Genomic DNA, 69,801 nt, shown 5'->3' with positions numbered 1-69,801 from the left:
GATATCGGAATTTGAAAAACTCTACCCCTCTCAAAACCTAAGGGGTTTGCTAAATAAGTCGCGATTCATTTCTGCTAAAAGTTGACTTATTTTAACAACCTCTAAAATGGACAATTCCGTCAATATCGCATGGGGATAAAACCACATTAATTTGCATTTGAAAATTGTTCATTTCCCTATCAAATTTAGTGTAGTTGTTGTGATTTGTTAATCTTGTTTCTCGGTAAAAAATATGTAACACCAAATCATAGACTAAACTGAGGGGCTAACCACTGTCAGATGGCCTGTACTCAACACTGATAAAGGCACAGACTCTAAAGATTAAGCGTAATCTCATTAGTACACCGATTACTAACCACTCGACTAAAACTTGACGGATATCGAAAGACTTTTGTACGTTAAAACAGAAAATTCGATGAAGTACGTTTGTGTAACGTTTCTTGGGAAACTTCGCGAGGCGTCACTTTCTCGATTTTTCTTTTCGCGCCATTTCGTAGAGATCGATTTTGGCGGGAACAGCGGATGGTTTACACCAACTGCATAATGGCTAAAGTAAAATAGCAAACTATTTTGTGGGCTAGAGTTCGTGTTGTTTGTTTCTCATCTGACTCGCTAAAGCGGCCCTTCATAGGTCAGAGTGTGCAATAACTGTTGGCTTTACGGGGGGTTCGGGGTCCGGCTCTTGTAACCCATGTGGGCGGTGGCGCACTGGGAGATGTTAGCTCTGATCAAATGGTCCTATCTCCACCTCCGACTTCGGTCAGGTTTGGGCTGGAAACTGAGTTTCGGCACAAGCTAACGGAGACGATCCTGCTGTGGTGAGCTCCGTATGAGGCTCAGTGGTTCTGTTTCCCGGCCTTTTGGGGCAACACCGGGTGTCCGGTGCCGGGTTCCTTGGGCCCCTGTGTGCCCGTCGTTCCCCTTTAGAGCTCTTTCCGAAGGGTTTGGCTCTCTACCTACGTAGGTAAGGTGTCGGCTGGAGTTGCTACAGCATCCGCTCTTATTCCCACTGCTGTGTGCGAAGTGAGGGGTTGGTCGTCCCATTGTTGTACCTTCTGCTGGGTTGAGCGGCTTGCGTCGAAGGTAAGACCGTCAGAAGTAGGGTTCTCTTGCTGCCCTGGCTGTTCTGTCACCTGTCCGGGCTGTGGACGCTGACGTAGGGCATTATGATGATAAACCTCCGGTGGTGTGGTTTTAATCTTACCGGTACATCGGGCTATAAATTCTGACACGTGCCTCTCTAAGGCTTACGGATTGGTTTAATTGTGAGTATTGTTAACAATGTTAGCTTTAGAAATTTAATAATATGTATTCAAAATTTAGATGTAAACATGAAGTTTCACCCGAGTCTAACTAGGTTGTTTTTGAATATACATCTGGCTGCGCAAAGCTTTCGTTAGTGCCGTTTGATTTTTGTAATGCCTAAATGAATCCAATATTTTTCATAGTTGAGTATTCGAAGATATTTTAATCACCAGTCTTGTTAGCTGTTTTGTCATCAGTACATGTACACTCAGTTTAAAAAGTCTTCGACAGGTGAAATTTTTGCCCTCTTTTTAATTCTGCTAGAAAACTATAATAGATAGATCGATGAAACCAATTGCAACTATTATTTATTTTCCAATATCTTTCGTTATTTATCGGTTTCGTATGCCAAAAATTAATAGTTTGGCGGGAACCGTCAAAACTAATTTTTTACAACTTTTTAAATAATGGGTCGGTTCATATTTAGTAAGTGGAAAAAGTATCCCTCTACAACCAACGGTTGAGAAGTTATCGCGTTTACAAACATTCGTCGAAACTTAGGAAACACCTAAAATTCATCAAGCGATTATTAATAACGCAACTTCGACAGCGATCCAACAACATTTTTAATTAAAGGCTGGTTTAAAATTGTGGTAACCATTATTATAAACATTTTATAACGCAAATAGCTTTTTAAATGCTTTAGCGTATAAAAAAGGATATTCTTAAAATCACTTGCCAAGTTGTTCTAGGAATTTATTTATTTTTTAAACCGGCCTTTAATTAAATATATTTTTAATGTTGTTGGATCGCTGTCGAAGTTGCGTTATTAATATTCGCTTGATGCATTTTAGGTGTTTCCTAGTTTCAACGAATGTTTGTAAACGCGATAACTTCTCAACCGTTGGTTGTAGAGGGATAATTTTTAAACTTTCTAAATATGAATCGACCATTGTGAATTCAAAAACGCGTGAGTCAGTGCCGTAGAACCAATATTTTAAAAGGTGTCAAAAATGCGTTTTGACGGTTTCCGCCAAACTATTAAATTTTGGCGGACGAAACCGATAAATAACGAAAGATATTGGAAAATAAATAATAGTTGCAATTGGTTTTATCGATCTATCTCTTATAGCTTTCTAGCAGAATTAAAAAGAGGACAAAAATTTCACCTGTCGAAGACTTCTTAAACAGAGTGTACTGGCGGCCGGGCTAGCAACGCCAAGGTTTAATTGTTCGCCAGTGTTTGTCAAAATTTTAACCTGACTACCTTTAAAACTGATTTGGCAAATATTGTCTCTTGTTACTCGACAAAAAAAAATAATTGAACACTCTTATTCATCCTTAATTAACTAAATTAAGTATCATAACAGTACACGAAACTATAAACTCGATCAGATGATCTGTCTCGACTCTCGAGTCTCTCGACGTATTTCGCCAAGTAAATAGTCACTAGTTCGTTTTATGACCATTAGGTGGCGCCACTACGGAAATTTCGAACGATTATTTACCTCTCCCTGATTGCCTAAATTTGAATTTCTTTGCATGGCCCAAAGCTACAGAAACGTACTTCCCCCTATTTTCTTCTGGTTAAAGCAAGTGGCGGCTCCAGTCTAGTTGCATTCTCTCGCACTAGATGTCGTTAGCATTTTAATCAAAAGAAGTTGAATAAGCATCAAAATCTAGCCTAAAAGGTGCGGCAAATTGAGAGCTTCACGCGTTGATTGGCTTTTCGGTATCACGTGATTATTAACTTATTAAAACACGTGGTTTCGGGAAAACAATAGATCGCGGACAACTCGCCTAGCTTTAAGTCCCCGGAAGGTTCTGCCATGGGCCCATGTTTTGCTAGAGCCGCCATTCGTTTTAAAGACCACAACGGCGTGTTAAAAATATTAGGCAGATCCCTCCAATCATATTCTGGAATTTTTCACCTTCTTCCGGATATCGTGCGGGAAACTATTAAAATTTAAACGCTTGTGTGGTTTGTTAAATAATACGGTAAGTTTTGCTCACGATTTTCATGGAAAAATTGAAAATTTTTTATTAAACCAAAAGAAAACGGTTGGCCTATGACGCCAACAGCCGGAACTGGGTTTATGAGCGTGTACAACTTGACGTCCAACCCTAGATATATCTTTACTTGTAGTACCATATGTAACATAATAACTCATAATATTTCCTTAAAAAAAATTCAATGAGACATCGTTTCACCTAGGAGCAACAAACACAAAGAGAACGCAGCTAGCCTTTAAACACGCTAACGAAGGGTTGTGTACGAATTTCATTGGCCGAGCGTCACGAGCCTTACGCTGAACGTTTTACGAGTGGAGGGGAAGACAATTTCCGAATTTTCCCCTTCCGACGGCAGCAGGCTCTAAAGCGTCTAGCCAATGAAAAATGTACGCAAGAAAATGCACGACTTTTGACGGGTTGTGTTATCCTTGTGTGCGGTGCTGTGTTTGTTGCTCCGATGTTTCACAGGGAACATAAATAAAAAAATTATAATCCTTGCGCTATTGTAAAGGTTACCATGGAAACGAAATAAGTCACGTGATCGCGAGCAACGAGTTAAACTACAGATTGTTAAAGTTAGAAACGCGCGAAGAATTCTGTGCGTTTTCAAAATCTGATTAACTAACTTCAGTTACCCATTAGTAAAGCCGATGACGCGTGTTTCGTTTATTGGTGACGTAATTTACGTCTTATCCCGTGAACCAGGTTTCATTAAATCAAATGCTGTTATCGCATACCATAAGTAACATAATAACAATAAGTATGACGCTTCCTATTGCTTTAATGCTAATTTTCTAACCGAACCTTTTTTTGGCACTGATATTCTCTTCAAGCTGTGACTTCGACTCGCGACTTACCGTTTTGGATGACTACGTTTTGATAAAAATTTAAGCCTAATATCCGAGAGCACGTTCTGGAGTCGCGAGGGGCTTTGGCTCTGTTTTGAATCCCGCGTACGAATCATGCGTGATTAAAAAAAACATGAGCTCGTGGCGCCGAGAAAAACGTTTTTAATTTTTATCATTTTAGCCTAATATACCGCCTATCTATCGGAAACCAGATATTTCGGCTTAGCGGAAGTCTCGCATATTTTAGACACTAGAGGGCTCTGTGCTGAGAAAACATCTTGATTACGCAATAACTATGAAAATCAGTTTGGTTGTAAATCTCTTTGTCATACTTATTGTTATTATGTTACTTATGGGCATACTTATGTGTGATTATGTTACTTGTGGGCATACTTATGTGTGATTATGTTACATACGGTTATGCTAATAAACTCCAAGCTTCATTGTTTTTTTTCTGTCAATATCCTTCAAGAAATTTAACGACTTTTCCCCGTGTAGGTACATGAAAAGTTTTCTAGACTGTACCGAAGCCGCTGAGCATCAATGCCCCACGATGCCTCTCCTGCAGACCACTCTGATTCAGTTGAAAGACAATCTCCAAAAACTGAAATGCGGAAGCGTTTAATCCGCTCACGTCCTCGCCACCATTTTCCACTCAATCTAAAATTGTTCAATATTAAATAAAATTGTGATTTTAAAAGATTTGTTCCGAAAGTCACTGGATGAAAATTCTCCTTCCCTTATCTCGCGAAGATTTACTTCACCTACGACATCTTCCTTTAACTTTGGAAGAGTGGGAGGCTAGACTATACATGGTTTACACCTAAGGGAGGGGCCTGTGGTCTCCTTGGAAACCAGGAGGGGAGTGAAAATTTCAAACCATTTCGCGCATAGCTACCAAATAGGTAGCCATTTTGTTGGTAATCTCATCAAAGCGACAAAACGTACGTAAATTAGATTTATACTTTCAAATTTTTAAATTAATATCGTTAAGGGCCTAAACCCAGATAGGATTTTAAACCCGGGTTATTTAAATAAAGTAGCAAACAACGACAGGAATATCTAAGAAAAGAAGTTAGCAAAGTTTATCAAATTAGGCCTTTGTGGTGATCTCTTTTACAATTACCTTCGATAATGAATAAAATGACAATTTTCGGTCTCCCTTTCTAATGTAACTACTCGAACAATTTTAACTAGGCAGTTAACCATTTTTAACGTGAAACTTAATTCTTAATCATTTAAAAATAATTAAAATACACAAACAGGCAAACCTCTACAAGTTTTTAATATAGCTTCAGTCATGGCCGCCTAAATGCGCTCCCTCTCGCCAATTAATCAACAATAGACAAAATAATAAAATAATTGGTTTAGTATTAATGTTTTTCGAGTGATGAAACTGGGTACCCCTTTACACTAAGGCGCGGACAGTTAGCGATAACGGAGACAGGGGCGTAGGAACGTTCTAGAAGTTGGAGGGGGCAAAGATAAACGAAAAGGGGTCTGGAGAATGGTTTTTAATTTTTAATGGAGTGTAGCTTCTCCGAATGCATGTGTACTTGTTACTACTACGTAAATTGGCGGGAAAAGACTGAAATTTAAACACAGTTGAGGTTCTATAAACTGTATATGATTTTAAAATTAAAATTTGAGCCTTTTGAAGATTTAAACTGACCAAAGGTTGGAGGGGGCAATAACATTAGTTGCCCCTCACAGCAAAATTCTAGGGAGACGAACTCCTCAATGTAGAGAACACGAAGTTCTAGGTGATGCCAACGAATGGCCCAATGAAGCCGCTTGTAAGTTAGGTATCCCGGATCCCGGTATGAATTGTCCTTATCTACTTTGTTGGCTCATGAGAGCGCTGCTCCGTCGTCCTAGGACTGCAGGGTCGATCCCGTCAACCAAGCGCGGCTGGTGGTTGGACGGGACATTCCATCGGCGAGGTAGATTACATCGTCCGGTATTTAACTGCTTGCCGGCACTAATTTAAAACATTCGTGACTGCGAGGCGTAGACTTCCAGCTAGGAGCAACTTCCAGCTAGGAGCAACAAAGACAAGTAGAACGCAGCTAGCCTTTAAAAACGCTAACACAGTATTGTGTACCAATTTCATTGGACGAACCTTTAAAGCTGAACGTTTTACGCAAAGGGGGAAGACAATTTCCTAATTTTGCCCTTCCGACGGGCAAATGTTTCTGGACACTTTGTTTTTCAAATGTTTCAAAACCCGCTCACAGTAGAAAGTTGATTAATATCTTTTTGGAAAGTTTAAAAAACGGAGAAATTCTCTGCTATTTTAAATTTTTAAATATTGAATAAGTATTCGACCGAGGCCAAATAAACCGAAACATTGCCTTTTCAACCAATAGAAATTCGTGACACTCTTGCACGTGACAAACACCGATCGCCGCACGGAATTGGTTCCTTTCCAAAACTGGATCCGGTTTCAAAATCGGACAAGTGGTTCCGATAATATTGAGGAAAAACCAAAACCAAAAATCGAGCTTATTAAGCCTAATTGAAATTCTTTCAAATTTAAGTCAGTTTTAGTTGGCAGCGAGGAATTGGCCGGCGCCCCGGTTTACGACTATTTTGAGTTGTTGACGATGTTTTATGATATTTCTTGTCGATCGGTGTTTGTCACGTGCAAGAGTGTCACGAATTTCTATTGGTTGAAAATGCGATGTTTCGGTTTATTAGGCCTCGGTCGAATACTTATTCAATATTTAAAAATTTAAAATAGCAGAAAGTTTCTCCGTTTTTTAAACTTTCCAAAAAGGTATTAATCGACTTTCTACTGTGAACGGTTTTTGAAACATTTGAAAAACAAAGTGTCCAGAAACTTTTGTCCGGGACTGTACGGGAGTCAAACTGTAATATACTCTTTTGTTTATAATAATATATATATTTACCAAAGACTACAAGGCATGGCAAGCAACTAATAAATATCTCTAGAAGAGAGAATAGAAAAGATTTGACTGGTTAGGTCGGAGTCCGTAACCAAGAGAAGAGTCCATTGTCCGACGTCCCTTATATACCGGACCCCTCGGATGACGCTACCAGTCTCCAACCTAATTGGCTGGAGAAGAAAGCCCGACAAGAAATCTTTGGGGACTCACTGTGGTGCCGTCACCGGTAACTTTACCCTGCTGGAATATAACCTGCAAAGCAATCTTTATGGAAGACCCCTTTAATTTTTCCGTACAGTATCGCTAAACATTTTTAAAGCCAAAGGCAAGAGCGGCCAGATCTGCAAACGTTGGTGTTCCACACCAAATACCCGAGGTTATATTCCCTTTAACCCTTCGGGTCAGCGGTCGCCACTATCAGAGAATTCCGAAGGTGGACGACGCGAGCGAGGATAAGTCATCCCTACCTTCCCCAGCAGCATTGGCCCAACACAACGAGATAACTCTCTGAAGTAAAGGGAAAGACTGTTAGGGACAAAGCCTACATTTGCGGATGCAAATCGAGGGGCTGATCACTCCGCGTAATCGGTGTACAGAGCCGTAGCTTTGACTGTACTAATGGGATTACGCGTAATCTTTTAAGTCCCTGCCTTTGGCAGTGCTAATCTAAGCGTAATCCGGTGTACAGACTTTCTAAGAGTGGTTAGCCCTCGATGCAAATGCGGGCTTTACAAAACCTAGGTTTTCTTAATAATATCTTAGCGACTTTAGGTACTCAAAGGGAATCTTTAGAGCGTACACTTAAAGAGGCACACTTTAATTTGACAAAAGTACCCACCATTTAGTTTTAATTTCTTTGTGGCGATTATATCTGGTGTTTCGCTAGAGGTTAGGTAATAAGGGGCTTCCAAACTATAGTACATTGAATTAATCCGATAATGACCACAATACCAGATTATAATACAATATATACAATAAAATCAGGAAACTATATAGGTATACCATGGACAGTAAATTAAGAGGACAGGTTTTCGATACCCTTCCACGGTGCATTTTATTTCTCGCCGCGTATCAATCAGCTCAAGAGACTCCGAGGGAGTCTTGCAAGGTCGTTTGTACTACGTGATCTTAAAATTTCAAAATGCCAATCTTATGCGGTTGATATTGTTACGTAATTTTTTGCGCTTTATATTTTAGTAATTTTAAATTTTGTTTTTTTAATTCAATAAAAACTATCAACTGATATTTAGTATATCATATTTAATCTATAAAAACGTGAAAAAATACCATTTAGCGTAAAAATTTACTTTGTGTTTATATTTTTTCTTTTTTCGAACAGTATCGTCCACTCTTAGCGATACTTGTTTTTTTTAAATAACCTTGGCCAACTCCCTTAGTGTGATTGGTTTACGGGGGCTAAAAACCAGGCTTTTTACAGATCCTCTAAAATCTACTATCCATGGGTATACACTTGGAATGTCTAAGGAAGATTTTTACGGCCGTGATGAAGCTCGTAGAAACGGGCGTGTCTTAAAGCGGGAAAACTCACGAGAAAAACTCTCGCACCTCGCTACCCTAATTCGACGGAAACTCGTCATTAAACCTAGTCATGGTTATTATATTATTAGCTTACCTGATTATCTCTTTTATAACCATATAAATACCTGAAATTAGGTATCACTACACTTCTTTCGCGAAGAACATCAAAAGGGACGGTAGTCCCTATGCAAGGTCCGGGTATAGAGCACCTTCCCGGGCACTTGCTATATTATCTCGAGTCAGAATGAAGCCGATTTTACAGGCGCGCGACAAACATATACGAATTCCATCGAACAGGTTTAACGCGACGTTTCGTAGTAATGGGGCAAAGTTAGGCTTAATTTTTCTTCTTCTTCTTCCATCTTCTCCTCGCAGACCGCTCTAGAGCAAAGACTACTGAACCGATTGCAATGCAATTTGGTATACAGTTTCAAATAAGGCTCCCATTGTGTCCTTCCAAAGGAGAAGTTTCTATCTGGTATAGTTCTTGAGCTACGGCGACAAATATACAGTTCAGCGAGTCGGTAACGAAACCATGGAGTAATAAACACATAAGAAGTGCTAAACCGGAGCGACCAGCGATTTAAAAAAATTAATGCAAAAGGTTTGAGGGTTGATTCTAGGTGAAAACGAGGCGCTGTGTTCGAAAAAATAGTTTTGCAAGTCGCAGATTGGACAGTTAGCTGCCAGAGGGCGTTAAAGGTCAAAATGCCCGCTATGACGGATATACTTGGAAATCATGTATGCACCATATTTATTGGTGGATTGTAGGTAAAAATGGGCGCTGAGTTCGAAAACAATAGTCTTGCGATTGTCAGGGTGGGGGTTTTCCGCCATAGGGTGGTCAAGGTCAAAATGGCCGGGTTCGTGAACTTGAGGTTGAATTAAAATGGCAATCGTACGCAACAACAGTAACTTTTATTTTAAAATGGTTAAAAAGGATTATTTACATAATTAAAACGAATGACTGGAACACGTCGATTGAAGGAACTGAATGACTATATTTACGGGTTACGTTTACTATTTATATGATTTCATATGGTGCGTAAAAATATATAACGACAACTAACACGGGCTTATAAAATATGTTTTTTTGCAGAGATTGTTTTGGTTAATTTTGTCTCCAACAGGCCAATACTAGGGAAATAGATTAAAAATTCGAATGCTACTGATTTATAGGTTGTTTCTAAGTGAAACAGGTGCCATGAGTTCGAAGTGTCTCGCCAGTGTCAGGGTGGGCAGTGTGCTTTAAACAAAAAGGCGTAAAATCCACCCAAAAACCATTCGGTTAAAAATGGCAAGATCCTTTAAACAGAAACGTCACGTCCTATATTACTCTAGGCCATAAAAGTCGTGAAATCAAATAACGGGTAAGATCTGCAATTATATTCCCATAAACGTCATAAACTGGACTTATTTGTCGACAAGTTATGTGCTCTGAAGTAATATGCTAGACCTTGCGCGTCCTAAGTGTTTTACTGAGTTAAAATCCTTTGTACAACCATAAAACATTTCAAAGAGAATGGCTAATATTAGAATCGAATTGTATCAAATACACCGTTAAATAAATTGGTTTGAAAATTTTCAACGGTTCTTGGGATGTTCGCAAAGCATTCTGGGAAAGAAAGAAACACACTATTGGCTGAAAATGCTATCTCCCGCTCATGCGCTAGAACGTATTTTCTTAGCTTAGCTGTAACGATTCTAATGATACAAAATAAGTTAAATAATTTACCGAGTTTATTAAAGAAAAAGGTCAATATCAGATAAAACGTTTTCTTAAAGGAGAACTGTCACCAAAACCACAATTTACGAGGTTTTTTTACAGAAAGATAGAAAATATATTAATAATTAGGTCCCTGAAATTTTATAGTTATTGGAAAAGTATTCAAAAAGTTACGCTACTTTTTCCGCAACCTACAGGCTACATCAAACGGCTCCAAAAATTTCAGAAATCGCGGTTGAACCTACGTGCAGCGCCTGTAATGCGAAATATCAAATTAATAAGAAATATACCATCCCCTTTCCCCCAAAATAATTGCTGGTCGAATATTTTGGTGATTGGGTGATTCGGTTGTTGGTGTTTTACCCCAGGTAAGGGAAGGGCCCGTCCTTTTACCGGGAGATCTTTGTTTTTGTGGGATAGCGAGGAGATCACAGCGCCCCTTTGACCCCTTATTGATATGCCGACGTGTCTAAGACCAGTTGTTTGATAGTCATTTATATTTCTTATACATTATATATATTATAAATTATTTATTGTGTTAAAATATGCTTACATGTATTATAATTATTTTTACGTTTATATTTATTCTCAAAATTGAAGAGTTGGAAAATAATACGCGAGATAAATAACGCGAGTTTTTTTAATAACGCGCGCTCGGACGCGAGCTAAAAAAAAAAGAAATAGTAACGGTTCGGATTTTGATTTGAAAAGGACTCCATTTTATGATCGGAGCAAAATAATTGATATTTCAACTAATTTTGGACGTTAAAGTCGTGTTTTGTTTAACCTTCGAGCTGTAAACGTGTTGACTTCAAGATAAGGACAGGAACAATCTATATTGGCCAATTCGTTATGCCCAACCATCCAGCGGTTACATTCAACATATTGTACGAGATACCACCGCCACCAACATAAATTCTGTGTTCCGCTGTTCCGAAACGTCAACAACGTCGCTCAGATTCTTCCACGGCTCCAACCGGACTCTGCCACTTCGATAAAGTTTCCGCAGTTCAACTGAACATTTCGGGATGAACTTTGTTAAGTAATGGTTGCAACCTAGATTTTACATTTCGTTAATGCCGCGAGCACTGGCCAGTTGCTTAGTTTGATAATATTTCATTTAGTTTAATTAGTGTTTAGGTAGTTTTAAGTTAGCTTAAATGTTTGGTTAGGATATTGAGTTTAAATTAAATCAATTAGTGTTTGGCAATCTAACAACTGGCTTGATACGTTTAATAACAAATTTCTCCTAGACACCAATTTAATACTGAGGACCCTCGCTAACCCCACCATATCACGTTACGCGAGTAGTCCCGGGCGTATTCAGTCATTATTATTAATTGTAGACGGGTACCTTAGGGGTTCGCTTAAGTCGATTGTCCCTAGGTTGAGATCTCCAACATTCGACACCCGCGCTACACGCCAAAAGAATGAAACTGCAAACATTTGAGAAAGCGCAGCGTGTACGGCATATTAAAAACACGATTAACTACAATCTACCAATATAACTAGGTTAAAAAGCCAAGGAGAATGTCGTAGCAGACGACAGTTCCGACCGAAAAACGTTAAAACCGGGGAAAAAATATTTCGTTCACGAGATGGCGCTGCAGGTAGGTTCAACCAAGCGGTCCTGAGATTCTCGAGTTGGGGGGGAACATGAAATTTGGTAGCTTATAATAAATCAAATACTGGAAGTATTAACATGAAATTTTTTTGTATAACCATTTTCGGACGTCCTCTATCATTTAAATGGTTTAAGAAAAATTAGGGTGGTGACAGCTCTCCTTTAAGAATGTATAAAGAGTGAACAAATCATAAAATTTACAACGTAGCGGACGAAAGGCAAACATAAATATCAAGAATTTGTTCCTAAAACGATGTAGATGGCAGCATAACCTAATCACGGGATCATTTCAACCTCCCGACTTTTCTTTCGTTCTCGCAAAACGTGGCCCGGCTTGTTTATTTTATTTATAGGTGTATATATTGCTTAGATCGAAATATATTATCTACTTTGTTTAAATTTACTCTTTTACCTTAAAAGCACAGTAAGCGAGTTTCAATAATCAGAGTCAACATAACTTGGAAGTGAAATAAACGTTGGCACGTGTTTAATTCTTGTCTCGCTCAAAGTACCACCTTGGCCAACCGAGACAAAATAAAAATACTCGATAAAATTACCGAAACTGTCCGTACTAGTGGTACTCGAACATTTCTGTACATTATCGATAGGTGGCGGTGCGACTATTGAAACTGGCAAATTACTGAAAGCAGACAAGTTGTTGACTGCAGTGACGTAATTACTGCAGTGAACAACTTGTCTGCTTTATTTAATTATTCTTTTAAGGTAAAAGAGTAAATTTAAACAGAGTAGATAATATATTTCAATCTAAGCAATATATTTGATACAATGCGATTCTAATATTAGCCATTCTCTTTGAAATGTTTTATGGTTGTACAAAGGATTTTAACTCAGTAAAACACTTAGGACGCGCAAGGTCTAGCATATTACTTCAGAGCACATCACTTGTCGACAAATAAGTCCAGTTTATGACGTTTATGGGAATATAATTACAGATCTTGCCCGTTATTTGATTTCACGACTTTTATGGCCTAGAGTAATATAGAACGTGACGTTTTTGTTTAAAGGACCTTGCCATTTTTAACCGAATGGTTTTTGGGTGGGTTACAATTACTTCAAAATATTAAGTAAGATAACAAATTGAGGTTTTTAAATCCCTTGTTTTATAAGCCTTTTTTTGCGCGGGAAGATCGCCTATTTCTTACCATGACGACGCATTCTTTTCGCGTCAAACCTCGAGCCAATGAATTTGAAATGTCGTGTTACGTCTTACACTTGACGTAGTTAAGCCCCGCCTTTTTCTCGACGCGCTTTCGTATCACCGTCCCAATGGAACTTGAGACATTCCAAGTGTATACAGTTTCCTGATAAAATGTTGTATATTCAAAGCGCAAAGATCTATTGAACTTGTGGCGTCCATATGAGAGAACAAAAATCAATAATGGCCATGCGAGTGAATTAAAGAGCTGTTTAATAAGTTTAGGAAACCGAAAATGTAAGTTGCTACGGATCAACCCAGCCACTGAACGGACGTGTTTTACAAACCTTATTAGGGAGAGCGGAGATTTTCAGGCTAGTGTCCAAAATTACTCCAAAGTCACGTTCAAGATGTAGTACCAAACATTTGCCGATATTAAGGTTAAACCATGAGAATCAACCCAGGTCAGCTTGAAGCGCGTGGTCATCGGCGAAAAATAAAACTAAAGCAGAGCGTACAACAGAAAAGAAAGTGGACCCAATACAGACTCCCGCGGACCCGATGGACACCCTTGTCCATAATTATACAGTCAGACGCGATGCCTTGAAGTACTACTCTGTGCTTGAGAACTTTTAAGAAATTTTCAAGCCACACCGAGGCATCCCCGACTATACCTGCGACTCGAGAAGAATAGCCTCGAGAATAGCTTATGGAATCGAGTCACAGGCCTTAGAAAAACCTAAGAAAATGGCACTAGACTTTAGCTCTCATCAAGCCTTGAGACCAAGTGTTCTTTGCCTGAACTCAGACAAGAACGTTTATAAAGAACTCTGCGCAGTGATGAAGAGATGACGACATGTTTAGCTGCTTCTGGAAATAATGAGGATGAATGGTATGAGCCTCTCACTGTCGGTAACCCTTACCTAACCAAGACCCAAAGGTCATAATACTTTTCAACAGGCCCGTCTTAAGACCTTTTGGGGCCCTGGGCTAAATTATTTCTTAAGACCTTTGCAATCTCCAACGGTCAGCCTTTGTATGCCCGTTGTAGAAATTCAACTACACGATAATCAACAAAAAAAATTAATTTCAAAAGTATAACATAGGCCTACTGAAAATAAGAGTTTTACTGACAGTGACTCGCTGTTAGGTTTTAGAAATTGTAGGTACCGTATGATACGCGATGTCGCGATGAGTGAAAATACATTAGACACAACTAAAAGATACATAATATGAAATGAGCATAAATATTATTTAACCAACTAAACCCTTATCCCTAGAGTAGAGTCTGTATGGCTGGCCTTTCCGGGGCCCCAAAACTGGCTGGGGGCCCTGGGGTGATTTTTGGTAATAGCAGACAAACGGGCTTCACAATGTTTCCTTGGTTTGGTGAAAAATGCCCTATTTTCCTTAGCGTGAAACGAGTATAAGCAGACGACATTGAGAGATAGGTGACGCCAGCGACTAATCATGATAACTGTTTCGGTTCGTACTTACATAGACCTATGTAAGTATCATAGATAAATGAAATAGCATAAATACCTTACGCTGCACCTGGGCCCATAGGAAAAACACGATGGAGACAGCTAAAAGAAGACCCTTATTTTCTGGATGAGCTACGAAATAGTGGCATCTATCGGTGACAAAAATTAGTATTTGGAAAAAAGAACGCGGTAGCTTAGGCCTAATAATGTTGATAACTCTAGAGTACCGTGGAATCAGAGAGTGTATCGTATAGAGAGACGTCTCTCTTTCAAAAAACCGTAATAAGTTTTGGCGGAAAAATATAGACCGCGATTCTATATTAAATCACAGAAAAGATTAGACAGAAAACTGTTATAAATACGAATTTCTCTGTAACTTTTTTCTTAATATTTATTTATTATATTTATATTGCAGAATTTATTATCCTACAAATTTAATTTTTATTTTACCTTCTCTACATCTGTGGTATCTAAGCCTTGGTCTTTTAGGCTGTTCTCCATAAATTTCTTGAATTAATGGAAATATTAAAAACTAGTAAACTTTGCTGTACTAACTTCTTATATTTCCAATGAAATTTTACATTTAATTATTTTATTAAAAAAATTCAACATCCTAAAATGATAGAAAATAATTTGCAGACGTTCAATACTATGAAAAGTGACCACTAGCGATCTCGCGTAGAGAGATCCTGAACATCTCTTCAATTCCCGTATGGTCCAAAAACCGTGTACGAAATTTTAACATTACGGGAATCGGAAGAGACGTCTCTCTATACTATACACAAACACACTGGTGGAATTGAAGTCACTTGTTATTTATTTTTGTTTTTGGTAGAAAGATGGCGCTATAACGTAGCGCATCCAGAAAATACACGTTGTCTGCTAGTTGTCGCTTCCGTATCAGTCCTTCGTAGAATTGTGGATCTATAATATTTCATATATATGTTTATTATAGTGAGTTAACCAACTTAACCCTGAACATACAGAATCTTAGGAAGTTGTTGTTTTTAATTATTTTGTTATTGAGTATAAATTTTGGTACTGAGACAAGGACGAAATAAAAGCGAATTTGGTATTAACATACTCTACTTGGTTTTAACTCTTGCTCTCACAACATTAAAATTTTGGAAATCCTGAATCATATAAATTTTCGATACCATCGGCGAACCAGTCAATTTAGGTTTCATTTCACGTCATTTTGACCTTCTAAAACTCAAAATTCAGTAACAATTACGCCAATAAGAAAATCGTCTTTATACTGATAATCAAACACAAAGAAATCCAGAAAAATTAGCAAATTAGAACCATAGATTCCCGAAAGACTCTTAAAGTATAAAATTATGGATTATAAAATGTCACAAGCAAAATATGGTTAATCCGGGTAGAAGTGTTATATGCTCAGAAAATTTTCAAATGGATGATTATGAAAGAGATTTACAGTCGGAACTGACGGGCATTCCCAGGAAAACTCACCAACAAGGTCTAGTAGTCAATGAGCCAGACACGTTTTCAGGCTCATAAGGTGGTACCAAATGAAACTTTTAGGGTTGATAGATGATGTCATGAAAAAGACAAATTTCAATTATGCACTCTGAAATCCATAGCTTTTCAAGATGGCGGTCACGCAACATCTTAAATGCGCAATATCTAAGGTTTACCTTGTCCCAATTTGACGTTCTATACGTCACGTAAAAGCTCTTTGGGTGAGCTACATTTCAGGTCGGTGTTATGAACTCGCTATGTGAAGTAATTTTGAAGACACGCCCAGTTTACGGTGACACTACCCGTTTCAATATGAACATTTCCGGTCGCTATTCAAAACCGAATTGAACAATAAAATTGCGAATTTTCTTGTTAATAATACAAAGAATTGGCTTTCTTTCAACTTATTATTCATAGAAATCAAACCAATAGAACCGGAGATATAATAAATATCATGTGATTTTTAATTAAAACAAGTTGGCTAAGGCCCACATAAAAGTGATCAAATTTAAAAGAAATATTACTTTCAAAGAATCTTTTTTAGAAACCAAGTTAAGTAAAATCGATTTACCTAACTATACTGGCATATTAGCTTTCTTTGTGCTTTCGCCACAATTTTGAAAAATGGCCGCTGGTTATTAAGATATTATATTTTGGTAAGTAGTTAATTTTTTTAAATATGATTTTGAAGTAGGAATGTTCAGTCGCTAGACTATTTGAATTGGTACAAAAACGTTAGGCCAATATTAACTTTTACTATAACATAATAATAATAATAACGATTAATTATAAATAAAAAACTAATTTAAGCTAAAATTATTTAATGTTCTTTTTCAAGTTATAAACCAAAATTTGTACAAAACTTAATATTAATTATTTATATTTCGTCTTCGCTATCCGCGTCATTTAGGTCCATTTGTACCGTTTCCACTGGAGCGGCCATATTTGAACAGTCCTGTAGTTTGCAGGCGTCTGTACATTTGATACGCATTGACATTTAGAATTTTTACACGACTTTGCACAGATACAAGCAATAAATTATAGTATAGCTTGAGGTGCGGGGGGCCCTAACATCCATTTGATGTCCAATAGACCATCTTTTTATGTGTCCCATCCATGTCCTTGGGGTAAAGGTATTTTCGGACACGCTATTAGAGAGCGTCTCCATATCCCCGCTTGATAATTTGCTTCGAGTGCGTGAAGGTGGAGAGCATCTGCGCAAGGAGGTAGCTGGCCTGATTCCACGGTTCCTTTTATGGCACGACACAATTGGTACCGTAGCTCGTTAACCGAGATTACGTTGGTTCTTGGTGTGTACAATCGGCAAGAAAACTCCTGTAAATCACTGAATCATTCTTCATCTAAGTCGAAACTTCGTATGTTGTCGAAGGAGTTTGAGCCCTTTATTTTTGCCCTGACCTGATAATGCGCTAACAGTGACACATCCGGTAAAGGCACGCAGTCCTGGTAAAGCTTGGCACAATTCAAATCCTAGTGACGCTGCTACTTTACTTTATTCTTAAGTTCTTAAGTTCTTTTTATTGCCCAACAAAAGGTCGAAACCCATCACATCAAGACACAGTAATACAAACAATAGGTATATACAAGAATCGGTATACCGAATGCATACGAGAAGCGCAATCAAATCCTAGTGACGCTGCTACTTTACTTTCTTCTTAAGTTCTTAAGTTCTTTTTATTGCCCAACAAAAGGTCGAAACCCATCACGTCAAGACACAGTAATACAAACAATAGGTATATACAAGAATCGGTATACCGAATGCATACGAGAAGCGCAAAAAAAAATATATATAAGCAGATAGACAGATAATTTAAAAACCGCATAAATATGTAATGTTCTAATTTTTCCTTTTCAATTTCAGAAATGGACGGTAACGCGGTCAACCTTAACTGGATTCGATCATTCGAGAGATCTCATTTCGCATTTTTGATGTCGAGCGATAAGTATACTCTTTGCACAGGTCTTTAATCATAGATTTTGTTTTTTGCCACCAGGGTAGCAGCTCTTCAGTATTTTCAGGTAATTTATTAACTCTGGTATTCCAGAGATATAAAAAAAGATCTTCAAAGTTTTTTCAAACAATAATGAGTTGTTGAAGCACGAAGTTTCACTTCGATAAGTGTTCCAACTATCAGTCTTAATATCAAGATCCAGAAAAAAAGGCAAGTGATCCGACCTTGCGCCACCATAGTGGCAATAGCTTAGCTTGACCAGTGGAAATATAGCAGACGACACGTATATTCTATCGAGGCGCGCGCCCTCTTGCTAGGATCAGCACTCTGGAGACTACCCGAGGTGGTTATCACCGATTTTGTTGAAACTCGGGGGTTAAGTAGACCTTATGGTAGTATGAAAATTGCCAAAGGGAAAAGTTGCAATGGGCTTTAGTTTTCCCATGGCAACCAAAAATGTTTTTGATCTCTCAAAACCAAAAATCTCCATTTAAAAAAGCATGGGATTTTCTCGGTTTCACAAGGTTTACATACTTATAAATTTTTAAAAAAATTTAATTTTCAAAACTTACCCAAAAAGATGAATTTGACCATTTTTTGGGTAAAATTGCTGAAGGATTTTGGGTAAAATTTATCAATTTTGGTAAAATTTTAACAAAATTTGGTTAACCGAGAAAATCCCATGCTTTTTTAAATGGAGAGATCAAAAACATTTTGGGTTGCAATTTTCATACTACCATAAGGTCTACTTAACCCCCGAGTTTCAACAAAATCGGTGATAACCACCTCGGGTAGTCTCCTTGTGAGTCCAAGTGTAATCGCGTTTATATGGGTAAAGTGTTCTGTGAACGTCACGTAAATTATAAAGGCTAATCAATAAAGTGGATAATGTATGGATTATTTACGTTTGTTATTAGGGGTGTTTTGGTAAGAAAAGTTTCCTGCCAAAAACAAAAGATGGCATTACTATCGTTTAATAAATTGATTTCTTTTATCATTTCGAGGGGCGAATTTAGCCCTCTCGTATTATGAGATACAATTAAAACCATTAATAAAACAGAAGGAAAGCGGATTAATTTGACCATAAAACAAATTGTAAAAAGTGTTAAAAAAAAATGTACATACAATTTATATTTTAAAAGGAAGAATTTTTTTAAAAGCTTATTTAGGTCTTAACTCTTTTTTTGGCCCTTTTAGAAGAACTACTTGGTTTCCTAAGGTTTTTAAGTAATGTTCCAAGCCTTCTGATTTCGTACACGTCTGTAACGTTATTTATTTCTGCGTCTAATTGTTCAGCTAGTGCTTTTATGTCAGTGGTGTAGTTTAGTTGCGTATTTTTTTTTGGTTTCTTTTTTGCACGCACCGAATCCAAGAAATGAAAAAAACGCTCTACTTTCAATGGCCCGGAAGCCACTATTTAGGTTTGAGTACTATTTAATTCGCTTAAGTCGCTCTCGCTAGCACTAGTTCCGTCCGTATTTATAGAAGAAACGCTGGCCTTTCTATTAGTTGCATTTAGGCGTTTATTCTGTTTACTTCCCAATATAGTTTGTTGATTCGCTGTCGCTGCTCGAATTTCGTTTGACGAGCATTCGGGCGATAAACCACTTTCATTTACCCGACTTTATTTTTTTCATTCTGGGAGGGAACCTTGATATTATCTAATTGATTATTTTTTTCCATTTTTTTATTGTTATCCACAGATCCTAGCTCAGGAAATTCCTCGTGTGATAAATAAACACTATCATCCAATGTTGCCGCATATGAGCGTTTATGCAAATTAGGTGCAGGTGTACTTTTATCGGATTCTGTTCTGTTATCCTTTATGTGATTTTGGCCATTTTGTACTAAATTTTCGTCTACGACTTCTTATTCCTTAGGCCTAACGTGGCAGCGGTCTAAAGTATGACCACGTTTTCCACAACCTTCTCATATTTTGTTGCCCTTTTCTAAGAAAATTACGACGCTGTCGTCCTCAAATCGCATGTGTATGCTTTTAGGAATGTCAGTTTTAAGCAACATATAAACCAACCTTTTAAAATTATATAAATTCTTAAGCTCTGGGTCATTCTCATTATTGACATCAATGTAAATGACATCAGACGTAATTTTACCGTATTTCTGCATTCTGGACAAAATCTCAGTGTTCGGTATTTCGGGCGGACAGTTCGATACAGTTATTTTTTCTGACGGCCTTTTACGCCTCTCGCAATTTATCTGTTGCCCTTTGAATCCGAAGCCGTTGATACAAAGATAATCTATCCAGTCTACTGTTGCGACATACGCACATATTCTCCCTCTAGGAATTCTTGAAATGAAATAAGTATTACCTGCTCCAATGGTTTTATATATGGCTTTCGCATACATTTTGGCAGAGACATGGGGGACTGCCTCCAAGACAATCGCCTGTTCCCGTGTCATCGCTGGTGGTGGGGGGCGTTCTTTCTTTCTAGGTTTGTCCGGAGGATCCTTGCCAGAATGGGAAATTCCAAGTTCATCGTTTTCAAGATCCGACATAACGAAATCGCGAAAACTAAGCCTTGCCCGCTAAAAAACACAGCAAAACACGGAGCCAAAAACCGCACGTCTTACTCCGACGGGAGCAAGAAGCCGATTATCTATTACTATACTTATGGTCTTCCAGTCGAAGTGCAAACCGACCATAAACCTCTACTGGGACTAAGCCAGAAACCTTACGATACCATTTCACCAAGACTCCAGCGAATGCTATTGAAGTGAAATCGATATGACATCAAGTTGACTTACGTTCCAGGAAAGGAGCTTTTAGTCGCCGATGCATTATCTCGAGCGCAGCTACAGGATACGCATTTCATAGAGGAGTCAACTTCGCTACCAGTTCAAGTCTGTTTCTTGGCTACTGCGTCAAAGTCGAGATGGGAAGAGTTGAAGAGTATGACTGATAATGACCCGGAGCTTCAAGAAGTTATCTATCATGTTAATAATGGTTGGCCAGGTGCAAAGACAAGTGCTCGGTTGAGAGCGAGATCCTATTTTCACTGTAGAGACGAACTTTACGTATCTTCAGATGGAATACTTTGTAGAGGGCAGCGTCTTGTTGTGCCAGTAAAAGCCCGTCGGGGTATACTCGATATAATTCATGCTGCTCATAGAGGGGTCGTGGCAGGAAAAGCTACATCGAGGGAATACTTTTATTGGCCTGAAATGAACCGAGAGGTTGAAAATTCCGTTAAAAAATGTACCATTTGCCAAGCATTTCAGCGAAATAACCAGCACGAGCCCTTGGTAGATCGTGAGTTACCCACTAGACCTTGGGAAAAGGTTGGGTGCGATTTCTTCGAGATTAAGATTATTATCGATTACTTTTCAAAATATATTGAAGTCCAGATTATGCATGGTACCACCGCGTCGGCGGTGATAGTGACCATGAAAACTATCTACGCCAGATTTGGAATACCTGAAGAAGTTGTTAGAGACGGGGGTTCACCGTTCGACTCTACGGCGATGCGAGAGTTTCACAGTCAATGGAATATTTCTCATAATATGACGTCACCCCATTATCCGCGTTCAAATGGGCATTTTGAACGAGCTGTTCAAACTCTTAAGGTTTGATCAAAGCCGTTGAAGATGGAAAGGACTTGCATCTTGTACTTCTGAGTTATCGCATTACGCCGACACGTGGTCTGGCTTCACCCGCCGAACTTCTAATGGGTAGAAGACTTAGGTCTCTACTACCGTCACTACCAGAGCGATTGAAACCTCATTACGATATAGCTCAAGCTTCTAAAGAACCAGAAGTACGCCAGCTTAAGCAGAAAAAACACGTAAATCTCAGAACGAAGCCACTAAGTCAGCTGAATGAAGGAGACAGAGTTTGGTTTCGAAAACTCCTTAACGAAAAATGGAAGCAAGGCCTTATTATAAAAATTGGACCCCAAAAGCGCTCGGAATCGTTTTTACATTCGTCCAGATCACTCGACTGTAGAAGACTATCACTCAGATGATCAGACCACTGTTCCAGATACTATACCAGAGTTAACCCAGTTTCCTGAGGTTATTCCGGATCCAATAACGGAAACAACAGTTCCAGAACCAGTTTCGGAATCTACTCTAGCTCCTGAGTCACGTGTCAGTCAAAGAGTCCGTACATCACCCGTTTGGATGAAAGACTACATTCGTTTCAAAAACTAATTAAAGAAATTCTAATATTGTTAAACTTAAACAAGTTGGCAAGCCAAAATATACCTCTCCTCGGTAGAATTGTCCCTAGTGGTATTAATTTCTCGAGATAACCCTTAAAGATATATCTCCGCAATTTAGAGTTATTTGTTAAAAATATTAACCCATTTCTATCCCGCCCGGTATAAAATTTTAATTATAATTAAAATAATTGAGACGAAACGACCAATTTTAATTTATTCAGAATATCATAAGTTAAGTAGTTACAACAGTACGTTAGACGTACTATAACAATGCACCATTGAATTAAACCCTTTTACAGAACAAGTTTATCAGTTAAATATAATACGACGCAAATTTTAATGAAAGAAATATCTACAGAGGCTTTTTGGAATTACTCGCTTACGAAATACTTGCCGCATCTTTAACGCTCATTTTATTTCAACACTCGCCCTTGATGAAGATACCGTAGATATCTGGTAGTGGACGACTCGTTCACTTCCTGTTGACGTTGTGACGCATACCACATGAAAAAGACCAATGCCGTCCAATTTCCAATATCATATAATGACTCGCACACCCAAGAAATCGTAGATATCCAAATATCCACACCAAATGTATTTACAAGAAGCAAAAACCTTACCATCAACAAAGCACAGAGAGCCACTTGACTAACCGCCAGCTTTTAAAGCAATTAACGTTAAATTATCTCCTTTGAATTAACAGAACTATATATAGGTCGTTAAGAAAGTGGACTACCCACAGGGTCTACCCTTTAACCCTCTAATCTCGGCTGACTGCGCTAAAACAAGATTTAACCTTTAAAAAATACCAGATTAGGCCTTCATAAATTCATTAATAAAAAAAGACTTTATTACCTATTATGCTTACGATGCCTGTCTTAATTTCAGTGAATCTAAGCAGCTATCGGTGGTTCTGTGGTAGAGCGCTCGACTGCCAAGCCGAATGGTCTGGGTTCGAAACCTGGGTGGCGCATTTGTTTTTAATCAATAGAGAAACGCTAAATTAGAATTTCTTCGATGCAATAATTTCAATTTCAATTCTATTTCAATTAAACCAAAATTTCGTACTCTATTAAATACGCTTCCGATAAAGCTGAAGGTCTAATTTTCAATAAGGCGTAACAAGTGTCGGTGGTTCTGTGGTAGAACGTCCGCCTGTCAATCAGGAGGTCTCGGGTTCAAATCCCGCCCGATGCGATCGCAAATTGATACTAAGACGAATACCGTGTACAACTGGTGGAAACCCTGCCATTGAACGTTGAGAGGTAGCATTACACTCAGCACTCGGTCCGTCCCAAAGTCATTAAGAAGAAGTTGGAGAGAAAACGCCCATATAAACACAACAGACTCAACATGCACATCCATCAGAACACAAACACAACAAATTCAACACTCACAACCTACGCATAAACATTACAAAAACGTAATACACCAAACCGTCACGACGGTGAGCGAAAAAACACCATCCAAACCAAACCGCAAATGCATCCGTTAACGCTCACCGTCGCACGGTGGTTTTGCCAACCCTTTGAGAAACTGCGTACGCAGTGATTACACTTTGCACCGAAAATGCGAACGCGTTCGCAGTCCTGACAGACAGACACACCCACAGACCCACCCACAGACCCACCCACAGACCCACAGACAGACACGGTCGTTGTATAACCCCTCCTAGGGGACTTTGTCCCCTCGGAGAGGTAAAAAGGGCGTATTATGATTCACTGTTTTTTATTTGGTTTAAAAACGTTTTAATGTCTACTAAAACAAAACACCTAATGTTCTTATCTTATCTCAAAGGAACGTTTCCTAATTTTATTTTGTATTATTACTAAGGCAGTTAATTAAAGATCACCAGCTTGTTAAAATGTTTCCATTTTGCTTCTTTTGAATACGTACATAAGTTACGAGATATAACACTTACAAGCTTCATCATTTATTCGTGTTTTATAATTTACAATACTGACTTGTGATTTAAATTCTTCGCCATAAATAACGCTTGATATTACTTCCTAAGCCAAGCCTTTCACCCTGTACTTAACTTTTCTCTAAAGACTAGGTATACAATGAGGCTCTTTCCATGAGCGCACCCAGAGCGACCTTTCGGTGTCGACGCATCTGAACGGTCATGAAAATTACGCGACGCGATATCGCCGCCTGTTTCCATTGTCGAATCGAACCCCCACTGATGAGTAGATCGCTCCATTTGTAGTGCTACTAACTGGCACTTTGAAGCATTTATCCTAATATCTTCTTTCTAGCCCAATGCGGTGGATTAAGTCAAACTCAACTTTCACCCAAACTAATTTTACTTACGCTTACGCCACAAATTTATACGTTCATATAAATGTAAATTTGACGGTGAAATTAGTGAAGCAGTTTGGATATATAATTCAGTTTGTACCTGATCATGTGAGAAAAAGATAACGGATTGATATGTTCAGATATAAATTAGAAGCACTAGATTTACCAGTTGTTTTTCAATTCGGAAATTGGCTAAGAGGCACACCGAGTATAGAAGGATTAAGGAGAGAAACACCCAAAATGTAGTGAGAACGATGCGATGACCGTTTCCAAGAAACAAAAAGGAGCGATATTTTCTCCCCGGAACACCTCTTTTGTCGTGCCAAGAAGGTCGACCACTTTTATCGCACTAACCCGTTTCCATGACCGTTCAGATGCGTCGACACCGAAAGGTCGCTCTGGGTGCGCTCATGGAAAGAGCCTCAATGGTTTCTTTTTATTGCGTAGAGTTATTTTGGGTAATCTATCATAGTTAAAAAGTAAATAATGAGGTAGACGTGATAACTGATTTTAATATGTAGGATCAACGTGGTGGTCAATGGAATTGATGTTGAGGCTGCGCTATCAAACCAAGAAGAGACGACAATTTCTTTAAACACTTGGCGCAGTCTCAACATCGCCGACATGGAAAGGAGGAGACAGCAGGGGGATGCCGGATTGATTGGGCACGCGGACCTGACACGTAAGCGTAAATCAGTGACTTACGTTTAGGAAGCCACTACGAGTAATAATATATATTTTTAGATTCCATAGTAAGTTTAAGAGTGGACGGCCCGCGTGTGACGACCAATGTCCAGGTGAGGGAATCGATCCTGGGGGAGCCGGACATTCAACTGGGAGCAGACGTTATCCGGCGACTCCGGGTGAATGTTCCGCAAACGGGAAGGCGGTTGGTCCTTCAGAGATGGAAGTGCCGCAATTGCGGAAAGGAGGGCCACATGGCAACAGATTGCCGCGTACGGAAGAGGAGGAGTAGCAGCGGAGGAAATAGACATTCTGCCTACTACTCCTCTTCTAGTCGTCGCCCCCACTCCGCAACTTGGCCTCCAATGGGGCAATCTCCTTTGCACCGAAATTAAGGACCACGGCTACCGAAAACTCCTCACCTGGAGCAAACTCAACCGGCATCCACCCGGACCTCATCTCCCTCGATGGCATCACCCGTAGCCGATTTCCCGCAGGAGGGTGGCGAAGCACAACCCGGAGAGGTATAATAACAACAAAAAAAAGTCATTTTATTTATTATTAATATTAAAATTTATAAATATTTCTTAAAGGAAACCATGGATGAAGCCGAAGAAGACGCGTTACTTTCTTTTAAAAAAATATTTAAAAAATAAATAAATTCTTTAAATTAAAAAAGTTTTTTTAATTGTTAATTAAACATTTCTAAGCCAACTTACATAATGAACATGTAAATTAATAATAATAATAATCAGATAGGCTAATACCCAAGGCACCACTTTAGGCCCAAGTCATCTAGCGAATTTTAAGTAGTTCATGCCACGCGAGCCAACAGCTCCCTACACTAACTATTACCGTTAACCTCTACAAATTTTTATGAAAAGAGGAAACCGAAGAACTCAAGGGAAAACCCCTTTAACCAGGTGAAAGTGCTAGATTAGAAGCTTATACATACAAGAGCCATCTAGACTCTAATATTAATAAATTTCGCTCTCTTTTTATTTCCTACTCGACGCGCATGCGCGAGTCACTGAATAAAATAGTCACGTGTCTTTGTTAGATTTATTTGTAAGGCTAAAGTTGATAGGCACGTGTGAAATGGAACGAGCCCTTCTATATTGAAATATTAAGCGGTGCGCGCTGTAAAATATAACACTTTTAAAAGCATGTCCTGGCCAGGCTTGGAAATAAGGTTTATTTCTAAACTGGTCTATTTGGCCAGTGACTCCCAACTCTGGAATTATTTAAGTGGTCACGTAGACCAGTTGGTTAATAATACGGTAGATAATTTTGAATTAATAAACTGGACACTGGACCAGTGAACCCCTAGCTTTTGAATAAAAAAACTGGTCCGAGCAATTAATAAACTGGTCTTTGACCCAGTGACCACCGCTTATTTCCAAACCTGGTCCTGGCTCTTTGTATTACTACTTCAAGGTTAATCGCTGAACAGGTTTTATTTAAGGATCTATTATTATTGCACAGTAAAAATATAAAACCAATGCCCTCGTGTGTCAACTATAACAAAACGGGCCATTCCTTATTAATCATTTATTTAAGTATATAACACCACGAAAATTAGTTTTTGATCTGCCCAATTTTTGATACAATTTGGAATCAAATTTGCTTCGTATATATCCGTAAGGGAAACTACTCAGTTGGGCTTCTATATGATGATTTTATGTAACGTAATATAACGTATAAAAATATCACATTAAGGTAAATAACTCTGCCAAATAGTTAAAGCTATGTCATATAACTGTGCGAAAAAATAGGAAGCTCTATACAAAATTATATAAAGAACCATGACGTACCAAAAATTTAAGACAGAAGCCGCTGTGCGTAGAAATATCTTACCTAAAGTCATATATGGTGAGTGAGGGTAAGAATGGACATGGCGAAGTTTGGACACTTTTGAAAAATATTTATTTGAAAATTTATTCTTTGATGCCAAAGAGCAAAATTGGTCTCATTTTGAAGCCTTAAACATACCGTAAAACATACAATTTATTACTAAATATTTACACCGCGACAATTTATACAGCAAGTCTTGAAATAAAACAACTAACATTATCGACAAAAATGTTTTGAAATTTCATTGGAAATTTCGTTTTGTGGCTTAGGAAATAAGATATAGCATGCAAACATGAAATGGTGATATACAAATAAATTGTTTAAGTATTATTTTAAGCAATTTCGCGTTTTTCTAGTACACTAAATTTATAATTTAATGAAGGTTTTGCCTTTTTTATAAGCCTTTAAATTAACTAGTGCAAAGTGTAATATTGGACAGCCTACCTTGTGATCAATCACATGTTGATTGTATTCAATTTTAAACGAGGTAGGATTTAGTTTAAGGTCTTTGCTTGAAAGGAAACTTTAAAAACAAGTTTTCATATTCAAATTTCCTGGGAAAGCAGACGGCTGACTGCGTACGGCTGTGAGTTTGGAGCTCAACGAAACACGTAGCTAGTTCCCTCTATGAGGCTGCCTCGCTTACATTGTTAGTGAAGGAGAGTCGAGAGGTCCGACACTCTTTCAAATTTCGTACACGCCAGTAATTTGAAAATTTCCAAATTTAAAATTACTTATTAAATTTTAGAAAATCTTTTCAAATTTCTCAAATGTTTTGGCAAATTTTAAATTTTTTATCAATTCCGACAAATTTCTAAAATTTAATAAATCTTATGAAATTTAATGGTTTTCCGCAAATTTTTATGAAATCTTGCAAAAATTTGTAAATTTGAATTGAAATTTTAGCAAATCTTGAGAAAATTAATAAATTTCTACGGGAAATAAGAAATCCTAAAAATTTACAAATTTACAAAAAATCCCGAAGGAGAAATTTCCAAAGATACTGTAAACTATTTCTGTGATAACTGCACACCAGAAGTATAATATGTAATATATTAATAACTTTATATATTAATATTGTAATATTACAATATCTACCCTATTAAAATATTGGTTTCCATATTATTTATTTGCCTTAAATTACTTCTTAAAACAAATTTATCGTATAATTAGGCTTCATCTTAAAAAAATCTTTTTTAAAAATTTTCCAATAAGTTATATTTTTTTTCAAAATTTTCCAATAAGTTATGTTTTTTCAAAATTTTCCAATAAGTTATATGTTTTTTTAAAATGTCCAATGATAGACGAAATTGTCCAAAAATATACCTTCTTGTCCATAGTTTTCCTAATAGTGTCCAAAGTTAGCGAATTGGTGTATAATTTTAAACCTTATTGTCTTTAGTTAGCACCCCCCCCCCTCAGTCCAATTCAAAACTATTTTTTCCAATGTTTGACTTACTCACTTCATATCTTAAAATAATTATTGTTTTAAAAATTCACAAATTTAAATGCCAAAAACCAGAGTAAATTAAAAATGAACATTCATTATTTGTATTTCAAATCGTTTTAAAATGGTCTACTCTAAATTTGTGTTTTTAAATGGAATTTTACAAAAAGTGTCCATTCTTACCCTCACTCACCCTATATGTAAGTAAACAAACAAGAGCTAGATTACTCCCTCTACACCTCCTTTCGAGGAGGAGTAAAGAGTGTAACCTTAGAGCTCTGGAAAAAGCGAACAAAATTCGGGACAGGGTAAATCTTACCCCGAGAACAGGCGAATAAAACGTTTTAGGGTAAAAAGTTTACACTTTTTGTCCTCGGACAAGTGAAAAAAAAACCACCTAGTGATTCCGCTCCTTGGTTTACTTGCTATAGTAACAACGTTTACGGTAGGAAATCGACCTATGCCGGAACTATGCCACCTATGCATTTTAGGGAGTATCGATGTTTTACTCTGCTATGTTTGCGCGCGAGATTTTGAAAACCGAGGAATACTGGGTTTAAAAATTGGAAAAACGCTATAGAAAAATGTAAAAAACACGAGAAAAGCTTGAAGCACTTAAATTGCGTAAAACCGGCTACAACAGTACCTGTGTTGCAACTTATTCGCCAACACTCTAAAGATAAACAGTTGACTAATAGAAAAATTCTTAAAACCATTGTTAGCTCATTACGATATTTAGCTAGAACTGGTCAGGCTTCGCGGCAAAAGTTACAGGGATTTTCCGTACGCGGGGATTCGGACGGGGTATCTTGTTTATTCTCTCTCTGGAATTTGTGACGTCAAAATCTCGAAGGTTCCCCCCCCCCCCCCCCAGAACCTTATACCTTTATATAACGCAGTGGCGTAGCTGAGAACTCAGAGGTCCCCCCGCAACAATCTCTTTGGGGCCCCCCTTTTCAATTTTTTATTGGTGAGCGGGGCCCCCCGAAGCTATATATATATACATATATCCTAGCCCCCCCCCCCCCCAGTCAAAAGTAAGTCAAATTGTCGTTTCTACCGTGGTTTGAGCTGTTCTTTTTTAAATTGTTGTAATAATCAAGGGAAATTAAATGAAGGGATATATTTTTCAACTACCCCATAGATCAACGAAAGTCAGTCAATATATATAACTTAAATATGAAATTTTAAATTAAATAGACTCGTAATTCCCAAACAACCAGCCTTTCATACCTCAAGATCTTAGGCGCAACTAGGAGTAGGGCGCAACCTCTGAGAAGCTAGCGCCGTTACGCCACCTAGTCCCGTTTCGATCGCTAATATTAACCATAGAAATTGATGTAAACAGAACGTCGTGTTTCTTCCAAGCCTTATGTCAAAAAAGCTACCTGGTTAAAAGAGAACTCTTGTTGCTACCGTAAACATAGCTATAAGAAATGTATATAAAGGTCTAGATAAATTTCGGGGCGTCTAAGCCTAACATAAAATACGGAATTGACCATAGAGATAGAAAAGAAATAGAGGGAAGATTACCGCGTTAAGGCACCCCTGTTTTTGGCCGGGAAAATTAATTCCCCCCCCCGCGCATGTATGAAAACGGAGATGGGCAGAATTTGCAACGCCATCTATCCTTCCTTTGTTTACATCAAATGTCAGTTGATTTTCAAACAGGCATAATGTATTTCATTTCACCGCGCGTCGATGGCGCCACGTAATCTGCCCGTCTCAAGGCTTCCTACATTGGCGAAAAGGGGGTCGGCACTCGCGGTCAACTTCGCCAGATACAATAGTGCCTCTATTTCTTTTCTATCTCTATGGAATTGACTCCTAGAAGACACCGAGGAAGGCACGTGACCAAGAGCGCGAGCTCTCTTAGCATTTTAGTACTAAGTGCTTGACCTTTCCGCAGGCCGTAGTCTTTAGACACCATCTGTTGGTGACTTTTAAAGGGCAACGCAAGCTCTGTGGCAAAAAAAAAGAAAAAGCACCGTGCTTTTTAACCCCATACACCCCCACTCGGTACTAGCGAGAACACGCAGAGTTTACCGTAAATTTCGCACTTTGCATACATATCACACAAATGCCAGCTCACTTGCGTTGCCCTTTAATATAATTTTTAAGCAGGCTGGAGACAATGGCTCTCGCGACGATAGCACGAGCTTTCTTACCAATAGCGTTTCTGCTAGCTGTCACCTCCGTATTCACTCCCTTTGAAATATTTTATCTAGACCTTTATATACGTTTCCTATATCTATGTCTATGACCGTAAAGGTGAAAAATTTACATTATTTTAACAAGCACTATATTAACAGTGACTTGCAGGTCCTGACTCTCGGAAATATTACTTCTTGGCGATTTCCTTGGATGATGATTTATTGAAGCGTCTGTTTAAAAAGAAAGTTATGCGAAGCGTCTGCTCAAATTTGAAAAATTCAGGTACTTATTTCTAGCCTAAAATGATTATCCTGTGACGTTATCTTCCGTTTTCGCGGCACCCTTAGACGGAAATGTTTTCCTTTTACATTTAGTTTGTGTAATTTTCATTTTGACAGTGGGTATAGTGATCCCTAAAAGCAGTTGTAAGTTGAATTTTGACTGCATTTGAAAACAACCAGTTTTGATTATTGACTGAGATTGATGTTAACCACTTTAACGAACCAGATTATTATAAATTTTTATACTAAAGTGTCAAGGAGACAATTTTCAAATCCTCCATCGTGGCTCTTTGTAATTTATGTTCACGCCGGTTTCCCCCTTTAAAACAGAAAAATAAAGATAGCGTGGTAGGTTTTAATACTATTAATTACCACACAGGTACTTCCACTTATAAATACTAAATATAGTTATAATAGATAAATGCTCGATGAGAAAAGAACCAATACTTAGAAGGCTACTGAGGCAATGATTCTCATCATAACATTAGCCTGTCTTCTGCCTATTTCCTTCGTAGTGTGGGCTGTAACCTTAGTATTATCGTGGCTTCGTCCAGATTCAGGTAATGCTAAAAAATTAAATAAAAATTTCCATTTGTTTTATTAAATAACATTTTAATTGGTTTAGAGTATGAAACAGCTTCTCCATTACGATGTGTTCTCTCAGTTATTATACCCTTGATCATAGCTTTGTGGGGCCTGAGGAAGAAGAGTTTAGACACAAGCGGAGCTGTAGCAGGTAATATTTTGTTAACAGAAGCTGGATTGTCCTATAAGTTAATAATTTTTAATGTCCCAATATTTAGGAATTGTAGTTGGATTTATTCTCACAATCAGCAATTATGCATTCTTAGCTTCTTTATTTGCATTTTTCATTTCATCTTCCAAAGCTACAAAGTTCAGAAGCAAGCAGAAACGGAGTTTAGAAGATGACTTTAAAGAAGGTAGGCCTAAATTTTAAGGAAACATTTAAATTATGGGCGGAAAAGAAATTAGAAGCTCAGCTTTGTCAAATAGCCACTAAGTATTAAAATATTTAGGTGGACAGAGAAATTGGATTCAAGTTATTTCAAATGGAGGAGTTGGAGCTCAGATGGCAATACTTTATATGCTTGAAAAAGGATTAACTGAATGTACAATAGATTTTCAAAATGATTACACAGCCTCCTGGTTTTCTATCGCTGTCTTAGCTTCTTTAGCGGGTGCGAATGGTGACACGTGGGCTTCAGAAATAGCTTCCGTTTTAACGAAGGGAGATCCAGTATTAATTACTTCCATGAAACGAGTTCCTAAAGGTAATAAGCGTTTACATTGTCCTGAAAAATTATATAATCATTTATTACAAGGTGTAAATTGTCTTAGGAACAAATGGTGGAATTTCTTTTCTTGGATTAGTCGTTAGTCTGTTAGGCGGGACTTTTGTTGGACTGGTGTATTACGTGGCCTTAATTCTTTGCTTAAATGAGGATGTGCTTAAATATAGCCCGCCACAGTGGCCCTTGATTCTAATAGGTAGTTTGGCAGGACTTTTTGATTCCGTGTTGGATTCCTTACTCGGTGCGACGCTTCAATTCTCAGGTGAGATTGTAAATTTTCTAACAGGTGATGAAGTTTTACTAGCAAATTTTTATTCCCTTTGCTGCAGGTATCAACAAAAGAAGCGGAAAAATAGTAGAGCAACCTGGGCTGGGTGTGAAACGCATTAGCGGTGTGGCTTTTCTTGACAATCATTCTGTAAATCTACTCTCAACACTTGCATCTGCGATTTTGGTTCCTTACATGGCCATTTGTATTTGGAACCAACTTTAATAACGACTGTTTATAAAGTAATTGCGGCTTAAAAATATTTTAAAAGGGCCTAAGGAATTACGTAGAGATATTAGGCTAAGAAAAATGTTAGCCAAGGATTAAGAAATGTTAACTTAAATACTTTAACAAATTGGCAAAAGCGTTATTTGGGAAAAACGTGGTACTTTGACTAACACTCGCCTTCCAGGTGAAATAGTTAAGACGAGTCTTAAGACATGTTAAACATATTTAATAAATGTAAACTAGGCTTACATAATGTTAAATAAGGCATTAGAGAGGACTAACAATTTATCAAAAGGAAGCTGGCTGAGGTTTCGCTATTGAGAGCAAAAATGTAGGCCATGTATTTAAAATCGACGAAACCTCAAAGTATTGCCACGTAGCTACAGATGACAAGATGCATATTTTTATATAAATACGATATACAAGATTTTAATAGTTAGTGATAGAACATTGGAAAGAATACTCTCAGCTGAGCTCGTCTATTTTAGCTATGATCAGATGTATATAATATACCTCTTAAAGAGAAGTGTTCATCTCTATCTGCAGAGGCGGACTGAAGGGTTGTGGCGCCTGCTTCAAAATTTTCATGCCATTAATAAAATGAAATAGGGATAAATATTCATTTATTCTTTATATATTACGTTGTTGGTTCGGTTCTACTGAGAATTATATACTGATTCAATTCCCAACAAAATCCAGATAAGTTCTGTCATTAAAAATGTTAAAAACTAAATTCTAAGCGCACATAAATTTGAAATGTCAAACCCATCTTAATTAACTGTCAGCTCTATCATTGCCACATGTATTATGAAAAGGCCCCGGTTATTAGAGATGGCCATGAATCTATCCCATTCTTAACAAAAAAAAGCGACTTTAGTGTAGAGCGTGGTGCCATCTATGGCAAAGGAAGCTAAAATTCAAAATAGTCAAATGATTACGTTGTCAGAGAGCCACTGTAGAGTATTATATTTAGATAAATTATACTCTATTTAGTGGGCTTTAACCTAAATTATATATCCCATGATAAATTTGCTGTAATTTATGTTGTTGGCCAATTTACAAACGATCCAATCCACGCAAGGGGTAAATATAAGTACCCGCCTTTTGGGTTAAAATATAGCTTAACTATCTTGTTTTGATTACGACGATAGCGACATCTGTTGAAAAAAGAGCTACTTCACGTCGAGCCGACACTTGCTTTAGAAACATTTGAATATATGAAATCAGAAGAAAATAGGGGGAAGTACGCTTCTAGTCAGCTTTGGAAAGGCGTCACTTTTCACGAATTTTCGCGCCCAAACGGTTTGGCGGGAAATCGCGGATGAATACATCGTTTAAAAAATCAATTTTTCTTAAATTGAACAATTGTAACATATTGTCCTTCTCATTCTCTGCAAATTGAGCTAAGGCGTATTTGCTTTCGTCGTTTATAGCCGTGTTGAATGAAAACAAAAGTGGAACTACTTTTTCAGTTTGATTTATTATGCGTAAAAAGGCGTTTTCGTGGGTCACACGACGACTTCTACGGCTCTAAGCTACAGATACGTACTTCCCCTATTTTCTTCTGATGAAATGTATATATTTGAAATAAATTTTATTTAGACCTCTAGAGTGGCGCCGGGTTCAACTTCCCCCTATCGGCACCCCTCTATACATCTGCTATTTTAATTTGCTTGAAACATGCACCTGCTGATTTTTCAAAATGTTTCTTTTTATTAAAACAAACTTATGGTGTCGGCCAAAGGCCTTAGACACTAACAAAATATGTTTCTTAAGAAAAAATATTTGGGAGGCAAAATCAGTTGTGGCTCTCTGCATGGATTAAATAAGTAGCTTCGCTAAAGGATATTCCACGAGTCGAGATAACATGGCAGTGCAAAGCTGGCGTTGGGTCGATGTAATTTAGCTTTCATTCCCCCACTCCTTCAGCCCTTTCACTAGCCAGGGGCAGCCGGATATTAGTTTGTAGCGCCACCTAATTATTGTTTTAAAGTATCACCCGCGTTTGTCGTATTCGTCTGCTATTTTTGGGAATATCACTAGCACGCCGGTTTGTTTTCCCCCTGGACAGAACTATAAAAATTATTAACATCCGTTTTGCCGACAGGTGGCTACGTTACAGGGTATTTTTGCGTTTTTTCGCACGTGGAACATCCTCTACTACTATTTAATCCATGCTCTCTGAAACATTAAACAAGAAAATTGGTGTATACTTATTTTTGGATTTTAAGTCATTAGGCGGAGTAATACACTTATTATTATGGCCAAGATGGATACTTTTCCTGTAAGAGATATATCATAAACTTCTGCTATAATATAATTTTGAGAATTTGTAACTATGCATAAATGGTGTTGGAGTAAATCTGTTATTTGTAAAATGACAATGTTATATTGTTATTTACAATAATCAAAACGAAAGGAAGATGGCTTTTCTTTGGCTATTTTTACATTTGAAATGTGCTCATTGTATGAATGTTTGTTACGTAGTTGATATTAATAGTATTTATTCGGAGTTTGATTTAAAGCTATATCAAATTAAGTCATTGATGGATTGTCAAATTGTGTTTTTTTTGTCTTTCATTTAATTTATTACTCTTTTGTGATACTTAGAAGACATTTATAAAAATATTAATCTAATTGTTTACTGGGAATACAGTTGTTGAACATTTTAAAACAAGTGTTTTTATTTATTAAATAACTCCGAACTTTGTTGCTAGAGGCCTGCGCCGATCTGATATGGGTCGGCGGCGGCGTTTGACCCAAAATATACCGGCGTTTAGGCCTACGGCGGCGGCGTCTTCGGCGTGGCTAAAATGACCGGCGGCGGCGGCGTACGCCGGCGTTTGTATAAATTTTAGAGCTATTTCTTGTAGCGACAGTTTAAAAAACACGCGACCAGAAGGGCAAGGGCAAATACCAACTCGTACTAGTCCTTCCATGGACTAATTAATGTACTTCGCACAGAGACGCGCCTTTCCCGAATATTTGTTTCGGGCGATTGTTAAATATGCGCTCTAGCGGCGGAGTTAGGAACTAACTAACTAATGATAACCCGGGAAAAAGGAAAATTGGTGAGGGGAGGGAAAATACAAATGTAGCTCAGCAGCTGAAAAACACGTGGGACTGGCTTAATTTGTAAAACGTTTGTTTTAATGTGTTAATGTGTGAAGTACATTAATTAGTTCATGGTCCTTCCGAGGTAGACCACTGGCCTGACGCCAAACGACCTCCAAAATTATTCGCAGTTATGCCGGGTCGAAATTCGGTTGAAGGCTCGATATTGGCTTTTTATATTTTTGGTTGTGCTCCACGATAACTCTCTGCAGTGGCGTAGACAAGGAGGGTTCAATGTCAACCCCCTGGGCCTACCTTGACTATACTAAATTGAAACCCCCTTCTCGACACCCATCTTAATCTTAACATTCTTGGACCCCCTTTGACGAAATTCTGGCTACGCCACTGACGCTCTGAGCCTTCCAATCAGAAATAAATCCGAGTTACGAATAATATCATTTTTGCTGCCGAAGGTTATCACCGCACGGTGAACATACATATTGCTATTTTGAGATGTTATTTTCCATTTAAATAGAATTTAAGATATTATGATGTGATTTTATAAACGTATTGGACGTCTAAAATGCAGTATATCAAATGCTTCATTTATTGAATTTCAAGTAAAAAATTATTATCAGTCTCGGATTTTCTATAGAGGTAACCTGCCCGATGGCGTGGATCCCATGGACCGTTCACGAAGTGGGCCTCCGTAAACAGGGTAGCGTTATAGTTGTTAAAGCTGGAACCCTTAGTCTTCTAGCAACCAAAAAATATTAGACCCAGTCCGCCACTGATTATTATAATGCAATTTTAGAAAACATCGATAAACCAAGCAACATTTAAATTTAAAGATAATTAAAATGTGGATAAGCCTTGGTTATATTAGTGAAAATGCTATTGCTCTGCGTCGACCGAAATCCGAAAACCAAAATTTGACGTTCGACGTCGTGTTCCAATGTAGTTATTTTCGCGTAAATGAAAACCAAGCTTAATATACCAAAAAAAGTCTATAAAGAAAAAAAACGGCGGCGCGCCGTTCTTAGTATCGGCGGCGGCGGCGTGCGCCGATTTCCGAACAATCGGCGGCGGCGCGATCGGCGCGTTCAAAATTATCGGCGGCGGCGGCGTTTAGCGGCGGCGCAGGCCTCTATTTGTTGCGCATTGACATAGTTAAAGTGGCCCCCTAATAAACAATTTTGGGAGATTTTTTCTCTACATTGGCGCTATTTTACGTCACTTGGTCGTGTAATAGCTCCATTGGAAAATAACCTATTTTAGAATTCGTTTATATTTCACATTATCGAACTAGTTTTTCAGGTTTAAGAATTCGCGCCTTGGCGTAGGCACTTATTATTGGTAGTAATCTAAAAGAAGTTATTTTACTCATATAAAGTTAGATTACTAGTTACTTGCACTAAAGTACTTAAAATAAAGAAGATAATACAACAAGAGTTAAAATTGCACATGAGATTTTATTTACCAAAATTAAAAACCCGACTAATTTCAGATTGCTCCCTGATAAAATTGCGTATTTGCAGCTGTACAGTCTGTTACAAAAGTCTTCGACAAAGGAAGTTTTGCATTTTTATTAAATTTTCTCGAAACGTGTAAACGAAAGAAAAATTAAACCAGAAGCAATTTTTTTATTTCCTTTCACGTGGAGCGACACTTTCTCAATGTGAATCGACCGCCCTGAATCCGAAAATGCCAGTTTCAGGGGCGTAACTCCATTATTAAAAAAGTTGTCAAAAACGACATCTGGCGTTACCGCCGAAACTATTGTCGCTTTGAAAAAACCAATCACCCCACGTGAAAAGAAATAAAAAAATATTTAAAATTGCTTCTGGTTTCATTTTTCAATCGTTTACACGTTTCGAGAATATAAGAAAATTACAAAAAATCCCTTTGTCGAAGACTCTTGTAACAGACTGTACATTGCATAGAAAAATTCTTCGGTAATTGGTCAGTACATTTCGAAAGTTTCAGCTCGGTATCTCGTGGAAGTTTTAAGAATTTTTTTTAAAGTGACGAATAAAGTACGTGGTATCGTAAATTTTAAAAATCATAATGACCACGGTGTGGGAAACTTAGAATAACTATTAAAGGGCAACGCAAGTGAGCCGGCAAAAAAAGAAAAAGAAGCAAGCTTTACATCCACCCCCCCTAAATAATAATTTTTGAAAGGGTTGTTAAAGTCCAGATACAAGAAAACTTTTGTATACAAATCAAATTATGATATATTAAAAGAACAGACATGTAGCGCCACCTGTAAATGAAGTAGCCACCAGGTGGCGCTATCATCTAGAAACTTATATTTTTTAAATCCTCTAACCAAAACAAAGCCAAATATGTATATATTATATATGTAAATATGCTGTAGATTTTTAGCCACAAATTTGGTCTCTCATCACACTGTACAGCAGTTTTTCAAAAGCCAATACTTTTTAAGTTTTGTAGAAATGGCAGAAAGGTTTATCGAATCTGACCGTATAGATGGCATGTTAGTCACTGCGCTTGCGCACACCGTATTACTGAAGTGGTGTATTACTACTCCAACTTGGTTTAATTTACCGGTGTTTTATTGCAGTCTGCGAGGGGCTAACCACTTTTGAAATCAGGTGTACAAATCAGCAGTAAAATCAGTGAAATCTCGTCAAATCAGTAGCTTTCATAACGTTAAATCAAAAGTGAAATCACGTGTAATCTGAAATCAGGTGTACAAAATTTGCAACAGTGGATAGCCCCTCGGCAGTCGGAAACCATCGCTACCCAATCTTTGGCTCGCCATTGAAACCTAGTTAGTGGCTAAAGCAGACGGTAATAGTTTTCCTCATCGTGATTGTAAATTTGACTTTATAAATAATGATACTTGCTGTTTAATTTAAAGGGCAACGCAAGTGGCCATGTAGGGGGGCGCTTGATACCATAGAAATTGGAATTTCTAATCGGCGCGGCAAAATTTCAAAAATCATTCTAGTTATTTATTCCGATTTCTATGGTCGATACTGACTGCATCCACTCCCCATAAAGAAACGCCACACGAGAACAGTTATCTGCATGTTTTGCAACAAACACTTTAAATTAAAAGTTATTAATACTATTTTATATTGGTACCATAATTTCTATTGTGGTACTATAATTATTTACCCATTGTACAAAAATTCGATAGGAAAAATCTGGCAACGCTGATCGTGGGTCTTATTATCATTTGTGGCGATGGGTTAGCCAGGATTCCCGTCGTTTGGTCCGTCCCCCCCCCCCCCTCCCTTTAAAATTTACTTTTCCCTAAAGTTTCCAGCCAGAGAAGATATTGCAAAGGTATCTTACAATAGGTTTGATTGGTAAGTAATTAAGTATTGAGAAAAATGTAAACCCCCTTCTTTGTAAATATGGCCCCTCTTGTTATTTTAAAAGTGTCCTTAACCCGGGTTTCTCCAACATGAGAAATACGCTAGTGACGTACTTATTTTGTGGAAAGTTTTGGGGAAAACGACTTGTGCGCGAAGGACGTGATGACGTCCGAGGAAAGGCCATAAAAAGGCCTGGTTCCCGTCAAAATGGGCAGAAGTCCTCAAGAATGTCGGTGGACTGGGTAGAGTAACTTTCCGCGAAAATCGGTCTCCAAATCAATGAGAGCCCGGAGCTGCCTTGATGGTCATCAGCAAGTCACGTTTCCGTTCTTCGCCGGACGTCTCAGACCTCTCGACGCAATTACTTTTGGGACTTCAATAGGTCAAAGAACGCCGGGATCAAATGAACTCCTCGAAGCCATAGGTATCGTTTCGAACTCCTTCGCCAATACCGCAATCATAGACTAACCAAACCCAGTTTATGCACAATTATTACCGCTTGCACTGGCCAAAATGCAATATTATATTGTTTTAATCTTTTGGTCAGGATTAATTTTTAAGTTAATTTCAGTATTGTATGGAATAACTCGTTCAATCATTTCTTTGGTAATCTCTAATCCGTTAGGTTATTTCTTATTTCGACAAATAAAATCCCTAGACAATTTTAATTTTAATTTAAATAAAACCAATAGACAACTTAATGATAATCTATTCTAAACTAACTAAAAAATGGCGGCAAGATTGCGGCCGCTACGCTACTTGTTGCCGCCATTTTTCCGAATTTTCCCGCCGAGCGCGCACTAAGCTTCTTACAAGGATGCTGGCGCGTTCATCCCTCCTACTTCGCCTCCCTTCCTATCCTCCTTGACCCCATCATATAACTTAAGCGATTACCCGTGTAAACTAGGGGTGTGTGAGTCTTGAGGTTAGATTTACTTTAAATTGTTCCTTAATGGACGCTTCAATAAAAGATACTTGGTTTCTACTCCCATCTCCAAATTCATCTGGGAAGGTGCTATTTCCGGTCGGTCGGTTAAACGGTTAGAATGGCTAGCCAAAAAGTCATATTTAAGCCAACGGACGTTTCAATAAAAGATACTCGGTTTTTACTCCCTTCTCCAAATTCCTCTGGGAAGGAACTATTTCCGGTCGGTCGGTTAGAATGGTTAGCCAAAAAGTCATATTTAAGCCAATTGGAGACGCGTTTTTGCCCTCATGAGAATTTTGCGTCAGAAAAGAAATGCGTCGGCTCACGTGTATAAGGAGCATACTAATGTTAATTTTCGATAATATATTTTAAGGTGAAATATATAATGTTACTAAAATTAAGTATAAGAAGATAATATTATTATTATTATCATCCTCTTATGGTATAAATAATTAAAATTATACGGAATATTTTTATATTACCGGGCAATTTTAAGGCTTCTCATGGAGGCAGAGTTAATTCATTTCGTATAAAATTATCTTTCGGAAAAAGATGAAAACTTATTCCTTTAGAACTAAACGTATTACTTTTGCAGTACGGTATGCAACAAGTGTTTTCTTTTAACCAGGTAACTTTTTTTGGCATGTTAAGGCTTAGCAAAAAACCGATGTTATGTTCGAGAAAAGTTTCTAGCTTTCTAATATTTCAACAAGCACTATATAAATAGTAACTTATGAGTCCTGGCTGTCGGAAATATTACTTCTTGCCAATTTCTGGGAAGATGTTTTATTTAAGCGCCTATTGTAGACGCGTTTTTGCCCTCATGAGAATTATGCGTCAGGTAAGAAACGCGTCGGCTCACGTGTATAAGGAACGTACTAAAGTTAATTTTCGATAATATATTTTACAGTAAAATATATAATGTTACTAAAACTAAATATAAGAAGATAATATTATTATTATCATCCTCTTATGGTATAAATAATTAAAATTATACGGAATATTTTTATATTACCGGGCAATTTTAAGGCTTCTCATGGAGGCAGAGTTAATTAATTTCGTATAAAATTATCTTTCGGAAAAAGATGAAAACTAATTCCTTTAGAACTAAACGTATTACTTTTGCAGTACGGTATGCAACAAGTGTTTCCTTTTAACCAGGTAACTTTTTTGGCATGTTAAGGCTTAGCAAAAAACCGATGTTACGTTCGAGAAAGTTTCCAGCTTTCTAATATTTCAACAAGCACTAAATAAATAATAACTGATGAGTCCTGGCTGTCGGAAATATTACTTCTTGGCAATTTCTGGGAAGATGTTTTATTTAAGCGCCTATTGGGGATCTCTCTTTCAGGGTTCCTTATTCGCGACCGAAACGAGCCTAGGTTACTAGGTAAGGCTGTGGTGCCGAGGGAAATTACACTGCAATGGCTGTGGATTGTTTCAACATATTTTATCCCCTAAGTATATATAAGTGCATTCTGATCTTCCCCACTTTTTAAATTTTTGTGCCTATATCCCGAGCAACCTTCTGATTTTATTTTTGAAATTTCGCGTGCATAAAGCTGCATTAGCAGTTATTTTTTATAGTAACGGGCACTTTCTGGGCTTAAGACAGTTACCTCTTCTTTCTTCTTCTTCTTGGTGATCGCACTAAGCTGCCAGTTTTTCGTAAGTTTTATCATTTGTTAGTGTTTAGCTTTTTTTGCCCCCTTTTTATTATGAACTTTTTTACCTTTTCGCGTAATTTAACGAAATTAAAAGTGTGAACAAAACTTTAAATTAATAACATGCTGAATTTTTCGCTGCGTCTTCAAAATTGGTTGGCTAGAAAAATAATGTAAAATTGATGACGTTACAGTGTGGAATTTTAGGGAAAGGAATTTCTCTATCCCCGGAAAAAAATATTCGTGATTTGGCAGTCCATACGTTCCATATTTCCATAGAGATAGAAAATAAATAGAGGCACCATTGAATCTGGCGAAGTTGACCGCGAGTGCCGACCCCCTTTTCGCCAATGTAGGAAGCCATGAGATGGGCAGATTCGCGCGGTGAAATGAGATACATTATGCCTTTGGGAAAATCAACTGTCATTTGATGTAAACAAAGGAAGGATAGATGGCGTTGCAAATTCTGCCCATCTCCGCTTTCATACATGCGTGGGGGGGATGAATTTTCCCGGTCAAAAACAGGGGTGCCTTAACGCGGTAATCTTCCTTCTATTTATTTTCTATCTCTATGCATATTTCCTTTGAAATTGGGAATATAGTACTTCTAGAGCCACAATTAATATCTGCTGTGGTTGGGATCTTGAAGAACACTTTCTTGAAATCATGTACGAAATGAAACAGTTATCATTTGTCGGTGGCGTCACCTATCTTTCAAAGGAAATATAATTTTTTTTTATGTCGTCACTCGTCAGCTTATATACTCGTTTCACACTAGTGGTAGATAGCGCCACTGGCTTAAATTATTATCACCGCTAGCTTGCGGTAGATGACGCCACTGAATAATGATAACTGTTTCGCTTCGTACATCTTTTCAAGAAACTGTGGCTCTAGAAGTACTATATTCCCAACTCAATGCCTATTTTCTTTCCTTTACAAAGACACGGCGCACATTCGCGGCGTGTTCGTCACATGTTAACAATTAAACATTAACAAATCTATTATTTAAATTATTAAAATTATTTCTTTATTTAAATTAAAGTGTAAACTAGGTAAGTCTTTAACATATGATAGAAATCTGAACGAAAATTTCCATAGTAAAGGGTTTTTTCGGTGTTTTAAAAATTATTTAACTAGGACTTGGCTTAGTTTCTTAAAAAATATTTACACGTAAATATTTAATTAATTTTAATATAGTAATTTTTAAATTAATATTTAATAAGAACAGGAACATGCCTTCAGATTCTAAAAAACGTAGGGAAGCAAAGAAAAAGGAAGCTGCAAAACAAAGACAAAAGAAACCTCTTACCAAAGATGAAGAAACCAATGGGGTGGAACAAAAAGACAGTGATGATGAAAGCATTGCTAATGGAAAAGTTGATGACGGTAAAGTGTACCCTTTTTTATACACCAAAATTACGAAAATTGAAATTTTTCTAAAAAGTTAAAATATTACTCTTAGGGGAAGAAGCGGCTTTGGTTAAAAAGTTCCAAGAGGATATGGATTTAAACGCCCAAGCTAGAGCTTGTACTGGAGTACTTGGGGTCCATCCTAGATCTAGAGATACCAAAATTGATAATTTTTCCATAACATTCCACGGAGTGGAGTTACTTTCTGATACCAAATTAGAACTTAACTGCGGAAGGCGCTACGGATTAGTAGGGCCTAACGGAAGTGGTAAGTAATTTATTTACATATCATTTGTTCAAAATGTATTTAAAAAAAAAATTCATTAGGGAAATCCACTTTACTTGCTGCAATTGGCCGTAGAGAAATTCCTATTCAAGATTCAATTGATATTTATCATTTAACTCGCGAAATGGCGCCTTCCGAGAAGACTGCTTTACAAGCAGTTCTCGATGTAGATCAAGAAAGAAACCGCTTGGAAAAGTTGGCCGAAGAATTAGCTCAGTATAATGATGATGGTATTACTTTTTTGTTGCTAGTTGCAGTTTTTAGATGTAACTAAATTTCCTTTTTTTAGAATCTCAAGATCAGCTAATGGATATTTATGAAAGATTGGACGAAATAGGGGCTGACCAAGCTGAGGCTAAGGCCGCTTATATCTTACACGGTTTGGGCTTTACAAAAGAAATGCAAATACAAAAATGCAAGGATTTCTCTGGTGGTTGGCGAATGAGAATTGCTTTAGCCAGGGCATTATACGTACGGCCACATCTTTTACTATTAGATGAACCAACGAATCATTTGGATTTAGATGCCTGTGTTTGGCTCGAAGAGGAATTAAAAACGTAATGTCTATACGAGTCAAATGTAGTGGCATTTCTTTAATTGATTTCGTTAAATTTTAGATACAAAAGAATTCTGGTGATAATTTCGCACTCTCAAGATTTTATGAATGGTGTTTGTACTAATATCATTCACTTAGAGAAAGGAAAACTTAAATATTTTGGGGTAAAATATACTTCCAACTGTATAAGCGATTTAAGATACCTAATTCTGTTTAATTTTAAAAACTCTTAGGGTAATTACGATGCCTTTATACGAACAAGACTTGAGCTTTTGGAGAATCAAGCTAAAAGATATCAGTGGGAACAGGCCCAAATTTCCCACATGAAAGTAATAGCCCCTTCCGCATTAATCAGTAGAAAAAGGCAAAATAGAGGATGATGACATAAAAGGCCGAATTAAAGTGTCACGGAGCTTGAAGCTATTCAGTTTCGCTCTGGTCTAGACTCCATGCTTAAAACCCTTGAAGCGAATAAACACTGACTCTAATTGAGCCTTTTAGTACTTAAGATTGAAATGTTAGTTTAAATTAATTAATTGTTATTCATTTTCTTAGGATTACATCGCCAGGTTTGGTCACGGTAGTGCTAAATTAGCTAGGCAAGCTCAGAGTAAAGAGAAAACTTTGGGTAAAATGGTTGCAGCCGGACTAACTGAGAAAGTCTCAACTGACAAAGTAAGTCTAAACCATTAGAGCTTGAAAGTGATAAATTAACCTTTATATTTATCATTTTAAGGTTGTTCAATTTTGTTTTCCTTCTTGTGGAAAAGTTCCTCCTCCAGTGATAATGGTTCAGAATGTTAGCTTTCGTTATCGCGATCATGGAGTAATTTGCGCAAACATATAATTAATAAGAGTCAAAACTAATAAGAAACCACTCTTTTTAGCCTTTTATATACAAAGATCTGGAGTTTGGTATCGATCTTGATACACGCGTTGCATTAGTTGGTCCGAATGGTGCTGGGAAATCAACCTTGCTCAAATTATTGAGCGGTGATTTGGTACCCTCTGATGGGTTGATTAGGAAAAATTCTCATTTGAGAATAGCACGTTATCACCAAGTACTGCTAAAATAAACTTTTAATATAATTAAAATTGAAGTTAACTGATTTTTTTTGGTACAGCATCTCCATGAGCTGTTGGATTTAGATGTTTCAGCTTTGGAGTACATGATGAGAGCCTTCCCGGATGTTAAAGAAAAAGAAGAAATGAGAAAGATCATTGGAAGATACGGTTTGACTGGCCGTCAACAAGTAAACAATATAGAAATTTGAATATGTTAACGAAGTAAATTAATCCAGTTATTTTGCAACTAGATTTGCCCAATTCGCCAATTATCAGATGGTCAACGTTGCCGCGTTGTTTTTGCGTGGTTGTCCTGGCAGTCTCCTCATTTGCTTTTACTCGATGAACCGACCAATCACTTGGATATGGAAACCATTGACGCTCTAGCTGAAGGTTAATAATTTTTTAAACAACTTTTAAATTTTATCTTCTATACAAATTTTTGCTCTAAATTAGCTGTGAATGACTTTGAAGGAGGAATGGTTCTTGTAAGCCACGACTTTAGACTCATTAGTCAAGTGCGTATTGCATTTAGTAGTTTCGGAATTTCTGTTTTCTACAATTTCTAAAATATTTGGTTTTAAGGTGGCAGAGGAGATTTGGGTTTGTGAAAATCAGACTATAACCAAGTGGAAAGGTGACATTCTGGGATACAAAGATCATTTGCGAAAACGTATAATGAAGGAAATGGATAAGTTGAATGGAGTTAATTGATGTCGGATAGGTATCTAAACGCTTGAAAATTGTAAACTCTAGGAATTAAAAATTTAACCTTCATGGAATATATAAGAAAATTTTAACTTATGTGAACTATATTTTTCCCTTTTTTCACCAAAGTTGCTACAACTAAAAATTGTGATTGCTTTTATTTTGCAAAAAAATGGTTAAAGTCGCAATTTGATTTGTTAATGGACAATAAACTTTTAGGAGGATATACACTTTCTTTGTTTTATATATCTTTATTAGGCATGAGCAAAGATAATTTAAACTCGTACCCTAGAATCGAATACTGAGAACTTCCCATTGATGGTTTTGTTACGAAGGGTTTACCCTTTTCCGGCACGTGACCTCAGAAAAATCTGCCTCCATCAGTTGCGGTAATTGGCAAACCATGAAGCGAATATTTTCTGAGTTCCAGCGGGAAGTGGGTAAACGCTATTGGCAACGCGCGAGAGAGTGATTTCGAATCTAGGGTAGGAGTTTAAATTATCTTTGGCATGAGCTTAGAGTATAAAAAATTTCACTTTTTGAGTATCAAGCTGAGCTTTAAAATTTTATCAAGCTTTCAAGCTTGTAGGCTTAGCTTAAAAATGGGGTTTCAACTTTTCAAGTACTCCAATAAATAGCCTTAGCTTAAAAATGGGGTTTCAACTTTTCAAGTACTCCAATAAATAGCCTTAGCTTAAAAATGGGGTTTCAATTTTTCAAGTACTCCAATAAATAGCCTTAGCTTAAAAATGGGGTTTCAACTTTTCAAGTACTCCAATAAATAGCCTTAGCTTAAAAATGGGGTTTCAACTTTTCAAGTACTCCAATAAATAGCCTTAGCTTAAAAATGGGGTTTCAATTTTTCAAGTACTCCAATAAATAGCCTTAGCTGTATTTCATCAGATAAGGAATCATTTTAACTAGAACCTTTACTTTCATCAGATGAAGAATCATTTAAACTAGAATCTTCACTTTCATCAGATAAGGAATTATTTGAACTAGAATCTCCACTTTCATCAGATAAGGAATTATTTAAACTAGAATCTTCACTTTCATCACTAGGTTCTACTATTTCTTCATTAAAAGAATATTTACTGCCAGAGCTTTTACGTTTATTTGAAGCCATATTTGTGAAGTCTAGATTAATAACCGGCCATATAAGGGATTATAACCAGAAAATAGCGGGGGGGGGGGGTCGGAATATTGTAGCAGGGAATTTGATGATTAGTAGCTTTTCCCGCCATTTTTAAAAGCTAGCGAGTAATACCTTGGTAAGAATAATAGTTTTGAGTACTCGAAAGCGAAGTCTAGGCCTCAATTTGAGACATGAACCATTTTTGAGCTTTTCGAGCATACTCGAACAAAATCAAGTACTCACACATGCCTAATATTTATACATGATTTACACTTTCTTTGTCTTATATATATTTTTACATGATTTACAACGTTATAAAATCCATAAAAAGGTAAAATATTTAGTGGAAAAAATAAGTCTGAATTTTTACTGGATTGTATAATATCAAACTTTCTGTTGGGCTTGGAACGATGGTTTTTTTCCTATTAGATCTATAACATTCAACGCTGCCACTGGAATTCTGGTCCCAGGTCCAAATATAGCGGCTGCACCAGCTTTATACAAAAACTCGTAATCTTGAGGAGGAATAACACCACCAACTATCACTAAAATGTCTCTGTTGAAAGGTTAAGAAGTTACAACTAATTAAAAAGTAATTAGTAGATAAAAATGAAAACAGGCTGCCTTACTCTCTTTTAATGGCTTTTAAAGCATTAACCAGATCTGGTATTAGTGTTTTATGTCCAGCTGCCAAACTGCTAATTCCAACTACGTGGACATCAGCATCTACAGCCTGTTGGGCTACTTCTTCGGGAGTCTAATGTAATGTGAAAATGATATTAAAATTTGAAACAATAAGAATTCAGAAAAGCTAAAGATTAACTTGAAATAAAGGTCCCACATCAACGTCAAATCCCAAATCCGCGAAGCTCGTAGCTATGACTTTAGCTCCTCTATCATGGCCATCTTGACCCATTTTTGCAACTAAAATACGCGGACGACGACCCTCGATTTCAACAAACTCCTTAATTTTATCCATAACCGCATCAATTTCTTTATCATCTCCATATTCACTTCGATAAGCACCAGAAACAAGCCTGTCAGCAGCAATATGGCGTCCAAAGATCTTTTCCATAGCACTGGTAATTTCGCCTATAGTAGCCCTATCTCTGGCAGCGTCAACAGCTAAGCCTAGAAGATTTCCATTTCCAGTAGAAGCGGCTTTCGTTATGGCTTCCAAGGCTTCCTGGACTTTCGTTTCGTCCCTCATTTTCTTGATTTGCTCAATTTTTGCTACTTGTTGTTTCCTAACTGAGGTGTTATCAACAACCAGAACGTCTATTGGATCTTCTTTCTCCAAACGGTACTTATTAACACCAACAATTACTTCTGCAAAGTGCCATAACTGGTTTAAGAAAATAAAAGTAATTTTTTAGGAGGATTAGTTTATTTACCTTGTCCATTATCAATACGAGCTTGACGTCTTGCTGCGCATTCTTCGATTCTTATAGAATACAATAAAAATTAAACAGTGGTAAGTTAATTCAAAAGGGGAAAATCATAAATTACCTTAATTTTGGCATGCCACTAGCGACCGCTTTGGCCATTCCGCCCATATCTAGTACTTCCTCAATTATTTTTTTAGCCTCATCATATACTTCATTAGTTAATGATTCCATCATGTAAGACCCTGCCCAGGGATCAATGACCTATCATTGAAAAATTGAATTATTAATTAGTGTTAAAAAAATATGATTTTGATTGCTAAGAGACTCTCTATGGAAATATTTTACGAGATAAAAGTGAATTTTTATCCAACCAATATTAGCATTCAAAATCATATTTTAAAGAAAAAGTACAGAAAGGTAGTCGCAACCCAAAAATTGTTTAAAATTTTTTGAAAAATAGATAATACATGTGGAATTCCTGTTTCTTCCTGTAAAATGATCTGAGTATTTCGTGCTATGCGACTACTAAATTTGGAAGGCAAAGCTAATGCTTCATCAAAAGAATTTGTGTGTAATGACTGGGTTCCACCAAAAATGGAAGCCATTGCCTCAATCGTGGTACGTATGATGTTATTATAAGGATCCTAAAAAATAAAAAATTAAGAAGATAAAATTTATAATAAAACGCGTGAAGTTTTTTTACCTGTTCAGTTAATGACCATCCACTGGTTTGTGAATGAGTTCTTAACATTAATGATTTGTCACTCTTTGGGTTGAATGTATTTTTAATCAGATGGGCCCAAAGTCGTCTAGCGGCTCTCATTTTGGCAATTTCCATATAAAAGTTCATTCCAATTCCCCAAAAAAATGATAATCTCGGTGCAAAATCATCTATTTTTAAGCCTGCTTTAATGCCTTTAAAAAAGATTTATCAATTTATAACTTGGCCTTGTAAAATTTACAAATTTACTAAATGCAATTCATACCTGTTTCGCAGTACTCCAAACCGTCGGCTATTGTAAATGCTAATTCTAGAACTGCATTTGCACCAGCTTCTTGCATATGGTATCCTGAAATTGAAATGGAATTGTACTTGGGCATTTCCTGCAAAGAAAGAAGTAAACAGTACACCAAATCTTAAATTAAAATCTATAGAGCAATAAATAATAATTTACTTTTGAAATGAACGAAAATATATCTCCAATAATTCTCATTGATGGTTCAGGAGGATAAATGTAGGTATTTCGGACCATGAATTCCTTCAATATGTCATTCTGAATAGTACCACTTAAATGTGCTCTTTTTACACCCTAATAGAAACCATACATGGTAATGTTATCTTTGAAAAATTTAAACGGGCATATACCTGCTCTTCTCCCGCAACAATGAACATGGCTAAAACGGGTATGACTGCTCCATTCATTGTCATTGAAACAGATATTTTATCCAATGGAATTCCATCAAAAAGGGCTTTCATGTCTTCCACAGAATCAACAGCAACTCCTGCCATTCCGACATCACCCTTAACTCTAATATTGTCAGAGTCATATCCACAATGGGTCGCTAGGTCAAAAGCTACTGATAATCCTTGTTGACCCATCTTTATATTCTCTTTATAAAATTTGTTGCTTTCCTCAACTGTACTGAATCCCGCATACTAGTAGAAATTAAGTTATTTTGTTATGCATATGAAAACGTTAGTTTTATTTCCAAACCTGTCTAATAGTCCACGGTTTTTGAGCATACATAGTTGGATAAGGTCCCCTGGTAAATGGAAATTTCCCTGGAAGTTCATCTTCCACATTTAACGAGTCATTTTTTGTATATAAAGGTTTCAGCGTAATTCCCTTAAGAATTAATTAAACTATTTAAGGCTATACACAATATGGATATTTGAAAATGGTGTATATTACCTCTGACGTTTGCCGCATCAAAGTCTCAATACTTTTACCTTTTAATATCTTTTCTGTTACCGCTACCCAGTCAGATGGTAATGTCGTCGAATGAGCATATCTCCATGACTTATAAAGTTAAAACGTAAAAGAACTTTTAAAATAAATTTAAAACCAAATATGCCTTTTCTCCTTAAGCAATTATGATAATGAATATTACCAAGTTTAAGATTTTAGTTTTATAGCTTCTTCTACAACAATTTAAAAGTCGCGACATAATTTTACTATTTACTAGACCTTGTTAAATAAAAATATCGAATTTTTTGCATTACCAACTTGAAATAAATAACGTTAACTAAAAAATTTAATTATTTACAATTTTCAATGAGATAGCGTTAATTTCGAAAATGGTAAACAACTTAACAACCACGTGGGTCAACGAAGTTCAAAGGGTAATAAAACGTCAGATATACGTCAAGGGTAAAATTCTAATCACGGCTGAAATAACGTAGGCACCGCTAAAATAAACGAGTCTGCTAAAGCGCCTGCCTGAGGAAGTGCAGCATTTTACGCGACCATAGATATATGAAATCGCGACAGCTTACTTTAAAATTATGATAATTACGAAAATTATGATGAAAAGCTGTAGATTAATCCAGCTTCATAGTATTTTAAATATGGAAAAAACTTTAGCCTTAGCTCGTTTAATTTCAGTTACAAAATCGCCTTGTTTTCACAGTGTAAACAAACATTTTCGTTTCATTGGAATCAAAAGTTCAAATGAAAAAATAAATGTTATCTTACCTGAAACCAATTACCGTCAACTGAATTTAATTCGTATGAAATCTGGCAAGAAAAAACGAAAAGGTAACAGTGATGACTCCGATGATGATGATGATGAAGAAATCCGAGGAGAAGAAGAACACGAAGATGATGACATACCTGGAGCCAAAGATTATAAAGATTTAAAATTGAACTTACCCTCTTTACGGGTCGATCGTGTATTAAAAGCTGGGTTGGGAGTATCTACTGCTAAAATCGAAGATGTCTTTTACGAATCTAAAATCTTTGTCAATGGGAGAAAGGTTCTGAAAAAGAGTCAACTAATTCATATTGATGATGAAGTTGATCTAGTGAAGGGTCATTCCAAAATAAACCCAGACTTTTTGGAAGTGTTTAGAATTATAATTAAAAAGGTAGATAAAACAGACACAGATAGGTTATTAGTAAAAGTGAGACGTTTTAAATCTCTATTAATTGAAGATTACACAAAATAAAAAGAATCTTTGTAAATATTATATTTATAAATAAACATAAGTTGTGTATTATTTCATCGTGTACAACTTAAGAGTCTACACTTTTTCTCCTATTTCATTTGATGAAATATAACAAGAAATAATGCAAATTTATCTAATAAAACTTGTGTAAAAACTAATTAATCCTGGTCAAATTATCCCTGAACACCTGAGTGCTTCTCATTACTTAATTTTCAATTTTTATTATATAGTATGTTATAATAGTGCCTTAACGTGCTCTCATAGTTTTTTGTTTGTACTTTCGAACCTAGATAATAGTTTTCTCATAGATACAAAATTGATTGGTATTTCAAAGTTCAATAAATATCCAATCTTTATAGCACTTCTACTGACGCCAGTAGGTCAAGTCTTATGCACAGAGGCTTTCACATTTAGAACTTTTTAACTTTAGAATAAGTTATTTCGACTCGATCCCTTTGAAAGGGTAGACGTTCCAAGACATATATTGGAAAAGAAAGAAGTATTCCAATCAACCAAATCAGAAACGTGTCTTTGAAAGCGCAAATCGGAATCGCAATTAGGTCAGTTGATGTCATCAAATCATGACCTATTTTGGAATCAAACCTAAATTCTTCTAGCCATTTTGACACTAAACCGCTTTGCATGAAAGTTAATGTTCTGTAATAGCGTTAAAATAAGATTTTTAGCAAATTGAAAGTTTGAAGGCTGGTTCTCCAAAGGGCAAAAATGCCGCGATAAAATATGTTAGTAACTTAAATTTCCATTGGCGCGCATCATATTCATAATGATATTTTTTTAAGTGCGTAGTAGGACATGTTGAAAAGAAAGCTTAAAAGCCTAAACATAAGTAACATAAAGTTATAAGTATGACAATAGTGCAAATATTTAACTAAATCAATTCTTCACACCGTCGCCGAAAAATAACGAATAACACCTCATAGTATTGAATTTGTGATAATCGCCTCTGCTCGCTTGGAAAAATTTCAAACACTTTAAAAATAATAACTACGTTTAATTAAAAAAATATTGTATCAGAACAAAAAATTTGCTCCCAGACCCTTCATGATTTAACGATTTACCGAAATAGGCGATTCAATAAAACATCTTCAAGCAAATCGTTAAAAACTAATATATCCGAGAGCCGGGACCTGCAAGTTACTGTTTATTTGGTGGTGACCCTTAAAATATGACAAAAAAGCTACCTGGTTAAAAGGAAACGCTTGTTGCATATCGTAGAGGTGAAAAGTTTCATTATTTCAACAAGCACTATATAAACAGTAACTTGCACGTCCTGGCTCCCGGAAACATTACTTCTTGGAGATTTCCATGAAGATGTTATATTGAAGGGCCTATTGGCAGATCGATTTTGAACGATCACGGAGCGCTCGAGACTGGTATATGGAAAACGCAAAATGCTAGTCCATCCACAGACCACCTACCCCAAGAGCGACATGTATGGCTGATAGTAATTAATTTTTTTTAATGTCTGGAATGTGGTGTGCCTTATTAATGAGCGCGCCATCTCATGGCAAGTAGGGGCAGTTTGAAAGGTACAAAGACGAGTACGCACGACAGTAACAAAAAAAAAATAGTGAGCGCCGATCCCAGGGGGGGCGGCGGGGCCAAAACCCCCATTGGGAAAAATCAATGGGGCCTTTGCCCCATTGGTAAAACCGCCGTTGTTAAAGGCAGTTTACTTTTAAGCATCCGTAGCAAGAAAGTGTTGCCAGCAGCTTCATTCGAAGTTTATTAGTGAGCTTCGGCCCCCATTGGGAAAAAAAGCGATCGGCGCCACTGTGATAGAAGCTGCCTCAAGCACGACTTTTTATTTTTTTTTCGTAAAATAAAGGTTTTTCACTTTTGGACACTTCTTTTCGAGGTTCATGCAAGTCCTCTTTGGGGTATGTGGTCTGTGGTCTATAATAATAATAATAATAATAATAATAATAATAATAATCAGCTAGGCTACGAAATTGAGCTATGAAATGTTAATTGCTTTGGGCCATAGAAAACTCAAAGGTAACTAGAATGCTGCCGCCTACGGCCGAGCTTGTCGCTAGTTCGTTTTGAACCAGCAAATGAGAGGCCGTAGAGTGGTTCCGCCAAGGAGGATAATAATCATCCTTGGTTCCGCTACTATCGCGGGAGCTAAGAGATGTCATTCTCTCTGGTAACATTAAATTCTTGGCAGAACCACTTTTTGAGCTCAGATTGGCTGAGATCTGGCTATCGTCTGCCACGGCGTTTGGTCCATTTGCCAGTTATACGGCAGCATTCTAGTTACCTATGAGATTTCTATGCTTTGGGCAATCTCGAGTAGTCACGTATGCCATAATGAAACTTTGTTCATGGGATATAACGTAAATTACGTCACTTTCAACTTTGTGACGATAAATGCGTCATCAACTTTTAAGAAGGGAAACGGAAGTTAGTGAGTCGGATTTTGAGAACGTGCCAAATTCCTCGCGCGTTTTCTGGCTCTGGCAATGTGTAGCTCGTGCCAAGCGATCCCCCGATTTCGTTTCCATGGTAACCTTTTTAAAATCACAATGAATATAAGAATTATCCATTTTTGGGGACACTTATTGTATGTTCCGTGTGAAACAAGGTCTCAGTTTGTCGAAATAATAACCGATAGAATAGGCGCTTAAATAAAACATCTTCCCAGAAATTGCCAAGAAGTAATATTTCCGACAGCCAGGACTCATAAGTTATTATTTATATAGTGCTTGGTGAATAGAAAGCTGGAAACTTTCTCGAACGTAACATCAGTTTTTTGCTAAGCCTTAACATGCCAAAGAGTTACCTGGTTAAAAGGAAACACTTGTTGCATACCGTACCGCAAAAGTAATATGTTTAGTTCTAAAGGAATGAGTTTTCATCTTTTTCCAAAAGATAATTTTATACGAAATGAATTAACTCTGCCTCCATGAGAAGCTTTAAAATTGCCTGGTATTATAAAAATATTGTATATAATTTTAATTATTTATACCATAAGAGGATGATAATAATAATAATATTATCTTCTTATACTTAGTTTTAAAAACATTATATATGTTACCTTAAAATATATTATCGAAAATAAACATTAGAATGTTCCTTATACACGTGAGCCGACGCGTTTCTTATCTGACGCAAAATTCTCATGAGGGCAAAAACGCGTCTCGAATTGGCTTAACTATGACTTTGTGGCTAGCCATTCTAACCGTTTAACCGACCGACCGGAAATAGCTCCTTCCCAGAAGAATTTGGAGAGGGGAGTAGAAACCGAGTATCTTTTATTGAAGCGTCCATTGACTTCATACCCGAAACGATAAGACAAATAGGATAATTAGGTACTTCTATCATATTGTTCCATACGTTTGTCAATTTGGGGAATATTTTAATGAAAGCTAGTAAAGGAGTGACGTCATCACAAGAAGAAAATCTTTCCCTAGCGATGCACTGTCAAAGGCTACGTGTGACGCGTTAGCGAGCGGACGCAAAATGGCGACTAAGCCCGTAATGCAGTCTGTCTTGTAATAGCTCTCACTAAAACCTTTGCATGTGACGAATAGGAAGTGTCACACTTATGTAACAATATTATACACTTATGCAATTACCAATGAACGCTTCAATAAATCACCCTAGCTCCCAGGAAATCGCCAAAAAAGTAATATTTCCGAGAGCCAGGATCCACAAGCTATTGTTTATATGGTACTTGTGAAAATAATGGAAATTTTTCACCTTTATACAACAGCAACAAGCGTTCCCTTTTAAACAGGTAGCTTTTTTTTGACATATTAAGGTTTGGCAAAAACACGACGTTCTGTTTACAGGTGAAAAGTGTATAGTATTTCAACAAGCAGTATATAAACAATACCTTGCGGGTCCTGGCTCTCGGAAATATTACTTTTTGGCGATTTCCTGGGAGGATGATTTATTGAAGCGCCTGGCCTGTATCAGGTGTCGGTCTCACGGTTTCCAGCGCGCGAAGTACATCAAACATTTTAGCAGTGGCGTCGATAGGGGGGGGGGCGGGGGCGGTCCGCCCCGGGTGCCACCCGTTTGGGCGTGGTTTGGGGGTGACACTCGACCGTGAAAACACAAACTATAGAGACTAGTAAGTAGCCCACCATGATATCCGTCCCGGGTGTCACCCATGCTAGCTACGCCACTGCATTTTAGGTCGTTCTAAAAAAGGCTCCAAGAGAAAATATAACACGTGGAAGTTACGGAACTGACACACTTATGTGAAATAAAATTATACACTTATGGTAATTACTTTACTTAGGTGCCTAAATGAGATTTTAAAGTCGACGCTGGCTGTCGAGACATTTTGACCCTTGTAAAAACCAACCTTTAATTAATTGGGAACACCGGCGTTTGAATTTAAAGGAAAAGTCCAGGTTGGGTAAAACTTGGGTCTATTTGAAAGATCATGTTTAAATAAACTCAAAAATATCAGTCGTAAAATTGTATCTTTTTTTAATGACGAGAAATTATTTTTTAAACGAGCCAAGTTTACCGCCAAGCGATCTGCCATTTTTTGTTTCGGGGTGACGTTTTAGGACTTTAATCACGCGCTGTTCGCGCTATAACAGGCTTTAACAGCGCTCTGTTCCCCGCGCGCGCTTGCTCCGCGTGCGGTCTGCGGAGGGTAGGCGAAAGAAAATGGCAGCTCGCTTGGTGGTAAATTTCGCTCGTTTAAAAATTAATTTATCGTCATTAAAAAAAGATACAATTTTACGACTGATATTTTTGAGTTTATTTAAACATGATCTTTCAAATAGACCCAAGTTTTACCCAACCTGGACTTTTCCTTTAACTAGTTTTTGATTGGTCGGATGTGCTACCGCGAGGTACGGTCGTAGGGGCTACTGCATTTCTACCAAAGTATTTTGAAACGCCGGTGTGAATCTTTATTTGAAATGAGGCATACTTAAATCTGATGGCCCGTTTCAAGTCCTTGTTCATATATCTACTCATGGCCATGGCTAAAACCAAGTAGTCGATGGAGGGGCTTACGTGAAACTCGCAATCGGTCATTTCTTTGCCCAAGGCGGTGATGGCTACGCTACTTGATAATTCGGTAATGGCCACGTGGGTGCCATCGCAAATTTTGCTTACAGTCTTTTCGTCCTGTAAATCGCTTATAGCCACTCGCTCACCCGTATTTTTTATTTTGGTCCATACTGTCTTCATCAGATTATCACCGGATAACTAAAGAAATGCTATACAAAATGAATTTCACCCCCAAATGAAAACGGATGGGAAATAATTAAAGACAAACCATAAACATAGTCTCAATGACAGCCCCCATCTCTACGATGGGCTTCATATTGGAATCGACTAAGTCTCGAATAGTATCGATGTTCTTCGCTGGCGTCAGGACCAGACTGGTCAGAACCTGACAGTTGAAAGCGAACGCAAATATCGTCGATGAAAAGAGCCAAGCAGCGAATAACGTTTTCAAGTGAATCTCCTTCGGTATTATAGCCACACCTATCGCGATACAAAAAGACTCACCCGACTTAGCACCTACAATAACAGAAAACAACTTGGTGCACTTACTTTGCGAACTTAATGAAGCGAAAAATTTTAAGAATATTCCGGAAAGCGAGTACTTTCGACGGGAAAATACCGATAAAACAGCGGCCAAGAAGCATAGTATGGAAAGTGAAACTAATATAGAAATCCACAACTATACCGAAACGAAAACTCTTTTGATATTCGTCATAGCATAAGCCTATCATAAGGTCCCCATAAGTAAAGGTCTACCATAGGGTCCTACGGTAACGGCGTTGTCCAGGAGAGGAGAAAATTAGCGTACGACGATAGGGCAATAAAAAAAATTCAAAATTTCTACATCTAAAATAATATCTTATTTGGTAGAGCAGCCACACTCGGGTTGATAAATGCCACACAAAACGCGTCTAAATCTCAAGTTTGAAAAATAAATACCTACAGAAACGCAACTCTTATTTATAATATCAAAAGTAGGAGGCCACCAACGGTCAATATATAAGAATTAAACGACAAAACTGGTAAAAAAGACCGTATATTTAATAAAAATAAAAATAATAATAATAATAATTTTTATTAAATATACGGTCTTTTTTACCAGTTTTGTCGTTTAATTCTTATTTATAATAGCCAGTTTTAGGTTCTGGTGAATCATTTTCCAAAGATAAGTCTTAATTTTAAGTTTTAAAGCGATAAAATTGCGAATAAGCCTTGGCTACGGTGCTAAGGGCTCGCGTCGGAGAGTCAGAGTTATCCCGCGTGGTTCAAAGTTTAAAAACTTGCGCGCATTCATAATGCATTTCGCAAAATTAATTTCAGAAATGTGTAGTTGAGGACGTAGCCACTAGGAAGTGCAGATTTTGAATACTTGCCTCTTTATAACGGGTATGTGATCGTAAAAAAATTGTTTTAGACCTTTGCTTATGGGGACCTTATGATAGGCTTATGGTAATAGTCAAAAAACGAGACATTGACGGACAAATTATCACCTCCCACGTGAAAATGCGAAAAATCTGCAGTTGAATTTTGTTATTGGACGGTTTTTTGCTAAGAATGACTACGGAATCCATGTGAATTGGACTGGTGAAGACGGCCACTTTCGTCCGGTCTTGAGAGTAAGTGAAAGGTCCCAACGCAAAATCCGCTTCCTGTTACGAAACGACGCTAAGTTAATAATCAGCTAGGCTAATACCCAAGGCACCACCTTAGGCCTAAGTCATCAAGCGTTCTCTTACATTTCGATGTAACATTCCCATCATGCCAGTAAAGGTTCCGTTTCCGTTCTCATATCCCCACAACTTGTCCGGTGGAAGAGTTAAAGTGTAACTAAATGAACGTGAACAAACGCGATTACTCAAAGACTCTTAAAGCTAATACGTTCCCCCTTACTTAAATCTGATACGAGAAACTAAATGTCTTAGAACTTTATCCATGGGTCCTTTTAAGCTGATCTCCGTACCGTTCTCCGTCACTTTTAACCATGGAAGCCACTATACATTCACCAAGAATTAAATAATTATATTAACTAAAATTAAACTTAAATTACCTGATACACGGATATTACTAAATTCGCCAACATCCCGACTTTATTGCGATTTCAACTTCATTTGGTTGCCGTTGTTGATTTTCCGAAGCAGAATAATAATAGTGTAAAAACCGGTTCTTGGTGGGAAAATTGTCGCTTAGACCCAGAATGTAACGAATAGTATATTTTTTTCAAGAAATAAGGGTCTATTAAATATTTCTTTGTTAACGCAATATACGTATTGATTTATTTCCCAACTTTCCCCGCTTTTTGGATCATGACACGGACTCTTAAAAGGCGATACTTTTAACGTTCAAACTACGTGGATACCTCGGCTAAGCTTGCAGCGTTACTACAGATATATACTTTACCGTATACCATACTAAAAATCAATGTTACCTGTTTAGAAAAGCTGGCAGTACGAGGACTGCGTAGCCTTTGACTTTAGTAATAGGTAGTATAATGTCATTAAAGAAACAAAAAACGATAAAAATAGACTGTCACGCGATAATAAATTGTTATTTTTAAAATGGTAACAATTATTGAGTTGGAATTTTAATATTTAATTCAAATTGATACTAAAGCGGTGTTGTTAATAATTAATAATTTGTAAAAAAAAATTAAAAAACAAACCAGCCTTTCTATTAAAAATTGCAATGCTTTATTATCGAAAAATCCCTGTACGTATTGTTTTTAAAAGATAAAAATTAAATTTACTATTATATTCAAAATGATAAATTTGTCGTTTCAATAAAAAAATATACTATGTAAAAAAGTTTTTCCCCGAATGAAGTCGATACCCGCCATTTATTTATTTTTATTTTGGTTCTTTTTCTTACTTTGTGGACAATGTGGAGTATTTTTTCGTAATACTTGTGGTTCCGAAGGGTTCGGAGCTCCTGCAGCTAAAATTCGAATATCGGAACTTTTGGTTGTAGTTGGGTCATTGTCGCTTCCGAGGGCTTCCGGGGGTTTGTCGCCAGAAGGTTGCAAAATAGCCTCTGGTATCCTGTGACCATCCTTTTGAGGTGTTTTGCTGGTCAGGTTGTGGCAGAAAGAAGTGACGCCTTTAATTGTATCCGCAGGGCGCAAGAGGGGTAGTTTGGGTCGGGCTCCAGGACAGGCAGCTGATTGTTGGTTTACATCTGACTTGGGCATTCGCTCGTGTTGAGAGTCGTCGAAATTGACACTGGCCCGTTGTTGCTTGGCTAAGTACTGCAACAGGACGGAACTAACTCCTTCACCTCCGTCGTAGCCGCGTGGGCTGACCTTTGCCGAAGTGGCGGTATCTCGATTATTATTTTCTTCTTTAATATCTTTCTTAATTTTCGTAACGTGCTGTTTAAACTGCATTATAAGATTCAGAATATTGGCGAAACTTTTCGTAGCGGCATTTTCTTTACCGCCTTTCAAATTACGTTCTTGTTTTTCGAGTTTGGTTAATTTCGCTGACGTGGCGATCGAGGGTAATAAATGCGTCAAGAGCTGTTCAAGTGGTAACCACGGGTTAGTTTCCACTTGAGATTGGGAATTATTCGTAGCTGTGGCGACTGGTTTCAAATTCGTTTTCGGTAGAGTTTGGAGGGCAGATTTCATTTTTTCTTGACTTGCCAGGAAATTATTCATTATATCATTATTCCAATCGCGATTCTTTTCGTCGACATCCGAACCAATCTTGAAGGCGAAAGAGAATGAATTTTGATCCTCGCGTTCATCACCAAACAACATCTTCTCCAGGTCCTCGTTGTCGTTGGATTCATTTGGACCACCGAACTCCATAATTACGTGGTCGGCATCCGATTTATGTTGCGTAGTTGAGTCCTGTTCCACTGGAACCACAGAAATATCGTCTTCGGTAGCAATTATGTTGGTTGCATCGCTTCTAGATACCATCTCTTCGGTTGCAGTTACGTAGGTACCCTCGGTGCCCGTAGATTCGCTGTCATCAAAGTTGTTCGAGACCTTTTTTACGCGTACCCTCGATCTGGTCTTTTGGACGCAATCTAGAATTCGATCGAAATCGCAAACTGAATGTTTACAGCGTTGGACCTCCATGGTCGGATGGATCATACTGACTGGAAATTGAACCTCGTGCGGACGAATCGCATCACAGCCGAACTTGGACCTCTTCGTACTGGGTGATACGAACATATTCGACAAATCTAAAAAACCTTCGATAGTCATCTTAGAGCAACGACGAATCCATCGCTTTTTCGAGTTTTCAATTCCCGATTTGCGTGATACACGAAGGACTGGTCCGTTGGCCACCAACCTGGCTCTCTTGATACGTTCCATTTTGGTCCCCGGTGTATTTGTTAAGTTTAACTGTTAGAATTTGTAACACAAGTATTAACGATTTGATAAAGGCACAAACCGCTCATAGAAAATATACAAAAGGAATAGCAGCTCTCGAGCTAGAGGTTTGGTGAGGTTTATATATAAATCTCTCAACAGACTAGTCTTAGGCCACAAAATTACTGAAGGTTAATAGGGATTAAGAACCCCGACAGATTTGCTACTCCTTTTCTATATTTTCTATGGTGAGTTTAGATTTTTTAAATCAATCCTTGGTTTAAACTAGCGCACGTACAAATGTTTTTAAGCGCGTGAAGATAAATTATGACAAGCACTTAATATCTTTTTTTTTGCGTCAACATTCGTCGTCGCGATGGCTTAGCCCTAATGAAAACGTAAACCAGCAAATAAGCAACGGCACACTCATGTGAAACCTAAACAGCTGAAAAATATATCTAACATTGCACTGATATGTCATGTTATTCAAACATGCAAAGCTAAGACCCTGTTGATAAATTGGAAACAATTTCTAGTTTTATAAATTGAATAATAATAATAATAATTTAAGAAGCTATGTAAAAATTCATATTATGAAGATTCATCACGAAGTTTCGTTTAACTAGAAAAGTTACCGTAAGCCGCCACCCCAGCGCTGGCGTCAGCTGTAACCTTATTAGCTCCCTACTGAGTGTACTATCCCTTACTTGTTGGTCTCTAAGGCGAAAACCAGCCTTAAAAGAGACTGTAGGACCAGCCCGTACCAATTCTCTGATTGCCCACTCGCTGCTTTCCAATTGGTTATTGAAAGTCCGGAAAAATCTTTCTACGGCTGCCCTGTCCATGGCCTCTTTCACATTTCTCTGGAATTGAAAAATGATTTCTATATCATTGTTGCCCGAAAAGAGCCTTCTCTCGACGTGCCCGGTGTCATCTACGGCTACATCGTCCGGCTGCATGATTCAAATGAAATAAAACCAGCGATATGGGTTCCCCATTCTTTATATACCAGAGTGAGCAAAAACGTTTCTCAATATTGAATTTTTTATTGAAACAAATCAACGTACATTTCTTACACAAAACACGCGGTTAAAAAACAATGTATTAACCACTTATTGAGAAAAAAGGCGCCAATTTAATTTCGAATGGAAACTGGAAACAAAAAATGACTTCCTCCGGTTTACCTAAATCGTCTGCACATATTAGGGCGATTCTCAGAGTGTAGTTAGTCTTAATACCAACAACAATGGCTTTTAATGATTATTTTTAAAAACAGTAATTTAAATAGGTCTATTCCAAAAGTCATTGGGTAAAAGTTTCGTTCCGCCTATCAAGACTTACTTCCTCTACGTCGTCTTTTCTGAAGACTGATTTTCGCTAAAAACGCCATGACGCAAAAAAAAATCCGTTAGGCCTAATAACCTTATTTTCCACTAACCCGCATCATAATTGACGGCTTTTAAAATTCATTTTGCGCGTGAAAATACCTCTACATGTTATGGTCAAAAAAGCACGCAAAGAAGGCTGTGTGCCCAAGACATGTACCTGTAGTGTCGCGCGCTAAAACGTCATTTCAAAATCCGTCAATTGACCGATTTCAAAATTACGTTTTTGCACGCGACAATACCTTTACATTATGAGGTATAGCAGGCTTATTTACTTGCTTTTATACCCTAACATGGCGGCGTATTTTCACGCGCAAAATGAATTTTAAAATCCCCCAATTGTATTTTTTTGCGATTATACCTGCCAAAGTTGAATTTCGCACCGTTACTGGCGACCGAAAACTATCGCTATGCCCCCTTTGGTTCGCCATTGAAACCTGGATAGGTAGCGGCTAAAGCAGACTCTATTTGGTTTCCCTCATCGTTATTCGTAAATTTGACTTCATAAATAATGATACTCATATTGCTTTTTTCTTTGCCTGTGTCAAAACGTTTGTACGCGCTAGTGGAAACCAAGGCTTATACAATATTTTTGCGTCATCGCGACGGTAGCCCAACATTGTGGCATTGTTGCATTAGTGAAAATCAAGCTTGATAGTGGAAGAGAAGACGACGTTATGAGCGAGTATTTTCAAGGTAGGGGAAGGGAATTTCCACCCTCTGAATTTAGGAATCGATCTATTCGATAGGGGTAACTAAACTTACGGCTGGTAAGTACCAAATGTACCCTTGTTTCGTTATGGTATATGGCGTTCCTTTTTTTAACGGACAGGACATGGTGGATTTGAAATCGATGCAAGCGTTTTTCTGCGGTAAAAGCAAAGGTATGTACCCAAAGTCGATGTTGAACATTTTGAACCAAGCTTTAGTTATGACGTTTTTACAGTTTTTAGCTGGAATTTAGTGCGAAATTATCAGCGTTTGCCAACGTTGATGTACTGTATTATACGTTACTTGGGATGAACTGAATAGCCATCCGTTGAGTTTGAGAACTCTGAAGTATACAGGGATTGCTCGTACAGCTTCCAGCTACCGCGTTCGGTAAAGGCGCGATCAAATCCTCTTCCGGTTGGAAATATTACAAAAAGTTGTTCAAATTTAGTTTAATTGCCAGTATATTGTAAATTGTAACTTACGGCATTTCAGAAACGATTTAATTTCATTTATCTGCGGAATCTGGGAATCCACGAGGCGTAGTAGGGATAGAGTGCTTAGGCCTATGATCAACATAACGACAGTCATGATTAGGCTTAGAGCTATAGAGAAGAGCTATATTTCACGACTGAGTAATTGTACGTGGTCCACCAGATTTGTTGACAAGAATGGATGCTGTAAGTACACGACGCGATCGAAGTCCTTGTTTGGGAATCACGTTGGAAAAAATTTGTTCTTGGAAACATTTGAGTTTTTTTTTGTGGCATGTATAATTTTATTGTTATTCTTGTTTCGTACAATTTATACCTTAGAAAAGTTATTTGGGAATTTTTGAAATATCACGGACTCATTGTCCCAAGAAGCAATCGTTCGAACGTGGTTATAATAAATTTTGGTATGGACAATATGGTGTTATTGGTGTACAATAAATGGCAGAGGTGCCCAAATGGGTGGTCTCGACCTTCAAAATGGTGATCTAAACCTTCAAAATGGCAATCTTATATATTGTATATTTTGGCAATATATTATTGCTTTTGTAGATTAGATTGGGAACATTAAAATCAAAATAAATAATTTGGCGTCTTGTAGGTGGTGAAATATTTTTTCAACTGTTTAGCCCTGATTAGGAGGGAAGCCTTGGAAAGAAAATGCCGGCATCCCAGGAGCGGCGGGCTTCGGTGCGGGTGCTTGGGGTGCAGCTGGGAACCCTGGAAGTGGTTGGAAAGGTGGGAAACCCGGAAGCGGTTGAGGAGGTGGGAACCCAGGAAGCGGTTGAAGAGGTGGGAATCCAGGAAGCGGTTGAAGAGGTGGGAATCCTGGAAGAGGTGGGAAACCCTGGAAAGTGGGCTTTCGAAGTACGGCTGGATTGACGACGGCTTCGGTAGTGACGCAAGTTATTTCGACGGAACCCTGTGGGCAGGCAATGCCCGGAATAAAGCAACCCATTTCAGTTGTGAGGTGGCAACATAAGACAATCCTCAGCTTCATCTTCATCTAAAATGTTAGTTTTTGGTAACTAATCTTTAACAATGTTGTAGAACAATAGGAATAACTTTACCTTGGATAGGACTAAATGGGGCACCTTCCCGGATTTTTTAATGGTACACGTATCTCCTTGTTTCGTCGGGCACTTACAGCCCATCTGGCACATGTCAACGCAGGGCATGGGCATCCAGTTCTGGTTCAACAGTTGGTTCGTATAGGCAGGCCTGCAACTAATGCTTTTGCACGACCCTAAATTCAAATACCAATTTGAAAACCGCAACTTTGTTAGAGATTAATTAGCACTTTTACAAAGGCGTTACCAGTATCGAATGCAACCTTCATGCCGATATTATCTCCCACATGCACCTCACACGGAGGCTTGGTGCAGTTGGACACGTCCATAGATTTGGGCAACTTAGACGATTCTGTACGAAAATAATAATAATAATAATAATTAGCTAGGCTAAGTCATCGAGCGACTTTTAAAGCTATTAATACAGAAATTCAGAACTGAAAAACAAATACCATTGCATTTGTGAATGGCGTTGGTAGCCGGCTTAGGCACGACTTGTTGACTTCCAATCGCGGTAATTGTTGAAAAATAGTACACCAAAATGACGGGAAAACTGATCAGTTTCATTTTGTTACAGCGATTGCCTGGCGAACTATATGCTCGATGCATTTACAGAAAGACGAAGTAAGAATATAGTGATCAAAGGTTGATAATACGTTTTAACAGGTATTCGCTATTGCGACTTTATTTTAAATGATATAGAAAGGTTTTAGCGCGTAAAACAAAAATCAATACAGGGCATAAAAGTACGAAGTAATAACCCAAGATTTGGAATCTTCGTGCGTAACTTCGTTGCCTTAATTAATTAAATGGTCTGTCTGACTTAAGCTCGATGTCGTTACATTGACCGATTGACTTCCGCCTTGAACGTCAACGCGAACCTGCTTTACACGTCGCCCATGTCGCGCGTACGCGTATTCCGCTAAGAACGACAAACATGATAAGATAACTCCGAGGATCCAAATTTTGAATACATCCGCGATAGCCTTAAATTCGATACGGCGAGCTCGCCTTTTCTTAGCTACGGACAGACAGTTGGTGGCGTTGGAAGTGAAATCCTTCAACCAAAAAATGACGTTGCCGCTGTCCATGATAGTGGTGGTTCTGGTAAAAACTGGATGTCAAATCTATGTTCAGTACTCAAAAATATGGAGAATCTTACAACATTTTCAGCTTATTTCCGAAAGTGGGATCCAAATCCTTCCGGTAAGCAAGGGCCATGGTTAGGGGACGAGAACTCAACTTGCCAACGTGAAAGTCACAAGCATCGTCTCCATCTGAAGTGTTAATGTTAAAACGGCTGGACTGTTCCGATAATATCCCTCGAACGCTGGAATATTCGGTGATGATGGCGTGTGTTCGGAGATAGATTTTCTTCAGAGTCATTTCATTTTGGAGTTGTTTCTGAGGCATTTTTGTGCCAGGATAAGAATCTATCCTTTTGCACAATTTCACCATGGTATCATCACTTGAAGACTAATGTTGGAGAGAAGCCAAAAAATTACTTTGAATCAGAAGTTTATAATATATTTCCTACGGCAGAAATATCCAGCTAGGTCATAAAAATTAAACGTTCACTTCCGTATGGCGAGAATAGTTGATTTTATAAAAGGTCTTTACGCTTGCCCAACTTTTTGAAATGTTGCCCTGGAATAGTTCAGCCAATGCCTAAGAATGAGTTCATAAACTCTTTAGTGGGAGATAAAACGGATCCACAGATCATGGAGGTATAGTAGAGGAGGGGAAAGGAAAGAAGATGCTAAATCCGACAGCGTAGTGCCAGTTCGAGGCGGGGAAAACAAAGGGGGGAAAGTCGAGGTAGACTTTTTAAAGAATTCAAACCCTAACCGGTAGATCGCGCTGCCTTTGTTGGAATGTATGAATAGATAAAAGTCTACCTCGACACACCCCCCCGTTTCTACATCCCCCTTTACGCGATTTCTGAAGAGGAATGTCAGTGCTTAGCCCAATCAGAACTATCAATACCACTCCAGGGCTATTCCTCTATGCACAGATGAAGCGGGGAGGCAACATTTCAACAAGATGGCCAAGGTTATTTTATAAAAAGAACTATTTCCCGCTAAACCGCGTATATTTAGCCCATAGGCCATGTTTAGCCCACACCACGGCTCAAAATGTTTTTGAAACTCACTATATGATGAATTTCGCAGCGCAATATTTTTTCTTCCAAAATTTTTTTTAAAAATCAGCGTGAGCCAGCGAATAACATTAGCAGGATACTGGAACTTCTCTCGTAAGAAGTAACACTCCTGATTGAATCAAAACCAAAAGAGTAAATGGAACATGTTGACACTAACGTATAGGTTAGTCTGCATTGCTCCACCGGCTTCTATCAGGGGTATCAGTTTAGTTTTCAAGAGGTCGTCGAAGGTGTCAACGTTGTCACCCAAACGAGTCACGAGACTGGAGAGAATTTGACATTTGATGAAAGCTACGATATTCGCCGAGAAAAAGAGCCAAAACCCGAAAAGGAATTTCAAACGCCTTTCTTCCCTCGGATGGGAAACACCTTCGGATAGTTTTCAATTTAAAATAGAAAGTTTCAGCAACAATTAAACCGCGATAATTCAAAAACTCTGGATCTTTTTATAGACAGGTCAGGGCACTCCCTACACAACGAAGTGTATCCGTTCGTCAGAAGCGTAGTCCTTTTTTGGTGTGGGAAAAAGGCTATATAGAATGGAAAATATTGTTGCGTCTCGTCCTACCATCTATCGAATGATAATAAAACTAATATTATTTTTAGACTAAATACAGACTGTTCACTACGATGCGAAATCTACTGAATCTTTACATTTTATATTTTTAATATGTTCTATAGTTTGTATTATAATCTAGCTTTAAATATTATAATATTTAAACATTATTAAGAAGAACTATAATTTCAATGGTGCTATAAAAAAATTAATTTTATATAACTTTTTAAATATAGTTTGGAATAGCGGTATAGATGGCGCGAAGCGGCAGAGGGCCTGAAAGTGAGGAACGATTAGCGCCAAAAACGCGGCAGTTCGCTGACCTGTTCATAAAAAGGTGATGAAAATGCGAAAATTACTTTGGGACAAAAGTGACGAGTAGAATTTAACGATCGTCTCAGTCACGGAGTACCTCGACACGAAGAAAACATTAAATAATGTCGAAGAAGCGCACACGATCAATAAAGCAGCCAAAATGGAGCACCAAATCTAAAAAATAGACATTTACTCGGTACGGTATTCCACTATAATTTGAAACGGGCTACCTCTAAAGTAAAAATATTGAGAAGCCTGAAAGCCGCTCCTTTCGTCAGGGCTTGTCTGGTAAGAATGGCCACCGAATCCATATAGATTGGTGAGGAAAAGTGAGCCACTTGGAATCTGTCCTCAGTGAGTGCGAAAGGACCCAATGCCAAATCTGCTTCCTTAGAGGAACAAATCACAAATTGATCACCTCTTTCTAGCTAATGCGGTCATAGTGGCTGCGCTTCGATTTAGACCAGGACTGGTACTCCAACGTAGAGGTCGGTAACGGTTAATCATTATCCATGATTAAATTGATTTTTTTGGGGGAAAAAAATGTAAACAAAGAAATTTGCCGGTTAATATTTCGGGAAATGATTAATAAACATGTATTATTCGGAAAATTTTAGCTTTTTATCGAAAAAAACGTCGTTTTTCCGATTAATTTTACAAATTTATCGAAAAAAATCATCGGATAATACAGAAATATAAATTACTTGATCAAAACATTTTACGAACAATTTTGAGAGCTTTATCTATTGAATTAAAGTTAACCATCCCCGACCTCTACTCCAATGTACAACAAAGAGGACCAAAACTTTTAAATTAACAAACACGTTTTGGGAGGGTGGGTAACTTTTTAATTCCTTAAATTTCTAATAAATTTTTTAAAGGGAGCGTAAAAATTAAAGGAGGCAACACCATTTTTTGCTAGGAAAAGGGCCCAAAAAACCCTTCTAAGGGGCCTTAAAAAATTTAAAATATGGGGCCCAACACGCTTGGCCTACCTGACCGAAAAAATCTTAGGCAACCACTGAATACGGTTTGGTTTAAAAAAATACTTGCTTTTCGTTTTAACATTCCAATCATACCGGTATAGTTGAAATCGTCTATTTTCTTACCCCATTCGCCATCGGGAGGTCTTCGTAACGTGTAACTGCGTGGAATTTCGTATTAAGTAAAAATAAGTGATAACGGTGGGGGTAAATTCACCTAAAACCCAGACGAGTGGATAGATCGTCTAAAATCATTCGCATGGGGCCTTCGAGTTTCCAATTACAGCATTCGCCTTTGATTCGAATCCATGGTAGCCACTTTTAAATGGAAGTAAAATTTTAGTTCCACTAACGCGGATGTATTTGTAGAAAAACATATTCTCACTTGTTCAACGGCCACGATTAAATGCGTTTGATTCATACTAAGTTATTAAGAAGCGTTAGCTCCCCAAAACGCGGCCAAAGCTTCAAGATGAATACGGGAATTGCTGCACCTGCGAGAAAACAAATTTCCACAATATCGACAGAGTAATAGTTAACACGCGTGACTTCTTCGCGATGTTCCTAAAGAAAGAGAGTTACTGTCACCTTAAGTTTCTAAAGCTACATTTTCTTTTTGCTAAACGTTATGAGACTCTAATCAAAAAGGTACCATTTTCTGCGTTGTATTATGCCGAAAAATTCAATTTTCGTAAATTGTAACAATTCAAACTCCCAAATCAATAAATAATTTAACCAGGGTTATTTAACTTTTAGGAGGTTGGATTACGACGCTATAGAAATAACAAAAATGCAGTTCGGGCAATAAGTCAGACTTTATCCCTCCCACTTGGGTTAAAGGGTGAATTTCCATACTTTTGGTGGATCAACAAATTTCACATATCTGCCACTGGGTTTAACAGAAACCAGGCATGATTGGCGCTAGTCACGTTAAAAACGAACCGTAGCGCGTGTTAGCAGACGATTTTTTTTAATTAGCTCATACTCCCTTTAAATAGAGGGTTTTTATTTTAATTTTTCAACAGCGAGCTCTATTGCACATATATAGAAGCTCTTAAAAATAAGAAAACAATGGCATGAAAATAATTTAGTAAAGTTTATTTACTTTTAAAACCGGGGAAATAAATACATATTTATAGCATCCCAGCATAGGACCCCATAGAATGGTAGAGCACCTGCAGCATCCAAGCATAGGGCCCATAGAATGGTAGAGCACCGGCAGCATCCGAGCATAGGGCCCATAGAATGGTAGAGCACCGACAGCATCCGAGCATAGGGCCCATAGAATGGTAGAGCACCGACAGCATCCGAGCATAGGGCCCATAGAATGGTAGAGCACCGGCAGCATCCGAGCATGGGGCCCATAGAATGGTAGAGCACCGGC

General features: G+C 37.6%; 8 protein-coding genes across 11 annotated transcripts in view; 4 read left to right on the top strand and 4 right to left on the bottom strand.

The window, feature by feature from the left end:
* Nucleotides 1–4,808, top strand: part of LOC149925168 (uncharacterized) — a 7,744-nt gene extending 2,936 nt beyond the window's left edge. Inside the window, exon 5 of the mRNA XM_090161216.1 lies at nt 4,605–4,808. Coding sequence (XP_090017342.1) covers nt 4,605–4,731 — 127 coding nt within the window. The 3' untranslated portion in view covers nt 4,732–4,808. The remainder of the gene's footprint in view (nt 1–4,604) is intronic.
* Nucleotides 4,809–31,309: 26,501 nt separating this feature from the next.
* LOC149925167 (transmembrane protein 19) lies at nt 31,310–34,999 on the top strand. Its single transcript, XM_090160968.1, has 6 exons — nt 31,310–31,461; nt 31,527–31,637; nt 31,705–31,842; nt 31,939–32,193; nt 32,261–32,476; nt 32,544–34,999. Exons 1-6 carry the CDS (start codon nt 31,368–31,370, stop codon nt 32,705–32,707), a joined length of 978 nt encoding a protein of 325 aa, XP_090017094.1. The 5' UTR covers nt 31,310–31,367; the 3' UTR covers nt 32,708–34,999.
* Nucleotides 35,000–42,616: 7,617 nt separating this feature from the next.
* Nucleotides 42,617–45,957, top strand: LOC149925166 (ATP-binding cassette sub-family F member 2). 2 transcript variants are annotated; one of them, XM_090160420.1, is made up of 14 exons: nt 42,617–42,758; nt 42,930–43,092; nt 43,169–43,384; nt 43,444–43,632; nt 43,692–43,959; nt 44,020–44,122; nt 44,192–44,287; nt 44,514–44,633; nt 44,695–44,784; nt 44,846–45,019; nt 45,083–45,211; nt 45,275–45,416; nt 45,480–45,541; nt 45,609–45,957. In XM_090160420.1, exons 2-14 carry the CDS (start codon nt 42,939–42,941, stop codon nt 45,735–45,737), a joined length of 1,872 nt encoding a protein of 623 aa, XP_090016546.1. In that variant the 5' UTR covers nt 42,617–42,758; nt 42,930–42,938; the 3' UTR covers nt 45,738–45,957. The 2 variants fall into 2 exon arrangements, with proteins under 2 accessions (XP_090016546.1, XP_090016547.1); XM_090160421.1 differs by having other exon boundaries at nt 42,622–42,758; nt 42,935–43,092.
* Nucleotides 45,958–46,830: 873 nt separating this feature from the next.
* On the bottom strand, nt 46,831–50,563 carry LOC149925165 (methylmalonyl-CoA mutase, mitochondrial-like). Of its 2 annotated transcripts, none has more exons than XM_090160470.1 (13): nt 50,367–50,563; nt 50,168–50,275; nt 49,970–50,101; nt 49,621–49,911; nt 49,430–49,564; nt 49,241–49,358; nt 48,958–49,169; nt 48,722–48,898; nt 48,376–48,515; nt 48,261–48,310; nt 47,690–48,195; nt 47,496–47,623; nt 46,831–47,422 (listed from the first exon to the last, which is right to left on the bottom strand). In XM_090160470.1, exons 1-13 carry the CDS (start codon nt 50,421–50,423, stop codon nt 47,251–47,253), a joined length of 2,226 nt encoding a protein of 741 aa, XP_090016596.1. In that variant the 5' UTR covers nt 50,424–50,563; the 3' UTR covers nt 46,831–47,250. The 2 variants fall into 2 exon arrangements, with proteins under 2 accessions (XP_090016596.1, XP_090016597.1); XM_090160471.1 differs by having other exon boundaries at nt 46,833–47,422; nt 50,206–50,275; nt 50,444–50,550.
* Nucleotides 50,564–50,653: 90 nt separating this feature from the next.
* LOC149925164 (uncharacterized) lies at nt 50,654–51,489 on the top strand. The gene has a single exon (XM_090160542.1). It carries the CDS (start codon nt 50,761–50,763, stop codon nt 51,421–51,423), a length of 663 nt encoding a protein of 220 aa, XP_090016668.1. The 5' UTR covers nt 50,654–50,760; the 3' UTR covers nt 51,424–51,489.
* Nucleotides 51,490–51,769: 280 nt separating this feature from the next.
* On the bottom strand, nt 51,770–58,812 carry LOC149925163 (glutamate receptor ionotropic, kainate glr-3-like). 2 transcript variants are annotated; one of them, XM_090160614.1, is made up of 8 exons: nt 58,475–58,812; nt 58,318–58,418; nt 58,164–58,254; nt 57,918–58,076; nt 56,977–57,106; nt 56,696–56,907; nt 56,345–56,625; nt 51,770–52,080 (listed from the first exon to the last, which is right to left on the bottom strand). In XM_090160614.1, exons 1-8 carry the CDS (start codon nt 58,505–58,507, stop codon nt 51,834–51,836), a joined length of 1,254 nt encoding a protein of 417 aa, XP_090016740.1. In that variant the 5' UTR covers nt 58,508–58,812; the 3' UTR covers nt 51,770–51,833. The 2 variants fall into 2 exon arrangements, with proteins under 2 accessions (XP_090016740.1, XP_090016741.1); XM_090160615.1 differs by having other exon boundaries at nt 58,493–58,812.
* Nucleotides 58,813–59,091: 279 nt separating this feature from the next.
* On the bottom strand, nt 59,092–61,731 carry LOC149925162 (uncharacterized). Its single transcript, XM_090161011.1, has 2 exons — nt 61,510–61,731; nt 59,092–60,778 (listed from the first exon to the last, which is right to left on the bottom strand). The coding sequence occupies exons 1-2, from the start codon at nt 61,702–61,704 to the stop codon at nt 59,261–59,263; spliced, it is 1,713 nt and encodes a 570-aa protein (XP_090017137.1). The 5' UTR covers nt 61,705–61,731; the 3' UTR covers nt 59,092–59,260.
* A 3,829-nt stretch (nt 61,732–65,560) lies between these two features.
* Nucleotides 65,561–68,838, bottom strand: LOC149925161 (glutamate receptor U1-like). The gene is made up of 7 exons (XM_090161705.1): nt 68,803–68,838; nt 68,635–68,735; nt 68,488–68,578; nt 67,665–67,823; nt 67,479–67,608; nt 66,721–66,932; nt 65,561–65,878 (listed from the first exon to the last, which is right to left on the bottom strand). Exons 1-7 carry the CDS (start codon nt 68,836–68,838, stop codon nt 65,561–65,563), a joined length of 1,047 nt encoding a protein of 348 aa, XP_090017831.1.
* Between the last annotated feature and the right edge of the window lie 963 nt (nt 68,839–69,801).

Source organism: Leiobunum rupestre, chromosome 10, assembly GCF_980474605.1.
Source record: "Leiobunum rupestre chromosome 10, qqLeiRupe1.1.hap1, whole genome shotgun sequence".
Lineage (NCBI taxonomy): Eukaryota > Metazoa > Arthropoda > Arachnida > Opiliones > Sclerosomatidae > Leiobunum > Leiobunum rupestre.
This window is presented reverse-complemented; position numbering and strand designations above follow the sequence as displayed.

Coding starts and splice junctions, on each gene's coding strand:
- LOC149925167 (XM_090160968.1), top strand. CDS start 31,368: ATGATTCTCATCATAACATTAGCCTGTCTTCTGCCTATTTCCTTCGTA. Junction 31,462..31,526: donor GTGGCTTCGTCCAGATTCAG/GTAATGCTAAAA, acceptor TAATTGGTTTAG/AGTATGAAACAGCTTCTCCA. Junction 31,638..31,704: donor CACAAGCGGAGCTGTAGCAG/GTAATATTTTGT, acceptor CCCAATATTTAG/GAATTGTAGTTGGATTTATT.
- LOC149925166 (XM_090160420.1), top strand. CDS start 42,939: ATGCCTTCAGATTCTAAAAAACGTAGGGAAGCAAAGAAAAAGGAAGCT. Junction 43,633..43,691: donor AGCTCAGTATAATGATGATG/GTATTACTTTTT, acceptor TCCTTTTTTTAG/AATCTCAAGATCAGCTAATG. Junction 44,288..44,513: donor CCCAAATTTCCCACATGAAA/GTAATAGCCCCT, acceptor TCATTTTCTTAG/GATTACATCGCCAGGTTTGG.
- LOC149925162 (XM_090161011.1), bottom strand. CDS start 61,704: ATGCAGCCGGACGATGTAGCCGTAGATGACACCGGGCACGTCGAGAGA. Junction 60,779..61,509: donor AGTGGGCAATCAGAGAATTG/GTACGGGCTGGT, acceptor AAATTCTAACAG/TTAAACTTAACAAATACACC.
- LOC149925163 (XM_090160614.1), bottom strand. CDS start 58,507: ATGTTGGCGAATTTAGTAATATCCGTGTATCAG. Junction 58,255..58,317: donor GTTTCTCGTATCAGATTTAA/GTAAGGGGGAAC, acceptor ACGTTCATTTAG/TTACACTTTAACTCTTCCAC. Junction 56,908..56,976: donor CGCTTCATTAAGTTCGCAAA/GTAAGTGCACCA, acceptor GTATCGCGATAG/GTGTGGCTATAATACCGAAG.
- LOC149925165 (XM_090160470.1), bottom strand. CDS start 50,423: ATGTCGCGACTTTTAAATTGTTGTAGAAGAAGCTATAAAACTAAAATC. Junction 48,196..48,260: donor TCGTATTGATAATGGACAAG/GTAAATAAACTA, acceptor GGCACTTTGCAG/AAGTAATTGTTGGTGTTAAT. Junction 47,423..47,495: donor TTAAAAGCCATTAAAAGAGA/GTAAGGCAGCCT, acceptor ACCTTTCAACAG/AGACATTTTAGTGATAGTTG.
- LOC149925161 (XM_090161705.1), bottom strand. CDS start 68,838: ATGAATCAAACGCATTTAATCGTGGCCGTTGAACAA. Junction 68,579..68,634: donor TCCACTCGTCTGGGTTTTAG/GTGAATTTACCC, acceptor AATTCCACGCAG/TTACACGTTACGAAGACCTC. Junction 67,609..67,664: donor TCAATATTTTTACTTTAGAG/GTAGCCCGTTTC, acceptor TCTATTTTTTAG/ATTTGGTGCTCCATTTTGGC.
- LOC149925164 (XM_090160542.1), top strand. CDS start 50,761: ATGATAATTACGAAAATTATGATGAAAAGCTGTAGATTAATCCAGCTT.